Source organism: Cyprinus carpio, unplaced genomic scaffold (genome assembly GCF_018340385.1).
Source record: "Cyprinus carpio isolate SPL01 unplaced genomic scaffold, ASM1834038v1 S000006753, whole genome shotgun sequence".
NCBI lineage: Eukaryota > Metazoa > Chordata > Actinopteri > Cypriniformes > Cyprinidae > Cyprinus > Cyprinus carpio.
Window position 1 is genome coordinate 1,672,067 of NW_024879352.1, and position 72,089 is coordinate 1,744,155.

General features: G+C 36.5%; 1 protein-coding gene across 2 annotated transcripts; it reads left to right on the top strand.

The window, feature by feature from the left end:
- The first annotated feature begins 31,366 nt into the window (after window positions 1-31,366).
- LOC122144732 (DBH-like monooxygenase protein 1 homolog) lies at window positions 31,367-45,329 on the top strand. Of its 2 annotated transcripts, XM_042755859.1 has the most exons (13): window positions 31,367-31,678; window positions 31,775-31,991; window positions 33,307-33,453; window positions 33,751-33,918; window positions 34,352-34,435; window positions 38,405-38,584; window positions 38,677-38,779; window positions 39,028-39,194; window positions 39,375-39,566; window positions 40,459-40,518; window positions 41,482-41,624; window positions 44,453-44,621; window positions 45,122-45,329. In XM_042755859.1, the coding sequence occupies exons 1-13, from the start codon at window positions 31,668-31,670 to the stop codon at window positions 45,281-45,283; spliced, it is 1,803 nt and encodes a 600-aa protein (XP_042611793.1). In that variant the 5' UTR covers window positions 31,367-31,667; the 3' UTR covers window positions 45,284-45,329. The 2 variants fall into 2 exon arrangements, with proteins under 2 accessions (XP_042611793.1, XP_042611792.1); XM_042755858.1 differs by having other exon boundaries at window positions 31,368-31,991.
- Window positions 45,330-72,089: the final 26,760 nt, after the last annotated feature.

Consider the following 72,089-nt stretch of genomic DNA (forward strand, 5'->3'; position numbering starts at 1 on the left):
TGAAAATCTGAATCTGCATTTCCAGTACATAAACAAGTATGAGATTATTTGCTATTAATATTTATTTGACAGTCATAATATTATAAATAATTGTATATTTTTTAATTTATTAAAATTTCTTTAATACTGATATTCATATCGAAATTACATTTAATTACATTTTGCTGTACAAGAAATGTATTCATTTTAAATTATCTGTATTAAATATCTAGAGAGCTGTTCAAAAGTGTGGGGTCAGTAAGATTTTTATATAATAAAAATGTTTTATTTTAATTGCAATTGATCAACAGTGACAGAGACATTCATAATTTTACAAAAGTTTCATTTTAAATAATTGCTGTTCTTTTCAATCTTCAATCAACAAATCCTGATCATGCTTTGAGCAAACAAATTAACCTACACAACTGTTTTCACATTGATAATAAGAAATGTTTCTTGAGCACCAAGGATTATGTGACACTGAAGACTGGAGTAAAGACGCTGAAAATTAAAGTTTGCCATCACAAGAGTAAAATACATTTTAAAATCTATTAAAACAGAAAACTTTCTGAATTGCAATAATATTTCACAAAATTTGGATTTTAATATATTTTTGATTAAATAAATGCAGCCTTCAGGAGACTTTCAGAAACAATAAGAACAACAAATAAACTTACCAACCCTGGATATTAAATAGTTTTGGATGATTATAAATATCATCATGTTATTTTTAGTTCACATTTTGTAATATTTCAAACAAGACTTCTCTCACATTCTGACTCATTATTTCTCAGCAGTGAGGTGCTAGCATTGCTATTTTCAAAATCAAGTTGCTTTCCAATAACAAAGCTATTTATAGAGCTAATAGCATTGTACAAGCAGAGCTGTTGTTGTCTGAGTGATGCCTCTGAAATAATCAGTACTTATTACTTTTGGATGTACAGAAATTCAGAAGGCCTACATATATTTTCTGCTGATGTGCACTCTTTATCAGAGACTTGTGGCATTATAAGTTATTTCAGTGCCAGCATATTATTGTGATGTCATTGATTTCAGATGGACCTGCCCCTAAATAGTGTATTAAAGACAAAAAAAGTGTAATTTCTAGCTTTAAATAACAGTCAGACAGCCTTGTCCTTACTATATGGGCGGTTCTTGGCCAGAATAAGCTGCAAAGCAGATTTTATGATGATAGTCAAAAGTATGCCACTAATGATCTAAGGGGTCTATTAGGTTTATATACAATAAGCATATTCGTATTGTTGTTATTATTTTGCTTAGTGGGAACATATACAGATTGGACAGGAGATATGCAGGGTTTGAGCCCTGGGAGACTCCACAATAATGCCTAAATAATGCAGAACAGCCATTTCACGCCTCATGAGGGATATAACAATAACTCGACCAAATGGGATGTTTAGAAGGCCATGACCTAATGAAAGTCATTGAAAACTATATCAAGAGCAGCTATGGGTAATGCCAGGCTCTATGGGCATCCAAGCTTCACACATAATCAAAGACAAGCTATGGTGCCAGCTGACAGTACTCAGCTTGACAAGGTGGAATTGCTCATGCCATGCTCTACAGCATCTGACCTCCATGCTGGCAAGACAATGATAGCTACATGACACCTGTGAACAGCTCCAGGTGGCTGGTCCCCTAGCCAGAGAATTCACCTTTGTCCAACAGTATGTTAAGGTAAATGTATGTCGCAGAACTGTCAAAGCATCACTGATAAATATCTCAGCTCTTTTTGAGAAGCGTCAATGAATCTTATTGTTGGTTGAATAAAGCAATGTACATGTAGCTCTACTGTCTGTTTTTTACTATTTCGAAAGGTTATTTGTGGTAAAATATGTATATGTTCTATGTTGTTGTCTTTGTAGAGTTGTTCTTACATTTGTTTTTGAAAGTTTGTATAAAATCATAAAAGTTAGTGTAGGGAGTATAGCTTTTCTGTGAAATCTAGATTTTATGTAGGTACTTTTGTCACTGGTTTGAGTAGCTTGCCCAGCACTGTCACTAAACTCTTAACTGCTCATGAATTGCTTAGCTTCTTAGGTAAAGAGTTAGGATTAGAGATAGTGGTATACGGTTCGAGTCTGATCAAGTCTTTTGTTTTATCTTAGAGAAGGAACACATTGTTTAGTTTGAATGCAGCCTGAATTCGCATCTTAGAAAATTAGAAAAAACAGGTCAAGGGTTAGATTATGTCACCCTGGATCTCCCATGTCAAATTAAGTTTCCTGGAAAACAAGAATAATGTTAAGGTGATGTAATACTTTAAAACATGACCATGACAGAAAAATATTTTCTTTCAACTAATGTACCATAAATCCCCAGATCAAATCACCTCTCTAGAGAGACACAATTATGTCACGGCTCAATCACAATTCCTACTTTTTAAGATTTTATTTGTCACATTCAGGCTCAAACAATGAGATATGCAGCTTTGCTAAGCCTCCTTTTGAGCCTATCAAAAGCAGACAGAATCTCCTTACTATTCCTCACAGCCAGAGAGGTTATTGAGTTAAGTAGCTGTTTTGACTCGAGAAGGAAAAAAGTTAAACCTCTAAAAAACAGAAGTCCCCTGCTAGCTAGCGCAACCCCAGGGCAAACTCAGGGAGACTTTTTAAACCACACTAGCCAATGAGAAAACGCCTTCACATGGTGAATCGTAACAATGTGTCATAGGGATCAAGCATATAATGTTAACGCTCTAAAGCAAATTGTAAGCGGTGCTGTATTTTATTAAGTACCCACTGTTACCTCACGCTGAGCTTAAGCACTCACTTAATCTACCCATAAACACATGAGGTGTGTCCTGAGCTTCACAGGTGGGGAGAATAAGAGCCTGTCCTATGGTTCCACAGTGTGTGAGAAAGATGCTCTGATGCTCATCAAGGAGATGCTTCAGCAGATTAGCATCTGAATCTAAAGGGATGATGGAGCATGTGGACGGCCATTTCTCCTTTTGTCTGCTTATACAGACTCACACTAATCAGTAAACATGATTTGGATGTAACATGTTTTTTGTTTTGTTTTGTTTTGTTTTGTTTTGTTTTGTTTTGTTTTGTTTTGTTTTGTTTTGTTTTGTTTTTCTTTTGTTTTGGTTTTTGATTTTGATTTTGATTTAGTTTTTGTTGCTTGTATTTTGCTTGCCCTTACCAAAAGTAGTATACTTCAAGTTTATTTCATTAAGTATACTTAAGTAAAGTTCAAGTATATTTTTAAGTATACTTTATGTAGCAAGTATACAAATATCAGTGTTCTAGTAGTATACTAGTAAGTATACTGTTTCAATACTCCTTTGGACTAAATTGGCCCACTTTCTAGTATATAAAAGTATACTTTTAAGTATACTTTAAGTATAACAGTAGCAAACTTTGAGTACACAAATAGTTTACCTCTATGTTTATAGTTTGTACTGCAATTATACTAAAAGTGAACTTAGGATACTGAGTTTACTAATTAAATACTTTGTACACTTTGAAGTATAGTCTCAGTAAACTACTAGTTTAGTAGTTTTATACTGCAAGTATACTGATAAGTTTTCTTTAAGTGAACTTTACATCATACTTTAAGTATACCACTATGTCTCTATTTAGGTTTTAATTTGTATATATTTTGTTATATGAATATCTGCACATCCAAAACACCCAAAGAAAAAACAGGGTATCTGCTTGTAAACAAAAACATTTTATTCTAGCTTCATGCATTCTTTTTTTAAACACTTTAATGTTGGTAAGTTTCATAAAAAAATAAAGAAATAACATTTTGAACAAAAAGCTGAAAAAAAGACTATTAATTAGATCAGAATGATAATCAAAACGTAGATTGAGTAGATCAACACCCCAAAGCTTGACTGTAATTATTACCTTTTCATCGGTCGACATTTTATTCCATAACGTTACAGTTTTGATTCTGTTTCATGTCAGATGATCATATTACATGTGTTAGTATCTGTTGTTTCTTTTTCTTCTTCACTTGTGTTTTTTTTTGGAAATTCTGTACAGAAGATGTGTAAAAGCGCCCTCTACCGTATAACAATGAAAACACAAATTCTAAGCGCACAAGTATAGCTCAAATATATTTAGACTTTTTGTAAGTATAAGTCAAGTATACTTAAATGTCATTTTAAGTATATTTATGAGTACATAAAGCCCATTTCTGAGAAGTACATAAAAAGTAAACTAAAAGCATACTTTTCTTTTTTTAGTTTAAAAGAAGTATACTAATAGCACACTTGAATAAACTTCTTTTTCGTAAGGGTGTACATGATTCATGCTAGAATACGAGGGAGCAAATGCAAGTTGACTAAAAAAAAAAAGAAATCCAAACAATCCTCGTTATCTTCTGTAAAAGTTTTTCTTGAAAATGGTTTACAGGAAAACAAAACTGTGGTGGTCTTTGATAAATTTAAATCCAACGATTGTAAGTTTTTTTACCTTTTTATTTCTAACTTTATCGTAATGGGATTTTTACTGGCAAACAAAACAAAAACAAAACATGTTGGCAGTAGCACCTCACTCCTTGTGCTTGGTGGCTTACAGAAAATGTGTTTTATTTCTAACAGATCATCTACAAGTACTAAACTGTCAAGCTCGGTGCTTATAAATTAGTGCATAACAATGAAGATATAATCCACAATAATCTTTTTATAATAAATCCACAAGGAACACGGGAATTACCAGAACCAACGTAGCACAAAACATAGACAAACAACAACCAGCAAGAAACTTAACAGAACAGGGAGTATAACCACAAAAGCAAGCAAGGACTAATGACTTAATAAATGAAACACAAGTGAAATACAGTGGTGTGAAAAAGTGTTGTCCCCCTTTCTGATTTCTTATTTTTTTGCATGTTTGTCATACTTTAATGTTTCAGATCATCAAACAAATTTAAATTATGTTTTATTAATAAGGTTCGGGAGGAGCACGTCAGATACTTAGCCTAATTAGCACAGGTGGAGCTCACTTAAGATAATCAACACTAGGGTATAAATACAGCTGACTTACCCCATCCATTGATGGCTCCTCCACTTAGAGTTCATTTTACACCTCCACCACTTAGAGTTCATTTTACACTTTTATGTAGGGGGGGTACTCTAGGTTCGCGCCATTCCCGAGCTCGGAGCCCTTCCCCGGACAGCACGCCAAATATGCATTATAATACTTCAGCTAATTATATGTAAGTGTGAACTCATGAAATATAAGTCAAAGATAACACAAGTAAACACAACATGCAGTTTTTAATGAAGTAATGAAGGTTTTTATTATTAAGAGAAAACTAAATCCAAAACTACATAGCCCTGTGTGAAGAAGTGTTTGCCCCCCTGTTAAAACTGTGGTTTATCACAGCTGAGTTCAATTTCACCCAGGCCTGATTACTGCCACACCTGTTCGCAATTAAGAAGTCTCTTAAATAGGACCTGCCTGACAAAGTGAAGTAGACCAAAAGATCCTCAAAAGCTAGACATCATGTCGAGAGCCAAAGAATTCAGTAACAAATGAGAAAGAAAGTAATTGAGATCTATCAGTCTGGAAAAGGTTATAAAGCCATTTCTAAAGCTTTGGGACTTCAGTGAAACACAATGAGAGCCATTATTCACAAATGGCAAAAACATGGAACAGTGGAGAACCTTCCCAGGAGTGGCCGGCCGACCAAAATTATCCCAAGAGCACAGCGACAACTCATCCAAGAGGTCACAAAAGACCCCACCACACCATCCTCAGTTAAGGTCAGTGTTCATGACTCCACCATAAGAAAGAGACTGGGCAAAAAATGGTCAGCATGGCAGAGTTCCAAGACGAAAACTGCTGCTGAGCAAAAAGAACATAAAGGCTCATCTCCGTTTTGCCAGAAAACATCTTGATGATCCCCAAGACTTTTGGGAAAATACTCTGTGGACTGATGAGACAAAAGTTTTTGGAAGTTGTGTGTCCCATTACATCTGGCGTAAAAGTAACACCGCATTTCAGAAAAAGAACATCATACCAACAGTAAAATATGGTGGTGGTAGTGTGATGGTCTGGGGCTATTTTTGCTGCTTCAGGACCTGGAAGACTTGCTGTGATAAATGGAACCATGAATTCTGCTATTTACCAAAAAATCCTGAAGAAGAATGTCCGGCCATCTGTTTGTGACCTCAGGCTGAAGCGAACTTTTGCTCTGCAGCAGGACAATGATCCAAAACACACCAGCAAGTCCACCTCTGAATGGCTGAAAAAAAAAAAATGAAGACTTTGGAGTGGCCTAGTCAAAGTCCTGACCTGAATCCTATTGAGATGCTGTGGCATGAGCTTAAAAAGGCGGTTCATGCTCGAAAACCCCTCCAATGTGGCTGAATTACACAATTCTGCATAAATGAGTGGACCAAAATTCCTCCACAGGGCTGTAACAGACTCATTGCAAGTTATCACAAATGCTTGATGGTAGTTTTTGCTGCTAAGGGTGGCCCAACCAGTTATTAGGTTTAGGGGGAAAACGCTTTTTCACACAGGGTCATGCAGTTTTGGATTTTGTTTTCCCTTAATAATAAAAACCTTCAATTAAAAACTGCATGTTGTGTTTACTTGTGTTATCTTTGACTAATATTTAAATTAGTTTGATGATCTGAAACATTAAAGTGTGACAAACATGCAAAAAAATAAGAAATCAGTTAGGGGGCCAACACTTTTTCACACCACTGTAGCTAATTAAACTCAGAGGGAAAACTAGGTCAAATGACAAAGACATAACTAAAGCAAAACAGACACGTGACATAAACTGTGTGGCACCTGATTAGCACTAGCAGCCCAGCATGCACTCAAGAGGGTCATATCATGTAATGCAATCAAGGAGCTTTCACTGTCAATCTGTTTGATTTAGATCACTTTTATAATACTAAGAGCTGTCTGGGGTGTCTCGATAAGAACTACTGTCACAGCTAATCTGGACTCTGGGTGGCAATCAGTGCTTGCAATACTCATTGTTATTTGTTAGAAATGTTAAAAATCACAGAAATTAATTCACATTACCATTTTTATTTGATGTCTTGGTGTTACCTTACAAAAAGGTTCAATTTGTTGAACAATTAACAATACTTCTAAAGCATTTATTAGCTTATTTCATGTTAATTTCAACATTTACTTTTATGTTATTAAAATGAAAATGTTATTTAATGGACATGAGCATGAACTAACAATAAACAGTTAAACATTAAGAATGATTAATGTATTGCTCAATGTAAGTTAATTATTTAATGCATTGATTCATATTAACTAATATCATTTAGCAGAATTCCAGAAATAGCTGTCACAATTTTTTCTCCAATTAATGTGTATATGCTTGTACAGAAACAAGAACAGTCTTGGCTGGTCTACAAACATATTCAGCTGAAGATTAAATATGTCATTCCTTCATTTTGATTTCAGAACTAATTTTATGAATGCAATTCATGAAATGTGTAAAACACATATAAGCACATGTACTATTTGCATATCAATGTGACAACATGACATGAAAAACAACCTCACAAAAAAAGCCCTAATTTAAAACCAAGATAACCACAGCTAAAGAAAACAAACTCAAAAACTTACAGTTACTGAGTTAAAATCCTTGTGACAGCTTCTCCATGTGACAACTAGCCCCAGTTTCCCCTATATTGACTTTAACAACCAGTGTTGTCATATACCATGTTATACAGCTTCTCTGGCTGATAAAAGTGGATCTGATTAATTAGGTAGAAGAAAAAAAAAGAAAAAAAACATGTTTAATCATATGACAGAATCTTGAAGTTGAGTGCAAAGTTGCATATGTAACCCTCTGCTCCATCACTTGCTAATGAGTGGGTACTTCTCGCAAACATCCAATCTGCTAGTCATAGAGAGCTAAACAGAAGGAGGCTGTTGCTAATGTGTGATACTGGCATGCATTACTGTAGAGAGAGAGATCTAAATATAGATGCAGACTGGGCGGGGGGAGTGCTCAGTTACTCTTTCTGGCAAGACTTTGACAGAAAATAGGTATCAGTTAATTCCTCTGAGGAAGCAGGCCCTTCAAATGTCAGGGTAACAGGAATTTTTTACACTTTTATGGAGAGGCAGAGTTGGACAGTTGATTTCTATACATACCTGTGTGGTTTGTCTCACTCATCAGTCGTTCTCAGTTTCTTCAGCCTTTGTGTGAGGATAAAAACTGTTACTTATAATGGACCCTCAAAAACATCCATAAAATACTATCTTGACATTAAATAAAGAGTCTTCACTTGTCATCTGTGCAGTGTACATCGTCAGACACAGACTGTCTGGTTTCTGACAGCCAGAGTTGTGAAAAATGCCTCATCATATGCGATCGACTTCTAGAGCAGTGGTCGGCAACAGGCCGGCCCGTGGGTCAGATTATTTTGATAGCAGTTGGTTCTGAAATAGATCTGTCATGACAGCATTAGTTACTCACAATCAGAGTATGTGAGTGGAGCGGAGTGGGAGCGGAGTGCGTAGTGGAGCGGTGTGATTTTGACTGGAGCAGGCAGATTTTTTAAAAGTCAGAACATGATTTTCACTCGCTCCACCACCGCTCCATCATGAGTACAATTCATGGCAACAGCCCGTAATATAATTGCATATTTAGCAAGAATTCACGTTAAACATATTTAGCTAGCTTTATAGAGAAGGATCACTATGCTATGACGACGGCAAAGGACATGATCGGGAAGTTATAGTTCTCAAGGAGTTTGTTTGAATGAATCAGTTGAATGAATGATTAAATGACTCACTTATTGCCACTTACTGACTATGTAACCTGCAGAAAGTAACAGTAGAACAGTAATGAAAAAACACAAGTGTCAGTCCTCTTTGGCTATAGTAATAAGGGAAAACATGACTAAAATGAGATATCATGGCCTTGACCTCATTTACTCTCACTGGAATCAGTAAACCCTGGTTGAGTTCAGGACATGAATTGATTTATACTCATGAGAGAGGGTGAAGGTCTATGTTTTAGAAAAAGCAGACGTTAACCTTACAGTGTCCTTTTTCTGTTTCATTGTTGCTCTACTTATTCTTTACACATTTTCATCCCAAGAGCTTTCAGCTGTACCACATATTTTTAGTTTATAACCTGCTGTGCAATAACACTTGGTTACCATGGACACGGTAAATTAGAAGAATGATACGTTGGGCTGTCTAGCTCTCATTTTTCCGGAAAAAGGTAAAAATTTAACTTGACACTCCACAGGGCTTGGGCATCCTGACTGCAGCCGCTCAAATGTGCTCTCTGCCTGAAAGAAAAACACTCTATGGGGTGAGCTGGTGTTTGTGTGTCATTGTGCGCTGGTGGCCATTTTAGTGCATGACATTGCATCCACAGCAGGGTTCTTGTGTTGCTCGATGTGGCTGATTGATCTGATGAGTTTTGATCTCATTTTTTGCAAATGAAAGTTTCCCCTAAGCACTGTTGTGTTACACAACAACTTCAATGAAAATGCACACACTGAGCGTTAAAGCAAACACGTGTTTGAGCAACTGCACTTCTCTATTGTTTCCTCGTCCAGCAGTGTTCATTTTCACAGTTTTTGTCTTTTGATGAAAATATCTTCAATATTTCATCATATTGAGTAATTAAAAAAAGAAGAAGAAGAAGAAAGTAACATTTTAGTTGACAGTGTCTGTCCTAAAATGTCCTTTTCAGGTCTGTGCCTAAAAGAAAGCATAAGGGTTAATTCACCCAAAAATGATAAATCTGTCATTTACTCACCCTTACATAATTTCAGGCCCATGGGGCCCAGTTTTTTCATAAAATATAAACAAATAATTTTTACACTGTTCCAAATTTGAAGCTGTATTACATAAAATGAGAGATAGTGAGCAGGGACTGTCAAGCTCCAAAAAGGACAAATACTATAATCACTAGAAAAGCACCATAAAGACAGTCCACATGAAGTTAGTATATTGCTAATATCATATTATGGTCAGCAGTATTGTTTAATTGCAAATTTTTTGTCCAGTCTTCATTGCCAAAAAAAAAAAGAAAACTTTGTTAATTAACATTTTCGTCAGTATTTTACTATCAAGATTTACAGTGACCTCTACGAAGTTTATCTAATGCGATGCAAATGTAAACAAGCTGATTTTTGACTTAAATGACAAGATCAATGAATGACGGCTTCCTTTTTCTTGTTTTTATTTAATTATTTCCCTCTTTAAAATCTAGGTAGGGCCTAATAGCCCTAATCTAATTCAACTGTGTTTACCCTCTGCCCTCAAAGCAATACCTTCAAGTCCAAGTCATTGTTATGGTTGTATTTACATCACTTTGTATCTAATTGCTTCCTCATGAAGTTCCAGGAAGGGCCCGTGTCCCAGCAGGAAATGCTGTAAATTGCATCCAATATCCAAAGCTTTAAAGTGGAAACCTTGGTGGATCCTGTCATGATAGATTGGGAGGAAATCATCTGGAATGGGGTCGCATGGCATGGACTGAAAGCTAATGTAGTCCCTATGTTGATTGATGAGGAAAGAAGTATAAAAAAGGCTTTTTAATTGACATCAGAATGAGCAGGAGACAGGGTTATAATGAACTCCACCAAGCACTGCTAATAACAAAACAACCAGAAAAACCCCCTAATAAAAAAAACTGGAGTGTTTTTCAATGGTATATGCCACAGACGTATTGTGATCAAAGAAATAAAAAATAAAACATCTGTCCAGCAGCATTTTAGTCTTTAAATATGCTGACATCTTCAGATCTAATGGGACTTATATTTGCATGCAGTGGAAGAATGGAAAGACATCCGAATCTCCTTTCCTCGCAATATCACTGTGTCTCAAAACTCTGCAGTGTTTTTATGTTTACATAAATATATGCAGAGCAGACTGGGCTCATAACAAGCCATACTGGGACTCTCTGCAAAGAAAGCAGTCAGTCTGCAATGAATGTGATTGCCGGGGTGCTGTGGGTTTCGTTCTGTTAAATTCTGCTTTGCATTTACTGACCCTGATTCCTGGGTTTGCAGCTATGATTAGGAGCCTCAGGGGGACTGGCTGGGAAACAGACTGCAGCTAGCAGCACAGGCTTGGGTTTGCTGCTCCTCCCAGGGGCTTTGGAACCTTCTGGGTGTGGAAATAGATTCCAGTCTGGCACAAGTCTGTGTGCTGCTCAAGGTCTTGCACATGTGAGAGTGCCCAATGCACTTGGATCAGAACATTCTCCCTGATCGGCGAGGTACGGCTATGGAGAAACTTTTTGTTTAACGAATATAGTTTAGAGCTAACTTAAGGAAATTCAACACTAGTGAAGGACCATGCATCCCAGCATCTTACTGGGTGGACTGCCCAAACTTCAGAATGATTTAAAAGCTGTATATTGTGAAATTAACTGTCAAACCTGAAAATAATCACCTGGTAAGCACAAAGGTAATTAGGCAGGTAGCCAAAGTAAAGTTTTTTCATTTTGCCGTTTGCGCCCCGAAGCACAGCTAAAACTTTATTGAAAAAGGGAGGAAAATCAATCAAAGATTACATTACCTAAACTTGCTGAAGCGGTGCAGTTCATGAACACCATAGACAAGGGCCACTGAGTGCCCAGTCTAGGAGCTGAACTCTGAAGTTGGATATTTCTTTGCACCCACAGGCCTATGGAAGAATGTCACAGGATGCTGTTAATGCACTAAACTTTTTACAGCATAGTCAGAATAATCCAGAGAAAAATGGCTTTGGAAATATTCATACAAATTTAGTTTAAAACAAATTCTTGTAATTCATGTTGGTTATATGGTCTTGAAAAACTTTAAATAATTTTCAAGAATTGTTTCCTAATCATTTAAAAAAGTTTTTAAAATATTTTTTTTTATAAATTACACATGACAATTTTCAGCTGGTTCTGCATGTTGGTTGCATGATTTTGATTTAATGTTTTTCAAATATTATTAATCCTTAAAATTCCTTTCAAGAATTTAATACTTTTAATCAGTATTTTCTTAAAAATAAAAACATAAGTAAAAACAAAAATATATACACATCAATTACCAACATTAAATATATTTTTCAATAAATAAATAGATCAGGAAAAATAAAATGAGAGTCACATCATTGACCCACTTTATTTATCCTTATTACCAGAATATAAGATATTTTATGCTATTTTGCTATTTGTGCATATTTTTGTTAATGTGAGAACTCCTTACCCAAACATGTTCACACAGAACAAAAACATGTTCTTGTATCTGTACTGATTCTCTCTCCCTTTACCAATATTAATAGCTAGCCAAGTATGCTATTCTAAACTGAAAGAATAAATCTGGTGGAAGTCATCTACAAACCACCCTATTTAGTTCCAGTCCCTTGAGTGCAGTCTCGTACTGTAGGGACGTCTTCATTTCTGGGCAAGTAGATTATGTAGGGAGGTTATGTTGGGGAATGTAGGCAGTAGCCCCGCAAGTTACTTTGTCATCACTTATGAGTTACACTTCATAAACAGCTTTGTGGTTTGTTTTCTACACTTGCCTGCCAGAGAACTCATATAAAAGAGTTAAATTTTGAGGACTACCTTTGAGAATCATGCTGAAGGCTCAGTGTTTCACACCGGTTCTGTGACACAGCCCATTTTTTTAATTAGTAGCAGATGGAGGGGAGCTTTACTAATTATACTGAGATATTAAAGCGGGTTATGTGACTATACAGCCGCATGAAGCAAAATAAAATTATTGAGTACTGTTGTATTTATAGAGTAGAAAATAAATGAATAAGGAAGCTCAATGTTCAATGATGTCTCAGAGCGGGTAACATTTGGGAAGATTCACAGGGTTTTGTGTGCTCGGTAATATTGTTAGCCTTTTTTGGAAATAGGCCAATTCAGAAAAATAATCGAGTAAGAAAATTATTCAATTTAATGAGGTAGACCTCCATACACACCTTTGTTTAATATTTCTCCAATCAGACCACTGCACAGACTACAATAAAACATGATAAATGACTAAGGTAATGTGATGAAAAATGAAGCAGAAATGACTTTGGGAAGGACCACTGGGGAGAAATTACTTTTTAATTTGATTTATTGCTATTCCCTCTGAGCATACACCGAAAATAACAATCACGTATGATGTGTAAAGGACACAACAGTACTTGCCCACAAACACAAATCCTCTCATGTCCTGTCTTTAAAGCCTAAGGATATTGAAACAGCTGTGTACGTGTGTATGTGTGTGTGTCACTGTGTGTTTTATTTTATGTTTGTCAGAGAGAGTGAACATCAAGAGCAATGTCCCATCAAAAAACTGCAAATTGAACTTGCTTTACCTCCACTGCAGAATACAAAGCCGCTTTCTATTCATACTGTGCCCAAAGAAATGTGAAGGCGCTGTGTTAACAACAAACAAAAAATAAAGATTTATAACTAGAAACATGTTGATAATGTGCTGAACAGAACATAAATACTATAAAGAATGATACATGTTACCACAGTTACTGCCAGAGAGGTTGTTTACTGTTGGGCTGTTCATGGAATACAAAAGGGGAATTTTTGAAGAATAGTATAGTATCATCATTTCAGTATCTGGCCATTTTCAAGCTTACATTCAAACCTCTTACACTATAGTTCACTGAATCAGTGAGTTGAACCAATGCTTTTGATTCATTACAAAGATCTGGCTCAAAAGAATGATCTGTCCATGAATCAAACAGTGCTTCTTCTCTCGTGAACTTTCATTTTCAGTTAATAACAATGTCAATTTTGGTCTGTCGTCTATTGTATGACTTGGATAAAGGGCATGAGCAACATTTTTCACAATTTTAGAGGCCTTTCACACAGGAAAAAAAGAAGTTTGGTTAAAAGAGGTTTTAAAATTTTGTTTGTTTATTTGTTTGTTTTTTCCTCACTGTCCTGCACCTCGTGTATTACATTCTGCGTCAATGGATCTTTACGGTGTTTTTGTCATTTTGCAGTCTGACAGCTCTGGTTTTCATTTGCCTTCACTATATTAAAAAGAGTGGCCAGGATATTCCTCATAAACTCAACTTCTGTGTTCCATGGAAGAAAGACAATCACACCGGTTTAGAACGACAGGAGGGTGTGTAAATAATAACTTTATTTTCCATTTTTAAGTAGCTATTCCTTTAGCAACAATTAAATGTTTATACTTTTCCCCTGCCTTGGTGCCTCTTGGGTCAGAAACGACTCAAACTTTCTCAAAGTGAGGAAGCACAGTGACTCATCAGTGCTCTCAGACTGAGCGCTCTATGAAACTGCAGTGGCTGCGTTTTTTCATAGCTTATGTAGACAACCGACATCTTCACCCTGTTCCTATATAACAACAACCCATCCAATACATTCATGCTTGCATTAACTCCATTTTAAACCAGACTAGACTGTTTCATTTTCTTCCAGAAAGATAAGCGAAATGGCTGCTGTCTAAGTGACAATAAAAGCCACACAGAGTAGCTGCCAAGCCGGCCAGCGAAAATGACGATGGAAAATGGGCCAAAACTGAAAGAACACTAAACACAGACTTACCCAAACAGACAGAAACAAACACACACACATACACAGTATTCCCTGTCCTCTCCCTCTCTCACACAAAGCCTTTGATAGAGGGTGCTACAAAGCAATGAGGGAGAGAGAAACTAGCTGTGCATTAATATTTTAAAAAGGGCATCCGCTACTTCTGATGCATGGACCTTTATGTAAATCAGGAGGAAGATACAGGTCCCTGAGGAGCATGTGCAGCTTTATACTCTGTTCTGGATTTACATTTTTTTCTTGATGAGTCTAAACAAACTTTTCACACTCCCTCTGCAACCTCTGCTCACTGCTGAGGCAAAGTTAAACTCTTTTGCCCACCAGCTGTGTGAGTGTGTAAGAGCACATGACTGTATGTGTTCGTGCAGTCATGAATCATGTGGGCAGATGTCCCGCTAAATTGTGGACCACGTGGCTCAGCAAAAATATTCATTTGTTTCCTGTTAACATTAATTAAGTTGATGAGAGCTCTGAACTAATTGGAAATAAATGAAAACAGATTGCAGCATTAAGAAAAATGGGTTAGAACACAGCTATGCCATTGATCACATTTGACTCAGAGGATCTCAGTTTAGTGTAAAAATTAGATGCTATTATGGGGCCAAATTGTTTTAAAAGGTCTGATTAGTAGCCAAAATGTCTCATTTGATATCTCTTTGTGAAATGTCAGCAATGTGTCATTAACATTATGAATTATCTTTTGTCAGCCTACTGTCATTCATAGCTTTGTTACTGTTTTATTATTATTATTATTATTATTATTATTATTATTATTATTATTATTATTATTATTATTATTATTATTATTGTAAAGCATTTTGAAATCCATTACTAAAAATAAAAAACATTAAAAAAAGATTATTATTATTACTATTACTATTATTTTTATTATTAGCTCAATATTCTTGCTTAGGGGTTTTCAAACTGGAGTACAGGTGGCCAGAAGGAGGGCCATGGAAAATGTAATAAAAATATAAAAAAATAATTTTTAGGGCTGTCAATGTTAATGTGTTTATTTATGATATCAATTTAATTTGTTTGGCACAATATTTTTACAGAATTTTGCACACACACACACACATCTATATTAAATTTGTAAATCTATTTCAAATTATTTGTAAAAGTCATTCTAACTTTGGGGGGAAACATGTTGTCTTTATAATATTGCATTTCAGTATGGGTCTTCAAGCTGAAAATGCTGCCTTTATATTTTATTCTAGCTGAATAGCACAATTATTTTGCTGTATTAGATTTGCATAGAGCTCAACATTAGACTAATGCTGTGTTAATTATGCTTAAATTAAAACATCATACTGCTTAAATGTCTGCAATGGGTCCAATAATTTGAAAGTGACTCTCAGCTGGCTTTGAATCTTCATTTTAGCTAATATACCCCTCCCAAGTTTTAAAGGAGATCTCACAGATGAAATATATCTGCTGAGTGGACAACCAGAGATAATGGGATATAATGTAAATCAGATGTACTGGGTTTTTCAGTGTAGCAGTCATTCAGCTTTGCAGTCATTCCAGCATATTTCCCAAATCTTTCCATGACACTGAATGTAAGACTTGTCTCAGAAGGGTTTTTTTACTTTTGAACTCCTAGCTCTTTAGACCTAGTTATTTTTTTTACTGCAGAATATGACTTAACAGATGAAATCTAATGCTTGTTCATGCATAAACACGAGCTGTAAAAAAATATATATACTTTTGCACTTTACCTGTCTGTGTATGCCATGAAACCTTCCCATCTGTTTCTGAGGAAGGTGATGGAGTGTCTTACTTCTATAGAAGTTGTCAAACTTTTAATGGCTAAAATTAGGGATAGTGCTATCCAAAGCTGTTTGCATAGTTGGTTTGCAGTCTTCAAAGAAAAACAGCCTTCCCACACATATCGAGTTTTGCTTTCCATTCTCTTTACTTATGTAAGTCAGATCTCATTTGAATAATCGACAGAAAAGATTCTTTTCTGTTGCCTACAATACAATCTGAGCAATCATTTATATTTCTATTACAATGCAACTGCATCGCCTAAAGCGCTGTCAATCAAACAGAAAACTGTATAATGTTCTTTTGACTGTGTCCAACATGTGACAGCAATATGTTGCAGCAGACAGAGGTAAAGGGAAACATAGATATGCTGTTCTGTGTGGTATTGATACGATTCTGCTGCTGTGTGTGGGTGACAGTAATTAATGATGTCATAAAGACCTCACATATTCCAATCTCCACTGTTTTCAAGACCACAGCTCCTCTGACAACCCAAGATGACACTGGGTCAACATAAAGGGAGGAAGTGTGCAAATGCTTTCGGTATAGTGACCATGTGGATGATCCAAATCCTTTTTACAGTATGTAGGCACGGGTTCACCCTGAGGTAGAATGGAAAAGGTGATCTTCTACACACAGCAGAGAACTGAAACAAAAAAAGTGCCTTGTTCAAAATTATATTAAATTACTTCTTGCATGTTTTGCATTACTTTCAAAGTGAAATGTCCAGTGAGAGGTGCTAAAAAAAATCAGCAAGTTTAACAACAATATTCCTATCATTTTTTATGATGTTGGTTGTTGTGCATATCATGACAGATTGGAAATAAAAAGTCCAGTGAGTGGTGCTTACAGGTTAATGCTCTGCGTGAAAATAACATACCACCTAGACTAAACTCAAATCTAAAACAAAATGATAGTGTTAGCAAAAGCAGATGTGAGATTAAAAAGAATCTGCTGAAGCAACTGTGCCAATTTAGCTTGCTTCTATAAGTTTTTGAGCTCTCATATGGAGTTTTGCAAAAATGTACATATAGTGGCACATTTTTCAATGAGTCTATGTTGTACAAAACAGTTTATTTTCAGTTCAGTAGAATTCATGAAATACTCATGAACTAAAGCACAGTCTCTTTACCTCATTCACTGTTTTCACATTTTCCCACAGGAGGCAACTAAAACACCCCGCATCAAGCCCCTGTCCTACTGAGGTGCACATTTGGGCTGCGTAATGGCTGATAAAGGTATCCAGCCATGGGCATAAAATAGATCCTAAATGCTGCATGCTACTAGAGAACAGACTGCCACTCAGACTTAAGTGGAGTCTTATTAATTCGGTGTTGGAGTTCATTTTCATCTCAGAGGCCTGAGTGGAAAGAGAATGTAAATGACTCACACATGTCAGCTTTGGTCATCTCTTTTTTTCTGTCTCTGTCTCTCTCTCTTTCTTTCTATCACTCTCTCATTTACTTTTACTAGGTTTTTTTTTTTTCAGAAATCAAGTCTAATTCAGGTACTTGAAGGGGAAAGTGAATATGACATTGGTCTGTGTAGTTTTGCAATTTGCAATAGAAATTTGAAGTTCAGACCTTATATTACGCAATAAGATGACATTTCAGAAAAAAAAAAAATTGTGGTGCCCTCAGGAGTATGAACCTTTCAGTCATTTCATTTGAGTGAAATGATTATCTCAAATGACTCATTAAAAACACCAATTTGTGCAGGAACAAAACTAGAGAGTGAGTCATTTGAATTATTCACTCAACCAGTTCGTTCAAAAATATCATGCCTGCATCTAAAATCACATAATGAGTAGATGCTTCTTTTGGTACTTACTTTGATAAATATACGTTCTTTATAGGTCTCATATAAATGTTTAGTATATGAATCCGGATGTACTGCATATTTCATGTGACCGTTAGTTGCATTGCTTCACTGCCATTTACCAATTATCTCACGTGGCCTCATGGGATAATAAAGTGTCCACTGGTTGCGCACTTCAAAATCTTGCCAAAAGTAGTAGGTTTTATGAAAACTGGGAATTCATAGTACTCTTTTCACATAATGTTTTTCACCTATGTACTGTACAGTAGTAGGGAAGCATATTCAGAATCAGTGAATCATTAATTCAACCAATTTGTTCAAAAACATGAATTCAAGAACAAAACACAACAAAAATTTTCTCCAAAATCTGTAAAAATTCATCATTTTTATTTAACTATTCACACTATCATTTATCCTTGCAATTTAACTCTTCACACTATCATTTATTTTGGAAAACAATAACAATATTAAAAAATAATAGCCTCAAATAATACTAATATTAGTGCAAAATGATATTCAATAATAAAGGTAAAAGCAGCACATTGTTGGTTTATAGCCTTAAAGGGTTAGTTCATCTTCGTTCACAACACTGCAGTGACGCCGCTGACGTATGACGCTGCTGACGTGTTATATTTGTTATTGGGCGCACCAGAAAACACGTCAGCAGCGTCGTACGTCAGCGGTGTCACTGCAGTGTTGTGAACGCGCTCACAACAGTCACGGAAGAGAAGACAATGCTGAATAAATTCATAATTTTTGTTATTTTTGGACCAAAATGTATTTTCGATGCTTCAGTAAATTCTAAATGACCCTCTGATGTCACATGGACTACTATATTACCTTTCTGGACATGGACAGTATAACGTACATACATTTTCAATGGAGGGTCAGAAAGCTCTCGGACTAAATCTAAAATATCTTAAACTGTGTTCCGAATGAACAGAGGTCTTACGGGTTTGGAACGACATGAGGGTGAGTCATTAATGACATAATTTTGGGGTGAACTAACCCTTTAATGGCTGTGGGATTCATAAACAATCAATAAAGGTGGAAAAATACTGAGCTACAAAATCAAATTCACATGCTATCATCCAGACCCCACAACATGTATTCACATAAATCATTTCCCTCATATGGTGTGTGCCATTATACTATATGCAGTAAAATAAGTAAAATAAATAAATATTTAAATTATTTTCATGGCTTAACCTCATCTCCAGATATTAGGAGTTCGACCATGGAAAACTCTGTCAGCTCTCTGTCAAGTTGGCTTGAGCAGGCAGCACATGTTCCTGTGGATTCAGATGGCCAGTCATGGAGATCTCTCAGCAGAGAACCCCTCAGACTGACAGTTGCATGCTGGGACATCACTATGAATCAACCCTCACCAATACTTTGATGCCACCAAAACACGAAAGAAACTCTTGTTCTTGATAAATTGCCTTAAGAAAAAAAAAACTTTTGACACGTTGTGGATGAAGAAAAGTCACAGAAAGAAAAATTACAGCTGTACCATATTATGTTTTACTCTTTTTTGCCTCCATGTTCCTGTCAAAGAAGTTTGACAGATGTGCTTTTAAACTTACAAAATTACATTTTGATGCGTTTCCCTGCACATACTGTAGAAGTAAACTCATAACTATGATGTAATTTCTGATACAATTAGGCAAATTTAATCGGTAAGCCACTGGTCAAATAGAATATTTATAATTTCATCTGTTGTTTTATAATTTTCATCTATATGTAACCAGTGACATGGTCTCCACAGGATAGTGACAGAGAGGCTGGTCTATGTGTGGAACTGACCAGCCAGTGTCCCCTAGGGCTCCTTTGGTGTAACAGAGCTGATATCTGTTACTGTGGGCTTCTCTTGCTGTCAGTTAACGGACAGATAAGCTATGGCACGCTGTCCCTGCTGAGGGCAATCAAACCCTGAGTGGCTTCTCAGAGCACTTTTGGACCACACCAGGTTGACAGTTTCAGGGGGAAAGAAGAGGAGGAAAGAGATGAAATAAGCTTAAATAAAAGAAAGGGGAAAATGTACTCTTGCCAGACATGTCGGCTTTGCTGAACTTGAGAGCCCTGTCATAAACTGACTATAGCCGGTCCCTATAGAAAACCTGCTGAAGGATAACAGTTCTCTCAGCTACTGCAACGGAGATAGTGTATGGTATACTGTCTGTTTTGTGTTCACTTCAACTTGATATGTTGATTCTCAGAAGGATTTTGAAAAAAACTACCTAAGAGACTTGATATTTTTATATCATAGCACCTCAAACTAGTCTGTGGTCATATATTGTTTCTATTATAGGGACACAGTGCACCTGATTCATAATTATGTCCATTTCTATGTGTAATGAGAAGAGACCATGTAATCTTATTGCCAAGAGACACAAATGTTCAGTCCAAAGAACATTGTGTATTTTTTGTCCAAGTAAAACAGATACAACAAATACAGCCAAGAAATATGTATTAGATTCTCTGCTTGGAGATAAATGCAGATGCTTGCTAAAATGTTTCCAAAAAGTGGCTAAAAGAGTTATCATAAAATAGAAGAGTTTTTGAGCCAGTCATTTTGTACAACCTCTAGTCGTGTTTATGCTTTCTTATCACAGATGTTGATTTTCACCAACTGCAACTTTTGACATTGCACTGTATTTTTCATTACATTGTGGTGTGATGTGAAGAATTTAGAACAGGCCTATGATTTCAGCTTTGTCCAGTAGATTATATATTCTTTATGAATGTTTTTTTTTTACCTTTTATGTTCAGTCACTTTCTGAGAATCACAACTGGCTCTTGACCCCATGTTATATCCAGGGAATATTTGTTTACTGACTTTGAAATGAAAAGTCTTGCTGTATCAAGGATCGTGTGAATGCTGTGATATTTTCTACCTGATCAGAATTAGATAAGGTTAGAATTTCACTATAAAAAGCATTTGAATTTGTTAGGCTAAGTGAGCAAATAAAGGTTACACAAAAGGTAGTGTTGGTCTCTTTGCTAGTTACATTAGCAGATGCTAAGTGTGCTTTTCCTAGCTGGAAGTAAACTGCAAAAGATTTGAATTAATATGATGTTTATGCAAGATTAATATGAGTTATGCAAGTTTATGAGTTATCTTAACATTTCAATTTAATTGTGATTAACATACTTGTGTAGTACAAAATCAACATTTAAAGTTCTACTAACTTAATCTTTGAGTTTATGATTTCCTCAAATTTTGTGAGTTCTGCCAACTTATTAGGGTTTACAGTTTAATATTGTTCCTGTGGCTCAGTGGTAGAGCATTGCGTTAGTAGCGCAAAAGGTTGTGGGTTTGATACCCAAAGAACACGTTAGGTCAAAAAATGTTAGCCTCAATGCACTGTAAGTTGCTTTGGATAAAAGCGTCTGCTAAATGCATAAATGTAACATGCATTAAAACACACTCTAAATTATTAGTTTGCAGAAACACATGCCTTTTTGGTAGTTAATGGCTTACGTATCCACTTCTTTTTTATACAAGTTGTGGATTTCGTGTGGATGACACTTGAAGATCATATACAAAGACACAAGTCACTTTTAATACCTGGCTTCTGATGAGTCTGTGGGTGTGCATAAGAGAAAAAAATAAATGCTGGACCAGACATACTGACAGACGTTCATGGTCAAGTGGAGAGATATTAAATGAAATGTTATTCATGGTTTTAGACATGAATTACAGCAGCTTTCTTTTTGAGCATGAAAGGTTAAAAAATAAAAAACTTAAATTAATTCCTGCTATGGTATTCAGAAAATTCCAGGTATCCCCATATAATGCAGCAGCTCCAGCCCTTCATAACTGAGCTGTGTTAATGGCTAGAGAACAAAATTAATGACTCCAGAAATCAGATTCCCACACAGACAACCAGGGACAGTTTAAGTCATTTTCTCCCCCAGCCATTCACTGCATCTTTCTTGTGACAGGAAACGTTGTGGTGTTGCTGACCTTAATTTCATCTCCTCATCATGCTGCTATATCTCTGTGGAGCGCTTCACCGTGCTAAACAACGTCTTCTCCTGCATAACTTATCTCCCTCCCACACACACGCACCTCGAAAACACCAGCGTCGGCCTACCAGCACATTTCAACAACTCAGTGCCTGCCATCAGCATCACTCACAATGAGCTCTACAGCAGATGACTAGTAATAAAAGGAAGAAAGCTTGACTAGATGTGGGAGGACGGTAAGCTAAATGGAAATTCAGATGTGCAACAAATAGCCATTTTAACTTCAGTAATCATTTTAGCAACATTTGATATGTTAAATATAACATCTATCTGTAAACAATATTATAAATAAAAAAAAATTGAATTGGCATGATTGGATAAATGCATATACAGTATGCATTTAACAGATTAATATATTCATACTGAATTTAGTATATTATTATTTTTATGATTATTATTATTATTGGCTTGATATGCAAATTAAAGAACAAAACAATGAAAGTATGTTCATTTGTAAATGTTTGTGTAAATCTCAAGCTTAAGTGCCATTATTAAATATAATCATGTATTTATAATATATTTACATTTATTAATTGATTAATTGATTCATCTAAAATTAAATTTTTTATTCACTTTGGTACTATTATCACAAGCAACTTACATTTTCAAAACTACTAAAACTACTACTAATATCACAACAGATCATCAAAAGTGCAATTTTTTCAAACATTTCAGCATTTCCAATTGTCTTAGTACAACACACACAATCACAAAGCATCCTTTTCACTACACAAAATGTTTCAACTATGTAAATGTTTAATTCACAGTAACTGCTTTTCATAAAGTTCTTACTATCAAACTTTTTATTTGCATGTCTTCTCATTTAGTTTAGTAGGCCTATATTTGTCTATTAATAAATCTAAATAAGATTAAAAGGGTCATAGTATGCCCAAGTTGATATGATTCTTAATGAAAAGCCTGTAACATAGTTTGGTTAAAATTTCTCAATGGTAGTGTAAAAAACACCTTTTTTTACCCTGTCAAAAACAGCTCTTTTCAGAGCACACAGTTTTGTAGCATTTTCATTTAAATGTTAATGAGCTTTGCTGACCCCGCCCCTCTCTTCCGAGCTGCTCTCTGAGGGACTGGTTACTTTAGCCGCATTCATCGTGAAACTTGCTAATTAGCACATTATTAGAAAAGGCAATTTGCAAAGATTCATTAAAAATACCTTACGCTCACTTCTTCTGTAGGTGAAGCTGGATCACGAATGATTTGCGCGAACATAGACGCATCTATGTAGATCAGGAGCGCATCCCCTTCAAAAACAAACATAATCCACTGTGACTTCAGCGGCTCAGATGTCAGGAGTAAATGAAGACTGCTATGTTCATTATTACATCCAATAACAGAACACCTCAATCGCTTAGAAGACATTCTTGTCTACATCTGCTCTGGCGGTGAAACAATGGCGGACTGATGACAGCTCACTCAGGGTGGGTCGAGGGGAATTAAGGCAATTATTATTATTATTATTCTCTGTTATTAGAAACATCATTAGTCTAGCCCAGATTAGTTAACTCTGTAGACCTAATATGCAAATGAAAGAGCAAAAACCAATGAAAGTTATGTGTTTCTACATGCTCTCCTCTGTGATTATATTTCAAAGAGGCACCCTCTTCATTTCTAAATCACTGAGAAAACTCGACCTAATTTCTTGAAAGACTGTCTACACATAAAAAAGGCACGACGTTCTTTGAAATCTAGAATTAGACACATGAACTCTTGTCACTCCTTTAGTGCAATGACGCCTTTATCAGTTTTGCTTCTTATTTATTCATAATCTGACTTAATGCTTTTGAGGCATTCAAACAATTGATCCACAGCAAAACACTCCATATACTGTAAAGGCGTCTGTAAATGTTAGGACATATATTCAAAGGCAGCGATTAATATTTCATATCAGCCTTCAGGATTAGAAAAAGGGTAACGCAGATGAATTGCCCCGAGACAAAGGTTTCTCGCTTTAATGCTGCAGTAGCGTTCCTTTAAATATTTAAGGTAATAAAGTGACGTTTATTTTCTCAGTCTAGAACAATGGGTTTAGCAGAATAATGAACATTTGAAACAACTTCACAGAATGTAAATCAGTCACACTTAATGGCCACTTTGCTGCCTAACCATTCTAGAGAAATAATGTGAAAGCAACCAATTGTGCTTCCTCTGTAGTATCTGGTAGGAACGTGCAGACTATGAAAGCATTTATTCTTTTACTCAGCTCGTGCTCTCAGCTCCTCAGAGGAGACAGCGGGCAGCTGAAGGACTGTAATTAGCACCTGAAGGCTAATTCTCACCTGGAGTTTATTTTTCGATTAAGGCAGCATGGTGGTCTTACTGGGTCACAGTGACCATTCAGTGGAAACAGCCCAGATTAGATTCATGTGCATGTCTGTACTCTATCATATATGTGTATGCGGTATGCAATATGCAAATTCATTCTCAGTCACAAGCTATCAATGACAAAGTAACACAAGCTGAAGGCTACAGAACGAAGGTGTCAGAGAGAAGGGAATGGGAAAAATTTGTGCTGATGTTGGCTCTGTGTTAACACTAATTACATAATTATCTCTAAATGGAGAAAGCCGGGAACACCTAGTAACAGTTTTGCATATGGGTGTTAATGTTCCTTCCCTCTCCAGCTGTTGTTCTCCTGCCTGCTATTGTGCTGCTTGTAGTGTTACAATGTGCCTTCAGAGGTTGACAGAGATGCATAGTTTATTGTACAGATTATATTTGTTTTTGAATTTACAGAATACTCATAAAACATCAGCAATTTTAAAAGTATATAGTAGGTAAACATAAGTTATCCTTTCAGCACAACCATAAACTTGATTATGCATCAAGTTATAGTTTTGGTATAGTGTTCTACCATAGCAAACTAAAGTAGTAGCAAACTATTTAATATTAAGAAATAAAATAAAATAATTTAAAAACATGTTGTAATAGACAGTTATTCAAAATATAATGTGTGTGTGTGTGTGTTCATAAATATAGATATATATATCATTAGCTATTTAACTAAACATAACATTTTAGTATATTATATTAAAATATTTTGGTAATGAGCTCCGAAAACTTTAAATATTATAATTTTTGATTTGTCCTGTTGTGTTTAATTTTCTCACATATTTCCACAGAGGAAGTTGCAGTTGCCAAATCGTGCACAGATTCCTTTTTTAAGGCCCGCTCACAAAAAAAAAAAAAAAAAAAAAAAAAAAAACAAACACCCTAACTATAATAATAACTATAACAATGACCATATTAGCATCCACACCAGAACACAATAACATTCTGTTTATTATAAGCACGAGCTACAGTTTTGTTGTCTGCTGTTTTAAATCCTCTAGCTTTAAAGCAGGATGGATTCTGATTGGCTGTTAATGTTCCAGCTAAAAAAAATTAAAAAATCATTTTAAAAGTGATTCCAGTGATTCCTCAATGCTGTTATCGTTATAATTGTGGTGTGGACTCTGATATTCTTTTAAATTTATATAAAAAAAAATGTAAATCTATATTTTTATAATTATGATTATATCCTTACTGTGAATGGACTTTTAAAATGTAGTATTCTTATGACTATCTTTTGATAGATATTGTGGTAAGACGTTGAAGCACTAGGTGATTAGTGGATCTCTAGGTGGGCAAATCAACATAAAATTGTTGGTTTCCAGGGCTGGCAAATGGTGATGTGAGTGAACTAACAGGCAGAGGCATATTATGGTCTGCCTGCCAGTGATGTGCTTGAACAAGGCACTTAACCCCACAACTGCAGCTGACTGTGACCTCCTCAGTGTGTGTGTGCTTCCTGAAGGACATGCAGGGCTTTGCTTGTGCTTTCAGTCCAATGGACAAAATCGTTTTGGTCTCTAATGCACATAAACATTTAATTTCACATTGCACAATAAAATAAAATTATACTGTCGTTTTATTCACACAAAAAAAAAACAGTACTGTCAATGTGTAAACAAGTGCAGCACTTTTGCCAGATTAATGCTGCATAAAATGCAAAACCCATTATTTTAGACCTGGCTGATCTTGCTAGGTAGACACAGTGATAAAACCTCATGGCACAAGATGTACAATAGTAAACATTTATACACACTCACTGAGCAGCCCAAACTAACCTGCCAGAAAGCCATTGTTTAGATGTTTCAGTGTGTGAGTGGCCAGAATGAAGGAACTCATAGATGGAAAATGAATGTTTTTGTGTCATTTTTTACCAAATGTTTCTTTAGCAAAACTGAAACAAAAGTTTATTTCTTTTATCCCTTTTCTTTTGTTCACATCACACACCTTAAGGGGAGTCTCGTGGGGTAGGAGAGTCTGAAATGCATGCGCAAGTATTTTCAGTTATACTTGGAAGAACAGATGGTAAATGAAGTTGATTGAACATTAAAACAACAGTAGCTCATGGTGACACGGTATAAAAGACGTCAAAAATAAAAAGTTCATACATAACTCACATTTCATGTACGAAAGCTACGCGACCGAGTCTCCTCTCACATAGAGTGTCCCCTGAAAGCTGCTCGTATTTTATCCACTCTGAGGTGATGGAGGGATATGCCTGGAGGAGAGAAATGAAAAGGATCCGAGTGAAAATTAAATGGCTCTGTCTGGCAGTCAGCTCAGCGGGGGCTTAGGGTTAATTAGAGGGGGTGAGAGAGAGAGAGAGATAGGACAACAGTAATGCAGACAGACTGCAAAACATCAGAGAGACAGAAACAGATCAAGAGGAGAGACTAAGAGAGCAGCGAGTGTGAGACATAGAGTCAAAAACAGACAGAAAGATTCATCAGGATGGAAACTCACAGGGACAGGAGGCATGTTTAGAGTGGCTCGGCTGCCCTTGGAGACCTTTTGAACCCTCTGCAGTGGGTCTGTTTGTGAGTCAGCGCTACATAAGGTGCTGTATTTGTGTGATGTGCATCAGTGAAAATGCAGGTGTTGAGTGGTGAGGTGTGGTATTGCTTCTGTCTCTGTGGAACCATGCCGATGCAGGTATAGGAAGGGACTCATAAAGTCCTGATTTAAACTCAGATACATGAAATGTTGAAACTTATTTAGACAGCAGAATTTACATGCCAAACATCTTGCATGTGGATATACAATATGCAGTTCTTCCGTTAATAATTAATACAGAAATAGACTATTGAATATAATAGACTACATGCTGTATTTTGCATTTACACACACATACACCTTTTAAAAAAACTGAAATAATACATTTTTATGAAATATTACATATATTTTAAAGAATTTGATTAACGTTGACGTATTCTGAATTTTTTTTTCTTCTAAATTTCATATATTTCATAAAAGCTTGTGAAACATGGATAGATCTTTGAGTCTCCCTTAATGCAAAACATCATTATTTTATGTCAGAATTTAAGATTTAAGAGAGCTCATGAAGCCCTGAATAAAATACTGTAAGTATTAATTTAATACATGAATGCTTGTGGAGATACAAAAAGAAGGTTCTTCTATTAGAAAAAGAAATAATTAAATAGTTGAACTAAAATAATTAATTTTCTAACTATAAATTGTTAGTGCAGATATATAAACATCAAACTCTTAAGCATATATTTAAATATGTATATTTTTAAGGATTTTGAAACACGGGCCGATCTCTGAGTCACCTATAATGCAAAATGTCATTTCATTGTTTTCTTTAGATTGAAAATATGCATTCCATATGCTTATTTTACAAGGATGCGTCAGCATGCACCCATGTGCTAATCTTGGCCTGGACAGCTGCTTCTGGTGAAGGCTAAATATCTTCAATGTGATATACAGTGTATTGAAAGTTCAGCTGAGAAGTCAGAAGCCATTATCAACAGTTTAATTCTGCACAGGCTTCTGAAGTCAATTTTGCTGTATGCCATTATGCCATTTGACGTAAAGTACTTGCAGTGTCTATAAAATAGCTGTGCAAGTACAATAATGTCCATTCACCTAATATATGGGAATATGAGTCAAGTCTCAATGAAGAAGCTCTCAGAACGCTGATGGAGGCCTCCAGAGAGGAAACCTGCATCACTTGAAGAAAAGAGTAACTTTTTAAAAGGGTTTTTCTAATACTTCTTCTTGTTGAGAAAAAGGTTGTTTTTTTTAACAACTTTGAAACTTTGGCGGAGGAGTGTTCTACATTTCCAAAAGAAAAGCAATTTCACGCTTCATTCCCAGATCTGAACACTACTTTACTGGAATTAACACTATTACACATCAAGACTTTATAACTTTGTTAGCACATTAAAACCACTTAATTATCAGTATAACACAACATGTTAACAAAACTTACCATGATAGTGCCATCAATAGCATCACAAAATACCTAAATTGCCCCTAAAAGCAACATTTAAACTAGTTAATTTATGAACGTGTGTAAATATGAATATATGAATTTGAGAAGACATGCCCAGAAATTATATAAATATACTTGCTCAGCCTTTTTGAAATGTAAATAATACAAATGTTTCATAAAGTAAAAATTTTGATACAAACTTTGTCATGGAATCTCTATATAATATATATGTTATAATCTCTATATAATATATAAGCTAACTTGTCAGCAATACTTAAATCTCAAATTCTCATCATAAGACCACGATATCTAGAAAATATCTGAGGACGAGTTGACCCAGCAGGTAAAATAGTGTCAGATCCTGATCACGTGGGAGTTTGAACTCGTGCCACTAGGATGAAATTATTTTATCACAGTGTACAACATACTGTAAAAACAGTGGTTATAGAAAAGATTCTCAGAAGCTTAGACATGACTGCATGTGGCCTTTCTTGATGAGTGACTTTTTTCTTGCCACGCTCCCATACAAGCCACATTTGTGAAGAGTATAAATTTGTGGAGAGATAAAGCCTTTGAAATGTTTTTGTATCCATCTCCTGACTTGTGTCTCTCCACAACTTTATCTCAGAGATCTTCTGACAGTGTCTTGCCACCCATAATTGATTGTTTGCTTCAGCTGCACTACCAAGGACTGAAATGCTCCAGGAAAGCTCTTTTCATGCTGAGCTAATCAAAATGACCACAGCTGATCACAGTTGAAAGTTAAATTGCTTTGTATGCCACTGAGAAGGTTATTAGCTACAAATGATTGAGTTTACAAGTCATTTTTAGGAGGGGGCGAATCTTTTTTTTTCTGACATGTTGGTGTTATATATTTCACTTGGATGTTATAAGTTGCACTGAGTAAATAAAGCTGGATAAAACAAAAACTGTCCGTCTTCAATTCAGGCTGCAAAGCAACAAAATGTGATTATTTTAACCTGTTAGCATTCCACTGCAAGTTTTTGAGGGTTAATTCGTGACATACAACTCAAAAAAACATGCCACACGTCACCTTTCAAAAGAAACCAAAACCATGCATATATTCCAAATGGTTCAAGAACATGCCTTTTAGGCAAATTGTACAAAAATGCTAAGGGGTTAAAAACATCAGTATTGTTTTTATCTAAGGCACATTTATAAAAGCTACTTAAATGTCCTAATTGAACTATGGCCTAATTCTGGCTTGACCTAAGCCCTGTCTGTGAAACCCATAGACAGGTGAAACCAGGCCTTGGTGTTTTTCACGCCATTCCATTAATCCCTGATTCCATTAATCCCTGTCCTCTACTGCTCTCTAGTGTCTTTAAATGTAACTACAAAGCCGGTACCAGGACTGTCTGTGAAATTAGATGGTCCTGCTGTTGTGGATTTATGGTAGCCTATTAATGAAAGGGGCACAACAAACACATGAGCCTCAGGTGTTTCAAAAAATGGTTAAACAAAATACAATTTCTGATATTATGCCTAAAGAAAAATCGTTCGTAGTTTCGACCACCTCGATCTTTCTCCAAGACAGCATTCCTAAGCATCCAAAGCAAGCCATTAAACTAACACACACCATTTTTCTTTTTACCGATTGATGTCAAAGGCAATTTACATCCATTAAACCAGCCTAGCTATCTATTTACTGAAATCATTCATACTTTTTTACTGTCTAATATTTCTAAGATTCAGACAATAAATTAAGTAAACAATAATTTACTTAAATATAAAATAGTCTAAAAAGTCGTTTTAAAGTCTAAACCAGCACAGGATGTGTTTTGTCATTACCCTGAATAGGATTTGATGGATGGATAGATGGACATGTGACGGACTAAAAGTGTGCTCCTAAAACATAATATGTATTGTCACCAGTAGATGGCAGTCATCATTCACAAATGTAAACCTCAGAATTACAGCTGTATTATTAATATTAATTGTACTTTTTACTGGTAGGCTTAATCAACAAGGATCTCCAAACCCTTAAGATACAATCTTAATATATATATAAGATATATATAGTGTTACAAACAAACCTTACAAACAAAAATAACCATTTAAATTAAGAACATCTCTCATCTCTATGTCTCTATCATACATAGAGCCTGCTTGCCAAAACTTGCTAAACTTGATTTACTTGTGCACCTTCTGCTCACAAAAAAACATGGTACAGTAATTAAGATTCATTAAGATGAGTCACTGTTTACAAGGTTGTTGTACCAAAGTGAAATGTAAAGCATAGAATCTAACTGGATGCATAGAGCAGTCATTCCCAACCATTTTGAGTCCAAGGCACCCAACTGTCCACAACGATACCATAACCTCCCAAGACTTTTTCAATTTACTGTAAAACAGAATATAACATATTTTAATATAATAAAATAAAAATAAAAACAAATTAAAATATAAAAATTTAATATTCAGAGCTTGACATATCTATTATAAAAATGCCCATCGAGTTATTGTAGTATAATTTTATGACTTATCCTGTATATTTTTTTTTCTTTCTCTCTCTGAACACCAGGTATCCTTCTTCAAAGATAAAAAGAACAGTAAATAAAAAGTAAATTAAAATAGACATCTTGATTTTTTTCATCCTTTTTGGCTTATTTAATGCCTGTTAAATGAGGTCCCCCTTGGATCTTGTGGTCCCCTTGGAAGTTTGCTGAGGCCCCACAGATGTTCCCCAGTCCCCTGGTTGAGAACCACTGCAGTAGAGGTCATCCAGGTATTGTTCTCATACTATGTTGTAAATACTGTACAGGCTGACATCCTGCTCATTTGAAGTATCTCTATAGATGAGCTTAAGGCTACATTTTCACTTACTTATGAAGAAATTAATTAGGTTATTAATTATTATAATTAAAGCTTGTGAATCATATTACAGAGCAAAATAAAACTGCTCAGCGAAACAGGATTTATCTAAACAACGTTTGGCTCACCAACATTCACGTGGTTTTTCACCTTCTACACTACACAGGTTTAACGGTGTATTGTAATCACGCCGTTTAATATAATGACTGCACGGCAGCTGCTTGATAATAACGTGAGCGTTCTACTTTAGTCGCATCGCGCGCTCGTAGACACGGTGTTCAGCTCTACATGTCTTTCCACATCAAAGGGAAATCACACAAGTTCCAACAGTTCGGCGGTGGGAGGCAGCCAGCGTTGAAAGGATCATTCGCCTCATGCACCAAAGCAAACAAACACTCTTGCCCTCGGAAATTTCATTTCCATTAACCGCTCTATGGATAAAAAGCGTCCTTGAGTGCCGTTGGTGTTGTTTGCGATTAAGTTCGATATGTCTGAAAATCAGCCTCTTTCCGCTCTACTTTTCTTAACTTCACTCTTCAGCTCGGCGTGCTCACAGGGGACACGATTCGTTCATTCAGCTGCCCTAGATGCGGATGGGAGATACAACATTAAGTGGGGGTTTGACGAGTCCACGATAACTTTTGAAGTACAAGTGGAAACAAGGGGATATATAGGATTCGGTTTGTCACCAACCGGTGCGATGTCGTCGTCTGATATCGTGATAGGTGGTGTGCTCAACGGAAGTCCATATCTGCTGGTAAGTGTGCACGCACCTTTGAGTTTGAATGCATCTTATATTAAAAAGCTGATTATGCAGTTAGAGAACACTGACTCACAAGTTAAAATAAATCTGCTGAATTTGATCTCTGCAAATGATGTGCTGGATTGATTATTATTATAATTAATGTTTTAAGTAGAAACCATTTAAGTCATTTGAGTCTTATTTAGTCTAGTCTAATTTTTCTAACAAAAATAGTTTGGGATGGATTTATGATGAATAATTGTAATTTAAAAAAAAATCAAATTAGCATGTTTGCTTCCATCCAATTAATTTCTACAACAGTAATATAATAGGTACAAATAAATCTTTTCTATCCCATAGTGTCACACTGCATTCATCAGGAAACAACACAGTTCACACTTCACAGTCATTTGCATAATTACTTATTTACAGCCATTCATTGGCATATGGGCAACACATAGCATTTTAAACTTTACAGTTAGACATCCCCCAAAACATGAAGATTAATTTGCACTCATTTGGATCACAAAATATCTTTATTGATTGTGGTTGCAAAACAATATTGTTTATATATTGATATAATTTGTCATTATTACTTGACTTTTATCTTTTTTTTACAGTAAACATGCTATGATCATAGAGTTTATTCTAAAATTATATATATATATTATATATATATTTGTGTGTGTGTGTGTGTGTGTGTGTGTGTGTGTGTTTAAAGAGTGTGAGCAACATTAAAGACCAGTGTTGAACATTTAAATCTGCAGTGATAGCTTTTTGTGTCCTGAAATCTATTGCAATGAGATCATCCACTAACCCAATGACCTGACTACAATCAGCTGCCCTGTTGTGACCTGGATTTTATTCAGACAGTACTCACATAAACACTACTGTTTCAAATGCAAGCAGGTCAATATTGAAATACATCCACACCTGCTGTGCACACTATAATCTCCATCCAGCTGTAAACTGTATTATGTATACAATAGAAGTTTATGATTAGTTTTCAGCATAGCACTATTCATCAGCATTGTGTAATGAAGGCTCATTTATATCGATACATTTCTGTTTTAGTTTCATGAGCATGAGTCATGACATGTTTTGTTGCAAAACATATTCATACTTGTGTCTGAATGTATTGGGGAAAAAAATAGGACATTTTCCAGTGCAGCTTACCAAACATTTAGATCAAAGGTTATCAAATGTGACCACATGCACATGCATTTACTCACACAGTCCAATGCTCCATAAAAATACCTTCTTTTCTGATTCAGACTCAAACTGTTCAAACCTGAGATGGACTAACTTCGTTCCTCCTCACTCTGCTCAGGACTACTATACAGACTCAAACAGAAAGGTCCATAAAGATGCGCTGCAGAGCTATCAGCTGCTGTACGGCAGAGAGAATGACACACATACTGTCCTGGCTTTCAGCAGAAACCTCCAGACCTGTGATGACAATGACAAAGTCATTACGGTAGGTTTGACTGCATGCATCATTACATCTGTTTCCAAAAGTCTGAAAGAAACATCAGCAGCAAGGTTTCTTTATCCAGGTTTTTTTGGAGCATGCACAAAACCAAAGCTTTTTAACTGGACTCTCAGTAGTAATTATAGTTTCAGCACTTTGCCTTCTGTTCAGGGGAAACAATAGTACAGTGTTTTATTAAGAAGTTAAATAAACTCGCTTCCCTAAAATGTTGTCAAATTATAACTTATATAAGAAGTCTCTTGCACTTAAGTCTACAATTACCTATAATTTGTTACTCCGCAGGGCAGTACAGTGAGAGTGATCTGGGCATTCCATGCAGAGGATGTGGGAGTGTCAGGACCAGTCTACCATGGGACGAACAGAGGCAGAAAGAGTCTGCGATTACTCAACCCTGGAACCAGCTCCAGCATCCCAGCAGGAACAGCTTTCTTTGACCTTCAAAATGAGGAGGTGAGGAAAGTGCTACTGTAGGAGTGACAGAGAACTGATAGCCCTAGGCAGTGTTATACCTACTATTTCGTCTATTTTTGCATGCCTGGGAATCAAGGTCCTTGTGGTTACATATGAATCCTTTATAAATACAGACCCGTTTGCTTCCTGATTGGGTATTTTGAATGAAAACAAGGCCCGTTTATGCCTGTGGAATACTGCCAAACACCAGATTTTATAAGAGTGTACATATTTACAACTGCATAACAAATACTTAGCATTGAATAGAAAGGGAAAAAAAAGAAAAGAACAGGAAGGAAATTGGATTAATAAAATGCCCACGCTCTCCAGTCCACAATGGAATACTTCTGTTTGTTCCTGACTGCTACACTTAACTGTTTTGTGACTGATGCAAACCTTTTATCGAAAACTTTAACATATTCAAATATTATAGGTTCCTGTACCTCATAAGGATACAACATACTGGTGTCAGATCTTTAAATTTCCAGAGCTGAAGAAGAAACATCATATAATCAGAGTAAGTAAAAAACTGTTTAAATTTTAAAGCATGCCCATCTTAATCAAATCATAAAGTTTAAAAACATTTACATTCATTCAAGCCATGATATACAGTAACTATTATTCCAGAGATGCATGCTTAAGAAATTGCAGACTTACATACTGTATTGCCAATTAAACGCTCAATGTTGTGAAGTACCATGTACTATCTCAGTTCCCTTCTTCCGTACTTACATTTATAGGCTTTCATGAAGCTTGTGTATTTTCCTCTGTCAACAGTTTTAAACAATTTCCTGTCAATTGAGATAATCATAGATTAAAGTAGCTCAACTTCAGACAAGCTTATGTTTTAAAAAGTAGCTACATATAAATATATATTTGCTGATACAATAACAATAATTCCGTCATGATTACTATAGTCAAAATGATTGACACTTAGCATATAGTTTGGGTTTGGCGGTATGGTTCTGTTCTGTGGAAAAAACTCCCTGCCCATCCATGCAGCCTGTCATGAGTGAGGAGGGAGAGCAGCAATAACCCCCCAGGGTAAACAGAACAGAACAAGCAGATATCATTAATGTTCTTAATGATATTTTAAGTGTAACACATTATTCAAGATAAAGTGAAGACTGATTCAACAAGAAACATCAGAAGCCAAGTCCTGACTGTGGCGAACGGAGGAGTTGGGGATGGAGGAGGGTGATTTGCTCTTGAGCAAGTGATAAAGCTGCTGAATAATTCTGAATAGACCTTATATAGGAATGCTGTGATAGGTTTCGTATTCCTATAGGTAGATGTGGATCAGCTGAGAGTCAGCCGATGCAAGCTTGACTCACGTGACCTGCCAGAACTAACGCTATGCACTTCAGTTTGCATAACCAAGTCAGAAAGATAGTACAACACCTCGAATTGGTGAATCATTTTTGTGATTCTATTAATTTCTGGATGAACAGATTCCCTTAAATGATTTTCTGATGCAATATGTGAAGAAGCAAACCACTGCGAGCAAACCAATTCACAAGAATCAATCAAACTTTACAATACATCTGTCACATGTTTTGTTTTGGTTTTGTTCTAGTTTTCCGTGTTTGACCTAGTTTCCTTTGTTCCTATTTTCCTGCCACTAGTTTGTTACCTCAGTTACTCATTAATTTGATTAGTGTCTGCACCTGTTTGATTGGTTTGTTTCAGTGTATTTAAGCCCTGTGTTTTCTTCTGTTCCTTGTCAGTTCTCGTTACATGTAACCTGGATGTTCAGTTCCTGTTTCCAAGAGTTTGCGTATATTAAACTAAATTGCTGCACTTAGATCCAATCTCTCAACTTTATTTGCGAATGAATCAGATCCAACTCTGTGATCTTTAGAGATTTAATCAGTGTCAGTGTGAATGCTGAACGCAGTTTTGGTAAGCGGGTTTGATTATTCTTTCAGCATTTAATATTCATTCTACTGAATATGTAGCGTCACCATTTTTTGTTAAATATTTTTAAACCATGAAAAAATAAATTCCCCAAACATGATTTAACTATAAATTAGATTCCTCGTATGTGATTTCATTTCAAAACTTATGTTTTACCTCATATTGGTCGTTTTTACATGGTTTATTTTGCTACAGTATTTTGACACCTGCGTTGGTTTAGATCTCCTTCGGTCTCTCTCTTTCCCTCAGCTTCTTTTTTTTTGTCTCACCTGCTTATTATTGTCTTTTGCAGCTGCTATTTGTAGATCAGACATGTTACTGAAATTATACTCTCTTTCCCAAGATGAAAGAGTCTTCCCATAACTAAGCTTTTCAGGTTTTCTTAATTAGAGGCAGAATAGGTACTTTATTCATATTTAATCATATGATAAAATACTAGAATTAAGCATCATTCTTTCAGGCTAATTTTTCAGATGCACTAACCTTTAATTTAAATGAATTATTGTAGTCACCATTTTGTGCCCATGTAAAATTTAGCTGTGGAAAGACAGGCATGCATTCATCTCCTTGAATTTATAACTATGGCTACAGCTCCACTTTTTTGTGAAAAGATAAGTGCTGCACATGCAGAAGTGAGCAGTTCACATTATGAATGCAACCCATTTAGTTTGCAGCAGTGTTCAGTATGTAATGTGCCGGATACAAAGACTCTACAATGAATAGACTTGTGCGTAGTCTGTGTTTCACACGATGATGAAACATACAGACAAGTGCACACTTACACATTCTCACATTCACTAGATGCTTGTAGTCTTTAATCATGGCCTAAATACTGCTTGGGTACAGTACATTTAAATGGACCATGTTTGAGTTATTACATTTAGCCTCCATTTAATCTATCATTAACATCAACTGAACACAAATCAGATGAAACCAACAAGTGAATAATTATTGTGACCCTACTTTGCTCTCTTTTCCTGTCCTCTCTACATACAGTAGCCTGGAATTCGGAAAGCTCCAGGCTGTTAGGCAGATGCCAGCCGCTGCCCCATAACCACAGCAGTGTCTGGATGTTTTATGCTCTGTTCCCACTCAGTTTCATGGAGCAGATGTTGAACTGTCAAACAGGAGCAGATTTGTCAGACACTGCTCTCACTGTCTATATTCAGGCCATATTGTCACTGTCCTTATTCAGTCAAAAACTTCATGTTATTTGATGCCAGACGAGGCTATCTGGGTGTACTTTATTCAGAATGGTGCTACTAAGATCCACAAATTTGGATGTAGGATTTACTTTAGAACAATTTTCACTCCGAAATGGCTAGTAAATTTCACAATTACTAAGAAATGCAGTGAATTAAACATGAAACTGTGAAGCAAAAAAGCCTTTTAAAATGTGCACTCATATAGCATTATATGAAAGGAAATATTTGAATCTGTGATGGTTTTAAAAGAGGGATGGATCAGACATGCTGTTATTGGTTACAAACAACAGAATGCTACTACACAATAAGCTAAATGTTCATTAGATTTTAGGGCTTCAAAATAAAATGGCTCTCAATGGGTAAAACAAGAGAAGGTGGAAGGGAAATAAAGGAACGTATGAATATTTATTCAGCCACTGTTTAGCCCAGGGTCCCCCTGCTTCAGGCAGAGACCCCTGGAAGAACAGGATACAGTTAACTCTGTTGGAAATGCTTTTATTTAGAATTCCAGTTTCGACAGAAAAAGCCCACTGTGAGGAGAAAAATAATTCTAAAATCCCCCACTTCCTATTCCAGAGATATCCAAGCTAGTTTTAGCTCAACAGTCCACACACACAGAGTTTTCTTGTAGAGGATCAAAATAGAGTGGTTTAAAAAGATAACCTACTTTTATCCTATCTTTACGGCTGATCCCTTTATCAAAGCTTGGAACAGTGTAGTGGAAAGTGTTCTTGTATTGGATTAAATAACTTAGTAGTGGTAGTGTACATCGAATAAATATTAATCAGGGTTGGGTTTAATTCAGAATTTATGTAAGAATTTGTTGTTGAACTGGAATTTGAATTGGTGAAACGTAAAGACAATTTAATTTACTGAAATTTGTGACAAAATATAAACAATGGCAAGGCATTAACAATTTGGACAAATTAATTTTGTTCATTCTCTGATATGCAGATTACAAATTCAACACTGTCAAAATGATGCCATATATTAATATAGCCATAAAAAGAGATAATTTTACCAAACAGCAGCACAAAATGTCAAACACATAGTTTGACATATTTATTGACATTTATGATATATCATTTTCAGATTCAATCTATAAATGCACTAATAATAAACAAATAAATACATTTCATAATTACTTAGTCCTTCATAATAAGGTTTTCAGTACTGCTAAGTGAAATTTAAGCACTTTTACTATTTTACCTATTTGAATTTAATACCCTTTTAATTCCTTAAATTCAAATTCAAACAATTCTGCATCTTATCTCAGTTCAAATTCAGAAATAGAATTGGAATACAAAAGGCATTCTCAATTCAATTATGAGAGCATATTCCTCTCTGTTTGTTGTTGTTTTCAGATAGAGCCAATGATTCAGAAGGGTCATGAGAATCTGGTTCATCACATTCTGCTCTACCAGTGTGACAGCAATCTGAACAAGAGTGAGATCAACAGAGGACATGAATGCTACCATCCAAATATGCCAGACTCGTTCTTCACCTGTGAAACCGTCCTGTTCGCTTGGGCTATTGGGGGAGAGGTGGTCACTTCATATTCATTTCAAGTTCATATTCATTCTCATAATAAAAAGAGTTTCAGATATTGAAAAGAAACTATTTTTATCCATTGTAGGGCTTCACCTACCCTCCACATGCTGGAATGTCTATAGGAACCTCAACAGACCCAGTCTATGTACAGATGGAGATTCACTTTGATAACCCATCTTTGCAAAGAGGTATTGTATGTTATGATACACTTCAGTTTAAAACCTGCCTCACTTGCTGCCCTAAGTGACATAAGACATGACTAAGTCCTGAGATTTTTGTGTCGTTTATTGTATTTTATGTGTCTGTGCATGAAGTGATCTGTAGTCTCCATGGTATATTACAGTGATTTTCAGCTACTAAATAATGAGCTTTTCTGTAAGGGGTTGAGTCATGAACCTCAGAGCTGCTTCAGAGTTGAGTTTTAATCTCACCACAGGTATAGTGGACAGTTCAGGCCTGCGTTTGTACTACAGCCCCAGCCTGAGGCGCTATGATGCTGGGGTCATCGAGACAGGAGTGTGGGTCAGTCTCTACCACATGCTGCCCCCAGGCATGCAGGATTATATTACAGAAGGGCACTGCACACAGGAGTGTCTCCAAGAGGTGGGACAGCAAAGAATAAATAAATAAAAAACACAGGCATTATCATGGTTACACTCCATTTACACTTTATAAGATCATATTTGAGACCTACACTACTACTGAAACATTTGAGATAACTATGGTTTCTCAAAACCCAGACCAAGTAGATATATGAGTATAACATGTGTCTCTTTTCCTGTATCATTAGACAGCGAGATGGCCAGTGGAATTCATGTGTTTGCAGTTCTGCTCCATGCTCACCTGGCAGGACGGGCAATCAAAGCCAGACATTTCCGCCAGCAGGTCGAGCTCCAACCACTAGCCTCAGATGATCAGTTTGATTTCAACTTCCAGGAGTTCCAGCCGCTCAGCCAGGAGAGGATCATCCTGCCTGTCAGTCATTTTCAGTCCATTTCAGTTTCATAATCTTCATTGCTCCATCTGAGGGTGAAATTGATGTTGCATTAATCATTGTCAGATACTGTACAGTGAACCTCACAGTTTACGTTACTGATTTATGGAAAACCTAGAAATAGCAGGGAATTTCAAAATGGTGAATTCTAGGCCTGGAAAAGTCACAAAAAATCAAATGGTCAGTAGGTGTGGCTGTCTGAGGTAGGCTACATACATACAGTCTGTTCAATATGTTGTAGTGGTGTGTACCTGGGTGTCAATAGTGGTTAAACAATAAAATCTGTTCCCACATATTCCCAGGCAATATAAGAACTCCAGAAATCACTGGTTATTAAATGTAGACATTTTAGCATAAAGGCACAATATAGGGAACAAATTCTGTTTTTATCCCTCGTAGTTTCACTCTCATTTGGGTCAAATTAAATATGCCGTTTACTCTGACTAAAGTCTTTAGATTGTTTTCATGGCTTCGAGATTATAGCTGAGGGATTGGTAGTGTTTTAACAGTAAAGAATTGAGCAATTATCATTATCTGCTCCAGTGTCTCAGCCATATACAAGCACTTTGTATTACCTAAGAGTGGTGTAATAAATTCAGCCTTTAAGGAGCACACACTGTGCATCTGCAGGACTGCTGTCTGATTAAAAGGGCCCACAGGCGAGAGATGACTCATGTGTGAGTTGTGACTTGTTATCCTGTTCTGTTCTATGACAACCAATCAGTGAGGTTTTAACAGTTTATACTCAAATGAGTTCCAAAATCCCATACTCTTTTACAAAAACACAAAACAGAGAACAAAATATAAGAAAAAATTTTTTTTAATAAACCACTAATAACATCTTGTTAACCAACATGTTTTTCCTGTCACCAGGGAGATTCTCTAATCACTGAATGTAGATATAACACTAAAGGCAGAATGAACATGACCTGGGTAAGATTTGGGCTTGTAAAGCCTTGTTTGCTTTTACTGACAACAATTATACAGATTTGTGTCATATTGTTTGGCTAGGTTTTCTTTTGAATTATACCAATTATAGATTTATTCATGATAGAAATCCTGGTTAACAGCAAGCATATTCAAACATAATATAGCTGTTGAGTCATGATGTCCAATTTGTAGGCAATTTTAGGGGCTAATTTAAGTTTCCTTTGCGAATTTATAAAGGGATTTTTAAAAAGCATTTTTTTTTTTACTTTCTCATTTTGTTTATCAACTTAGTTCACCCAAAAATTCTGTCTTGATTTGCTCACCCTTAATGTCATTCCAAACCTGAATGACTGACTTACTTTCTTCTGTTGAACATAAATAATAAATTAATTTCACAGAAAGAAAAAGACATACAGCTATGAAACAACTCAAGACAAAATTTTAATTTTTAGGTGGGCTATCCCTTTCAATTGCAAATTAGCTCAAACATGAATTGTTAAACTGCTATGCCATTTAAAAATTAAGAAATCCACTGCACAAGAATGCAAATTCTGAACAGAAACATGCCTTTGAATTAGGTCTGTGAAAGACTGCATGCTCTTGGCTAAACAATGTGTCTGCAAACAGCTGCAGGTCTGTGGAGATGGATCCAGCTGCTGACGTTTTCCTGTACACATTCAGCCAGTGAGCTGCACTCCTGATAGGCAGAACTGAGCTGAGCTGCTTTTTCTCTGTAGACAGTCTGCAATCTATAAACATCATGGCCAAATCACTGGTGTTTTGGATTCGTATTAGAGAGATCAAGATATATTAGCTGCTCTGTGCATGTCAGTTCAGTTTGCTCAGTACTGGACATAATCTGTCACAGGCCTCTGACTGTAATAGTGCTACAGATGCATTATGTCGGTGTAGTATTTCAAGGTCTTGACCCTAGTAATGTGGAATTTTTTTATTTTTTGTCTACAGGGAGGTCTTAGTACTCGGGATGAGATGTGTTTGTCATATCTGCTGTACTACCCCAGGGTTAACCTAGCCAGGTGTGAAAGTTTACCAGAAATCACCGGCCAGCTTAAATTCATTGGGGTCAAAGAGATCCAGGAGCCTGTTACGTAAGTCTGAAAAGCCACTTCAGTGAAGAGGGTCTTTGTTAGTGGCAAATACACATATTAACCTCATAATGATGAATAAGTACATGTTGCTGTAGTATGACTTCATTGTTTTATCTCAGTATTAATTATAATAATCCCTTTTATACCCAATTTTATATTATGTGCATGTTAAAAGTACTTTAAGTGATTTCATGCCACGTCAGTCCAAAAATATACCAATTACCTGACAGATATGATTGTATTAAAGGCATAGTTCACCCAAAAATTTTAATTCTTTCATTAATTACTCACCCTAATGTTGTTCCAATCCCCTAAGACTTTTGTTCAACCTCGGAACACAATTGAATATATTTTAAATTGAATTTGATGTTACTCCAGTGGTTCAACTGTAATTTTCTGAAGTGACGGGAATGCTTTTGTGCGTTGGAGAGTTAAGAAAATAATGTTGAATATAGTGAATATATTTATGAATATAGTCATTTAAAATTGTTTTGTGAGGATATTGGAGTCAAGGACAACCTTGTCTTTTTTTTTTTTTTTTTTTTTTTTTTTTTTTTTTGTATGGCTAACACATAAAAAACTAATTATGCAAAATAATTAAAATTATCTCCTGAACTGCACTCACTTCCATTTTCCTTTTCCTTGTCCCTTAATTTCTTCTGGTATTTTCTAAATTACCTTAATGTCAAAATTATTACAATAACAATTTCATAATTACAATTTGTTTCGAGATCTCTGTTTAAATGAGTAGAAAGACATTTTTATCGGTCATAACTTCTGAAGAGAAATAATGCAGACACTAGACAAAGATGAATCTCAAGCGCCTGTGTTCGCGCACACTTTCAAATTGACTAATTTGAAACTTTGTAAGTACTTTGAAAGCCTCTGTGTTCCACTGTAAAGCCCTAAATGTTAGAGACTTCAGAATCATTAATCACTGTAGGTTTAAAAAATGATCAGTAGAATAACAACGTCTAGTAAACAGTTTGTTTGATTATGATAATAAAATAAAATAATGTAACAAATACAGTTTGCAGTATCAAGCAGCATAATGGACTGTTTTTGTGCAGTTTTTGTTCTGCTATAGGTTAAGGTGGATACTCCAGGCTTTAGTCTGGTTAAAGTTCCATAACAGATAACATCACTTATAGCTCCTTTAAAATGAAATTTGAAATGACAAAAGGAGGTACAATAATAATCAGAAAGCTATATAAATCGGTCATAACTTCTGAAGAGAACTGTGGGACATACAGTAGGGTATGAAACAAAAGAAAACAGAAACAATTGGAGAAGTAAGACAATGGAAAGCAGAAAAAGTTAATTTAAATGAAATCAACTTGAGACAATACTGTGACCTGTGAGAGACCTTCCAATCACAGATAGTTCACACTAACTGGCGTCACTATCATAGACCCGTAATAGCTTAACAGCGATTGATTGATCATGATGGCTCGCCGGATGATTAGATGATCAAATGAGTATAATTGTTTTCACTTATCCAAATGTTCTGGTTGTCATGTCAGCAAAAGAGCTTTACAAGATGTGCCATCTTTCTCCCATCAGAAAGTACAAATTGTTTGTTGGACCCAATGCAACATCTGGAAATGGTCATTGTAAAATCTGTTTGTCAAAAAGAAAGACACTCTGAAGCCACAAGGCCGTCAGACAGATGGTAACAAATCTTGTTCATCCCTCTTGCGATTTTAATTGCTGAGATAAAAATAAATCTTAAAGAATTCTCTCCTTTCACATGTTTCTGGATTTTTAGTTGTGCTAAACTTCATCCTTGATTTGAAGAACTACATCTTTGAGAATTAAAACAACACACATTAAAAACCCAATAACACACCAAAACAATCAAAAATGAAGGCTTTTTGAGATGTTATCGCAGCCACAGTATAGATCTAAAGACTGACTTTATGAATTTTAAGGGAAGGTTCATGTCTCAAAGCAGCTGCGGCTCCCAGGTTCTGTGGACGTCTGCTGAGCCGTTGATGTTTTGTATAGATTCCTTTTACTATAGAGAAAGAGATGTGTGGTTTATGTCTGCACATTTGTTTGTGATTTTGCGTGTGAGTGGGCGAATGTGTGTTTTGTTATGGACGTGGGGCTTGTGTGTACGTCTATAAAAATGAGGAACATCTGAAGGGCCCTGCTGGTGGAGTGTGTTTATTCGACCCCCTGAGGCTCACAGCAGTATTGTGCTCAGATGCTGGAATAAGGGGGATTATAAGGGGATAGACCTGGCAACTCTAAACAGATTTAGTTTCAAAGCTCTGCCCCCAAGCGCCCTCTGTCTTTCGATCGCCACACACACATATAAAACTCACTGAGCAGATATGGTTCCCTCAGGAGGATCTTTGATCAGTGAGTAAATTAATGACACTCAAAACATCATATATGGTATGGGGAATACAGTTAATGGTACCAAATAAATGTATAAAAATCATATCTATATATTTTCAATTTTATCACATATGAAGTCAAAATTATTTTCGTTTCAGAGAAGCTAGAAAGATTAATTATTACCTTTATTTACAATTGCAATTTATTTACACTTAAAAACAAATCTAAACGGCTAAAAGGAGTTTAAATGTACTTACCTGAATCAATGTGAACTATGATATTTTCATTAATATGTGTGTAGACTTTCTACTATGAAACACAATTTGTGCTGTTTGCTGTTTTTTCTTGCAATTACTGCCATAACTCTGTTGGAAACTATTGAAAGACTTAGGGAAACAAATGACTAGAGAATTAATATCACTTTGGAAGTAAGGTTCTGATATTAAATAAATGTACTAAACTATCTCTTTTGCTCTTTGAAGAACCTGGCCTTTTGTGATTAAGAGTCCTAAGAAATACAGCAACCTCTCCTTCACGGAGGCCATGGACAAATACAAGTGGACAAGGAAGAGAGGGAAAGCATTCAATGACGCTGTACGCAAACTCCCCATGAACGTTCGCTGCTCCAAGTTCGGCCAGGATGAGTGGACGGTGAGTGATTCTGATTACACATGGGTCTGTGCATTATCCTTTTATTTTCATTCATTTTAAAGATGTTCTTAGTAGTTTTGATTTTTGATTTTTATAGAATATATTAATAAGGCATCTAGGACATATACTGACACCTAGTGATGTGGATGCAGAATAATACAAAATTGTTTTTTGAAACTGAAGGCACGTTAAGTGTGCTGTTCACTGTCAGTCAGCTTTTTTACCGTGAACAAAACTGAAAAATAAATAAATAAATACTGAGTGCACAACTGCATTATAAAGTTTGGGGTCAGTAAGATTTTTCTCAAAAAAAATATTACTTTTATACTTAATTTAAATTGCAATAATATTTCACAATATTGCTGTTTAAACTGTATTTTTGATTGAATAAATGCATCCTTGGTGAGTATGAGAGACTTCTTACTGACCCCAAACTTTTAAACTGTAATGTAGCTCATCCATGTCAGAAAGTTGATTCAAGTTATTTCTGTCGCTATTAGATTCAAGGGATGATCATCTCTCCTCCAGAGCTGAAGTCAGAGCAGACGTCTGCTGCTGTCGTGGCCTGTGGGAATGTCTCAGAGATTCAGTGTGGACGCTCCTTTGTTCTGCTCCTCACTGCATGTCTCTTGCTCATACTACAGACCTGTCTACACCTCTAATGTCTGTTGTCATTTCAGCCCCCTACTCATAAACATACATACAGCAGCTTCCAACCGGGCCAATTCAGTGTTTTCCAGAAACAGTGATGCTCAAGATTTACATCTTGCAGATACTATAGAGTAATTGTGACTCCCTCTTACTTAGCCTAAATGAAGTTTATCACTAACACTGATCACAAATGTGCTTTATTCATGAAGGATGTTGGCATCATACATACTTCACATGGAATATCCTTGGTTAGCTGATACTGCGGTCCTGACAGCATTCTAACAAACATCTTACCATAGTTGTAAATCTTAATAATCATACCACATGTCTGAAATAGGCTGTCATACTCCAGCACACCGCAACTTATGTCTTCTGGGTTGAAGGGATAGTCCGCCAAAAATGAATTTTTTGTCATCATTTAATCAACCTCATGTCATTCCAGTTCTGTATGACTTTCTTCTGTGGAACACAAAAGAAGATATTTTGAAAAATTGTATTGGTGTTTATTTTTGTACAATCAGTTAAAGTCAGTGGGGTCCACTGTTGTGTTGTACCAAAGTCCCTTAAAGACAATGTCACTCAGTGGCCATCTTTGAAATGCCTCTCGTGCAGCTCCTATCTCTTTGAATGGGAAAACATCAAATTCTCCAAAACTGTTTGCCAAGTTTAAGATTAAATTTTATATTTGAAATAACCAATGAAATCTAAAAAGAGCTGTCTCATAAATGTTGTTCCTTTTGCTCAAATAGCATTAAAAAAGCCTATTTTTTAGGCTAGACCTGGACTTCTAACGGCAGCTGCAGTGACGATCTGACTTTACAGATTACCGATTGGCTCTTTTACTCAGAAGGCGGGGCTTCATTCTAAAGAACAGCCATATTGACTTTCATTGTAAGGACAAAAACAGTCACATCTTCTTCATGAGCACTATCATGCAGGCTTCCACACAAGTTGTGTACATTTTTCAATACCTTCCTCTCAGTCACACTGGTAGATAGTTAAAAGTTAAAAAGTGAAAATTGCCTTTAAAAAGTCACTTACTGTACACATGAAAATGCATTTAGTCCAGAGCTCTGCCAACTGTGTTACTCTCATTATAAGCTAAATATGTGTTTCGTAATGGAATGCACATGTATCTTAGGTAAACATGTTAATTGTGTTTTCTTTGCATTGTTTAATTTAGTTTGCTTGCTTGTTTGCTTTTAATGTTAGGGTTTCCTTTGTTCAGCCAAAAATGAGAATTATTTTTTCATATACATAAAAGGAGAATATTTTACAAATGTCGAATGTCTTAAACAGGCTGTTCTTCGAGACCAGAACTAGTTAGGATGTATTTTACAGTTATTAGATGGTAAAGTTGAAGCTGAAGGGATGTGATTGTTCTGAAGGCTCGCAGTAGATTTATCCAGTGTTACAGCTGGGTACTGTGAAGCCCACTGTTACCGCCTGGGAGTCCCTGGTACAGCAGGGAACATCTCTTGCTAAGGCCTCCAGGCTCTCTCACTCTCACACACCCCTACACAGCAAAAATGTGCCAATGTGTGCTTGAGAATGCCACAGAACGGTGTCCTTCCCTCAGTCTCTCATTCCTTACTCTTTCCAACCAGCCACAAGATGTTCTTCAAGAGCGGTAAGATTTGTTATTTGTTTACTGTTTCCAACTTAGCCCATAATGGCTCTAATGAAGGGCTAGTTGTGTTGAAAAGATGACTGTACCACAATCATCAACCTAAGACTGAAAGAAGGAGGGAGAGGAAGTATGATCTCATTCTTAGTTCTACTATAATAGGCATATGGAAAACAGCAGCCAGGCATCATGGGTCTTAATAGTTAGCGGGCCGCTATAGGAGGTTGCGGTAATAGTAGAGTTTTAGGAGAGGAAGTCACTGATGTAATACAATGACAATAGCCTTTGGTTTGGGACTGTACTTGTTTTTCTTGTCAGCTGGAGCCGTGAAAAGGGTTTTTGTGATTGAGACTTTCCAAGCTTTGGTGTGGGAAACCCAATCTTCATCAGTTTAGACACATCACAGGAAACACAGATGCTTAGTCGGTGTCCAAAATCTCAACAAATGTAAAGAAAGCAAGGATTAAAAGACAGGAGTTTTTAAATATGTACAGTATTTGTGGTTGGGTTATTGTTTGTATTGTGGCCTGAACTGGGTTATATAAAGTAGAGAGACAAGTGAAAAAGTCATGTTGGGAGTCTAGAAGTCTATCAGTCTTTGCTGAACTTTAAATGAAGTTTAGATTCTTGTAGTGGAACTTTACAGACAGTTGAGAATACTGCAGTGTAATGAGAAAGCTAACAAATCCTGTACTGCCAAGGCAACTTCCTGTTGATTTTGTTTCCATTTTGACCAAGTCAGGACTGTTAGGCTTTATATAAAACTTTGCAAACCTCGTTGGTTTTAAAAAAGCATGTCATACCAACTGTTTGGCTTAAAAAATTCTCAATATTTTAAAATGATTAAAAAACTGGAAATCTGACATGAGATTTTGGATGGTTTGTGTTGCTTCAAAGCATTTCAAATTATGTTAATTCCCATAACAGCCAGCAGAGGGAAGTGTTTGCCAGGGATGGAAATAACTTATTGGTTCCTTTCTGTCACATGGATCTCTAAACAAGGATATGTTCTCTGGTTTAGTAGTAAGTGTTTACAGCCTCAGGTTTCAAATTTTATTTTTTATTTTTCTCAGAATTTCTAGTATGTTTTATGAATAAACCTATACTGAAACATGATACTTTGTTAATATAAACTCATAAAAAGGGCCCACTGTGTTTTTTGGACACTATACCATGGTTTGGACATTTACCATGCTATTATTTTAAGTATGTTGGTGTACCATTTTAATACAATAGTACTATTCTATTCTGTTCTATTACTAAACTGTGGCAGTACATCATATGAGTACTCTGATATATACCCTGGTATTAAAATTCATGTATTTATATAGTATGTAAATGACAAATCCTATCTGCTCCTTTAGTACATTCTGTCCCTGCTCATGTACATTTTATTCTTTCAGTAATTCATGTCACTGAAACTACCAGATACAAATATTCTATATGGCACTTTAAGGTTCAACTATGTTACAAAATACTCAAAGCATTACTGGAATTCATCCCTGAATGACAACTGCCTGGCTATTTGCTTAAAATAGATGTCATATTCATTCAACATCCTCAGAAGCTTATAGCACATGATTAGATTTATCTAAATATTATATGACTTTGAAAAGAGAAGTTTTGAGGCACAGCACATGCTCCAAACTACTGTTGCTGAGCTAAAACCTCCTGTTTGTCTCCCAATCTTGGTTTCCTCATTAGGAGTTTGAGGCCAGCATTTAAGTAACCAGGGTACTTTCTTTTCTATTTAATTTTTTTCCACTGTGTACTTGAAAGTAGTTTCATTTGTCTTTGATTCCTGTCAGAATCCTGCTGAGAGCCAGGCCAAATGTACCAGAGTGTTCTGCCAGCCATATTTTTAGACACGGTGCCAGCCCACGGGAAATACATTTCTGTATTTATCTTCGTCCAGCGGGAAAGGAAATAACTGCAAACCAAAAAGCTACAACTCTTGTTCAAAACTTACATTCCTCTACTGCCCACTAAAACGGTTCCAGCTAGGATTCGCTTATGGGCGGATTCAAGGGACTCTTCCACAACACATTCTGTCAAATTCATCAAAACCCCCACAGAATTCAAACTTCCCTTTGGAGCGATTGTGTTATCTGTATTGTAGCAGCTCCATGTGTGAAGATGCTGTGTGTTTGCTCATACTGTAAAAGAGCATATTTGAGCTCTGTAAAAAATACAGTTTACTTCTTGCCCTAGGCCAAAAACCTTTGGTACTCGAAGGACGGGATCTCTGAGTTAAGTTTAGGATGAGGGTTAGTCTACTCCACAGTGTTTTTGAGTGAGGCAACATGGCCTCGGAATGGTCAGGATTCCTCTCAGGTCTGCAAGGAATGTGGAACATTTGATGTGCCAATGCTAGTGACGCACACAACTAACGGCAAACATTTCCTTTCATCTGTACTTCCCTTCTGGCTGGAGGCCTGTCCAGAGAAAACATGTTGGATGACATTGTTTCATTGAATCTTATTCATAACTCAGCACTGTAATTTATCTTGGATAAGGGAGTTAAATGACTTGTGGTATTTCATGCCCATCTGGCTGGATTATGTCACGTAAGTGTCATGAGAAGTCACGGCAAATTGTGTCAAAGCAAATAGAAAAATGGATAGAAATTAGTGATGTAAATCAGATCCACCCTGCCAAGTGAGTGACATCAGCTTTCCTAGTGTAATCCATTACAGCCCACGTTACCATGTCAGCAGACACTGTTTGTTGTTGTAATCGCATGATGGAAACTCAAAAACACAGAGCGCTGCTGAGCTGTTGTCTGTGCAAGACCAGCTTACTTTCCACTTGCAGACAATATCACTTTCAGACTGAGGACCCAAATGCCCCAAGTTCAGCACCTTAGGGCAATATTAACAAATACCACTTTTCCTGTTCCTTTTCTCCATCATGGTAAGAACTGCCTCTATCTGGCCTCAAACTAACCTTAGGCCAGACACAGCACTGCCTTGACCAAGAATATGCTTTAAAGAGACTGTTCAGCCAAAAATAAAAAAGCTGAGCAATTATTCACCGTGAATTTGTTCCATATACTTTATTTCATCCATGGAACACAAATGGAGAAGTTTTGCAAACTGTCTGCACCGCTTTCTTGCATACAGTGAAAGTGGATGGGGACTAGACGCAGTCAAGTTCCAAAAAGGACAAAAATAAAAGCATAATAAAAGACGTTTATTCTTATAAATGAATGAATGAATGAATGAATGAATGAATGAATGAATGAAGCCATAGCTTTCTGTAAGAAAGAAACTGAAATTTAAGTCTGAAAATCTTGGACACCATTTTTCTTTGATTGTATAAAAAACATTTATTTTTACTGACAATTTTTATTTTGGGTAAACTATTTCTTATATTTAAAATAAACTACACAATTTTTTCCGAGATTTTTGCCCTAGTTTGTAGTCTCAAGGAGTCAACGTTAGTTACTGAAAGTCAAAGCCACTCAGCAGGTTTTGGGCAGTTGGGGTTGACAGATTTCTGAAAATCATGCAGTGTATGATGCACAGATTTTTAGCTTCAGACCATGATTCCTTTAGTCAGAAGAGATCAAACATGTTTGATATTTTGAGCAGATTTTATAACATATAATGTGCTCATTTGTCATGCGTCTCCTAGAAATGTAGAAATGAGGCAGATGTTTCAGTGAGAGTTTGTTGTATTTTAAACAACTTAACCTTCTATTCTGTTCTATTCTTTTCCTTAATCACGTCCTGAGTCGTCTAGGTCTGTAGGGGTAGTTATATTTAGTATAATGTTAAACAATCTAATCTGGAGAATAATCTAAAAGAATTTCTATAAAATATCAGTAAATACAGACAATAAAGCATCTTTGTGACCCCTGAGCCCTGTTCTAATAACACATATTCATGGTTCCCAGATGGACACATTCTCTCACACACAGAGATTCCCCCGCAGCACAGCATTTCTTGACTCACAGCATACTGTTACTTTCGTCATGTAACGCCTCCGAACTCACGCAGGCTACTCTGTTTCCGTTTTGTGGTTGTTTTCCATCTCTCTTACCTCTGTCCAGACAGATTAACAGAAACATAGACGGGCTAGAGAGATCACAACTGCGTGTCTGAGGAAGTGAGGTGGCATAAAGCTTGAATTCGACAGGTGGGTGTGCAAAAACTGTACGTCTCACTTACATCCTGCGCAAACAGATGGATCGCAAAAATGCTCCCAGCTCAAACCGGAGTTGTGAACCGGGCCTATTTACAAACGCTTCGTTCATTCGCCACAAAGCGTTGTTTCTCCTCACAAACCAGGTTGAGCTGTACCCCACTGCTGGACATAGCTTCAGCATCAAAAGATATTTTTAATAAAGTGGTCAACAGCAAACATTCTAAAGTAGCTTACGAAAACAGCCGCTCGAACGGCCGTAGAGAGAGAAGCCTTCTTATGTCCACTGGAATGTTCGTGAGGCCACGTTTCACCACCATCACAGACACAGGGGCTCTTTGTAACCGTTCACTGACCACACAGTACACCAGATCGCTCTGGAATTCTGGGGTTGTTTATCCTGCAGCATGCAGGACTTGTTTATTTTCTTTTGCCATTTTTCAATACAGTATGTACAATTGGAGTTTGTCTAGCTGTCACAGTTAATCCTGTGAACTTTATGAATTAAAATTAGAAATAGACTTTATCGCGTTTCTGCAGTTAGTTAGGAAAATGTTTGCCTTTAAATTCGACGTTCAAGTTTAGCTGCAGTGACATGGAAGCCTGCTTTTAACAGTTCCGGAGGTGATGAGAAATCTGTGTGACATTACAGAGTTCTCATGGATGTTGTGTGTGGTATGGGTAACATTCTGGGATTATTACAGTACTTTACATTTCTCTAAAACAATGAAGCAGTGTGCATAAAAAAAAAAAATAATAGTCAACCTTGTACAGAAAAAAAAAATTGGTTCTCGGAAACTGAGGTTTTTTTTTTTTTAACTCTTAAGTAACAATAATTAACCAAAACTGAAGTAGTTCACACATTCAACTCAAAACACTCACTAAGATACAGAAAAAATCTTCTTTAATTATACACACAGAAGGTAAATCTACAAGAGGACAGCTTAGCACACGTGATAACATAGACAAGATCTGACAAACTAAGGCAGAACAGACAGGAACTTACGTACACAGACAAATTAAGATAATAAACTAGACACAGGTGAACAGAATTAACTAATCAGAAACAAGGGAAACTAGGTCAAAACAGCAAAATGAGGAAAGACAACAACTAAAGGTCCTTGATGTTGACAATGTAATAGGAACGCAATAGCAAATATAAAAGAAAATTAAAAAAAAAATAATAATAAAATACATTAAAATAAAAAATAAAAAGGTTGACCTTTGTATTGCTTGTATACATATATGTATTGCTTCTTGGTGCCTTTGAAATTAACACAGACATCTGGCAATGGAATTGTTGCTATTCGAGGTGTCTGGGGCTGTGAATAACTATTGAATGACATCTAAACAGAGTTTCTCTGATGCAAGGCCTGTTTTAAACTTCACCCCCTGATACACGCCTTAACGTCACATACCTCTCTTCCTCAGTTCATCTTTGGCAGCCTAAACAATGACAATGACTTCATCCACTTTTGAGTTCTGCCGTAATAATAGCAGGGTATCTGTGTGTGAGTGTTTGCACATCCTGAAAGCAGTCTGTTTATTTTATTTGAAATGCATTAAGTGGGGCTAATACTTGGAACAGAGACTAACCAATCTATGATTAAAGAATGCAGGGCTTTTTGTACACTGTTACTGTGTGTGTTGCACCCGCGCCAAAGACGTTTGAAACAGCACGTACTCTAAACACAGGAGAACCTTGGTTGGTCATACTCAAAAAGAGTATGATAAATTGAACCCCTTGATTAATGAAGGAAATACGTATTCCACAAAAATGTGTTAGCTACTTGTTTTTCATCTGGCTATGTAATGTATTACTCCCATTCGTTTTAGTCAGATCAGGCAATACATGTATTTTTTTAGAAACTCTGGGTCAAGATCACACACAAAACACAGTTATATCTCTAAAAAAAAACATGTGAGAAAAAATCATTTTAATAAAATAAAAAACCCACCAAAAAAATATTGTTTTTGTCTTTTCTGCCTATCAGAGAGAGCAGAGGTAAAGCGTCCACATAGGGAGGCTGTAAATCACACTCCCATAGTCGGAATGTCCCCTTTCTGGGCAAACAGTACCCGCTGTGGTGCAAACAGTCCTGGCATTTACTATGAAGATATTTACCCCATTGTGTGTCAAAATGCCAAAAAAATTTATCATGTCAAAAATACCCTCAGGCCATGCATGCTTATGTTTGCACACTGGACTGTCTAATCTGAGCCTATCAGGCTGGGTCAGAGTTTATTAAACATTATCATCCAAGTGGATGCCGAACACTGGTGGTGGTTGAAGAGAGACCCCCCCCCCCCCCCCCACATGATACTATATAAATGCATCATTCATTCATTCATTCATTATAGTATGACCCTAAAACAATAATAAAAAATAATAATACAATTAAATTAAATTAAATTAATGTACTAAAATAACTAAAACTAACACTGAGATAAAATACATAAAAAAGTATATACTGTAGACATTTAAAAACAAATTACTAAAACTTTAAATGAAATTAAAAAAAGGAAACTAAATTTACAAAATACAATATACTCTTACACACTAGACTAACTACAAGTATACTGGTGTTTTTCAATTCTGTAGGCCTCCTGGTCATTTAAAACCTTTGTGAAATGACTAACATGAATAAACAAGGGATTTAACCTAGCAAAAATAACTCCTTGTCTGGATGTTGTTTGTCAGACTTTGCCAGGCCTTTTTAATGGATCGGTGAGCGATTTGGTACTAAACTATAAACTTAAGCATCTTGATTTGTTTCGAAGAGGATTTTGAACATTTTTCACTGCATTTCTGAAAATGGTAGTTTCTTTGTGCCATAAAGACTGTGTAACATTGCTAAATGAGGTATGAGCTCCAGGAGTTCCCAGATGAAAGTTGTGTGTTTTAGTAATATGCGGTGGCTTACAAGCTCAGGGATCAGACTATAGGCTGGGCAAATGAGTGGTGGTAAGCTCACAGCATAACTGTTTTTATCTTGATCCCGAGGCACTGAAATATAAATCTGAAATGCACAAGTCTCAGAGGACGCAGAAAGGGTATTTCCCAAGTTTTCTGCTGACCTCTATTCAAGGTGTGCTGAATAGAAACAATGACTTCAACATGGAGGGATAAGCACACACACAATGTAGCTGTAGAAAAACAAAAAAACATCAGGTCAGCAGCTTTACAGAGATTTTACCCAATACCACAGAGATTATGAGAGGTGGGTTTGGATGCTGGGACTGGACACACCTCATGATGCACATTTTCTATTGCACATTTCCTAACTAAATAATAATCAAAAACAGTAGTAAAAAGAGTAGTATGTCAGAATTCAGAGTAATCATTAAACCGTAGAAAAATAGAACCCATATACTGTTTACATAACTAAATAAATTACTAATTTTATAATATATAAATGTATTTTTGTATTATATATAGATACTATTTTTATATTTTATTTACTATTTAAATATAATCTAAATATAATATCATATAGTGTATAATATATTTATTATTTTTTTAATTATAATTCATTTATTTTTATTCATTTATAAAATACACATACACTATGCCTCAATTTACTGTAGGTAGTTTGAAGGCAGGTATTTGTATTATTTTAAGGTATCTCAAAGTGCAAATCCAATAATTACTATATAAATGGTAAATAGACTGATTTGCCCTTCTTTTGTGCCTGTGCTTTCAAAATATGCCGTTTGTGTTCTTATAGCAAAAACTTTCTTCAGTCCCAGATAGAGGCTGATATATGATCCTCAAATGCCAAACCAAAGACGACCAGCACACTGCATGAGAGTAACGTCATTGCATTACAACGACTAAGGGCATAAGTTCAGAGTGCCATCTGGTAATTCTCTGAAACTGACCTACTTGAGCTCACAAAAATACATGTGTCATTGTATCATGAGAATCTAAATGTGTTTAGAGTGACCCGAAGGCCTGCCTTGAACTATTGACACAAAGCAGAATAACCATGATGCAACCCACACACACAGTGCCTTCATAATGGCAGCGTTTCTAATAACAGCACAGCGGAAATGTACTGGTACAGACAGTTCAAGAAGACCCAACATCTGCATTGCGGCCTGCCTGTGTCCTTGCTTATGCAAGTGTGTGAGCGAGACAACTACTTTGGTGGTTATTTCCGCCGCCCACCGCCGTCGTGTGTGGCTGAGGAGGCCTCAAGACCTCCAGCATGTTCTTGGAACTATTGCTTAGTAACTTGTGACATGCTTAGTAGAAGTAAGTAACTAAAAGGGCAGCATATTGCTAAAATGACAAGAAAAGAGGTTTGGCCTGCATGAAGCACACTGTTTTATCTGTTTGTCAAACATTTCTCTTGTTGGCATCACTATTGATCTTCATCATACCACACACAGGTTTACATAGATACTAAAACACAAAATGTTATTAGGCAAAGTGACCAAACGCATATGCAAAACGCAATAGCACTTTTGCCAATAATATATGATTTTTACCCAAAGTGGTTTCAGGATAAAACCAAAGCAACATTTCCCTGTAATTATTCAGTCAGACGTGTAAAAAAAAAAAAAAACAGACCTGCTGTTTAGTATGCAACCTACAGTACTACAGTACTTACAGATATATTAATCATGCTATGGTGATTTTGCTGCAGGCTACTAAGACAGACGGTAACATATGCACATGCCACAACAGACACAAGCAGAAACATCTGTTGTGCATCCCCTGTGTGGGCCGATGGATTCGGGTCAGGTTAGTGATGTAACGGATGTGAGCAGGAACTGTTCATTCATAGACAGCTGATGCCTTGGGGTGTAAAGACTTTAAAAATAGCTCTGTTTAGATTCAGCTGACTGACAGAGGAATCTCCTCTTTATTTTTATATGTCTGTTTCAACCTCCCCTGCTGAGTTCCATCTTTTTTCTTCCATTCTTGCCCTCATCTGCTTCTAAGATTATGACTGTCCAGCTGAAGATAGAAACACAGTTGGTCATTACTTTAAAAAGGTTTGGGCATTTTTGTATTTAAAAACGATGTTTGAATTTGAATTGAGTTAGCAAACAGGTTGGAGAATATGAATATAATGACATAAATAAAAAATTAAGTTAAATTCTAAGAAATTCATAAAATTGTTTAATTTTTATGCAAACTATTTTAACTAGACAAGAAAAGTTAAAAAAAAAAAAATTAAAATGTATGATGTTTGAAAGTTAATTGGCTTTATGGATAAAATTAACAACAAAAACAATGAATGACAGGAAAAAAAAACAAAAAAAAAAATGAACAACAAATACAATCAAACAATGGATCGATGGGCAGATAGAATGACTAACAGACAGACAGATGGTTAGACGGACAGATAGTGGGACTGACAGATAGACAAAAGATTTGTAAAACTATAGACAAAGTGACAGATAGGCATATAGACAGATAAATATACAGATAGAACAATAGATAGAACAAAATATAGACAGATAAGCAGATGGATGGACTGACAGACAGGTAGAACAATAAGCAGAGCTTCCAATAGACGAGTAGAATGATAGACAGAATGAAAGATAGACAAATGATAGGCACAGTGACAGACAGATGTAGGTAGGAAGGTAGATAGATAGATAGATAGACAGACAGACAGACAGACAGACAGACAGATAATTTTATGCTACCTGCAATTACTTACTCTACATTACTATAAATGTGTGGTTAAGTAGTGCCTGCCAAATGAATGACTGTAACACATAATATGAATGTGAATAGTGTATGTATGCTTTATAGAAATTGCATGTGCATGTGTGTCCAATCTAAGCATGAGTGTGTATATGATCTATTCAAGTGTTTACAGATCACAGGGGCAGCCTAAAAGTTTTATCTGTGACCTTTGACCCGTGTTGAAGGTGAGCAAGTGCTGAGTGAATTGTGTGGAAGTGCTCAATGAGGGGTGTGTGAGGAGTGCTGGATCGTTAAAGCAGTCTAGCCGTACACCACACAGCTCCAAGCTTCCCATAAGGCAGGAAATTCCACCTATGGGCCGTTCTACACCTGCACAAACATATCGTGCCATAGCAAGAGCGAAACTCTACTACTGACACCCAAACAGGTCATGCAAACCTGACTAGATTTAATATATGTCTGCGCTTTATTCTCACTCATGCAAATGCACACAATGACTTTGAAGGTCCTAAGAGTGTGAATGTGAGCATTTTATACTGTAGAGTTTGAGAATGAATACAGTGCTCTTTTTTCCCATTACTGTATCAAGTACTGTAAATTATATAGGCCTATATAAATTCTATACTGTTTCTAATTGTTCACTGCAAAAATAACATTCTTGAATTTACTAACCCTGATGTCCAAACCTGTATGATTTTCTTTCTTCCATGGAACAAAATAATTTCTATAATGATCCTGGCCACTCATTTCAGTATAATGAAAGTAAATGAGGACTAGGGCTGTCAAACTCCAAAATGAGCAGAAAGAACCATAAAGCTCATCATAAAAATGGCTCAGGCATTGTGTTTAAATTCTCCTGATATCATAGGATTGCTTAGTATGATGAACAGAATAATGTTTTCACAGAAACCTGATTAATTTACCAATTGGATTTGATTCCTCAAGTTTAACTCACTGACTCTGTTTTGTTTCTCACACAAAGCTATGGCTGAACTTCCACAGACTTTGAATAGTGTTCATGTAGTATGCAATACTTTTGCTATTTTATGTACTGCCATGTGTTTTTTTGAATCTTAAAAGCTCCAATCCACATGCACTGTATTTGGACATAAAAGAGTAACCAGCACATTCTGTAAAATATCTTTTTCTGTGTTCCACAGAAAAAACAACAACATCATACTGTATGGAATGACATGAGAATGAGTAACTGATGAACATTTTATTTACTAAGTAAACTTTACCTTGAACTTCATCTATAGCCGACAATATTTACTTCTGTTAGCATGTACAATTAAAGAAATGACATACAAGGAAAAAAATTAGAAGCAACTGGCAGAGTAGGGCACCTATGTTCCTTTCTTTTGCTTTTTATTTAAATTTGACCTGTCAGTCTAACCATGACATTATTGTCTTTACATCATGTCAAGTGTTAAAATGAATTTGCTGGCTGGTAAAATTAAAAGGCTGTAACATACCAAGATCCTGCAAAATGTATTTTCAGATTCTGGATCATAAACACTGCTTGCTATTTTCCTTCATATAATTTGCTATCAGGCCTTGCTTCTGTCTCCCTTCAATATCAGAAGTCAGAAAGAGCTTTTTATTGGCAAGTATGTTTGCACAAACAAGGAAGAGACAACAACAACACACAGATAATAAAAATAAGATGTGAATAAAATACACATGCATAATTATAAATGAACTACAAAAAAAGAAAGAAAAGAAAAGAAAATAAATTGTATGTACAGTGCTATAAAATAAAATAAAATAAAATAAAATAAAATAAAAAAATAATTTGTAGGGATGTACTAGGATTTAGCGTGATGAGTATAAGGTTATTGCACATATTTTATTGCACAATGGGAGAACATTAACTGTTCATGAGGTAGACTGCCTGGGGAAAGAAACTGTTCTTGTGCCTGGTTGTCCTGGTATTCAGTGCTCTGTAACGCCGACCAGATGGCAAAAGTTCAAGAAGGAACTGGCTTGAATGTGAGGGATCCAGAGTGATTTTCTGAGCCCTTTACCTCACTCTGGATCTATACAGTTCTTGGAGGGAAGGCAGGGGAGCACCAATAATCCTTTCAGCAGTCCGAACCATTCTCTGTAGTCTTCTGATGTCTGATTTTGTAGCTGAACCAAACCAGACAGTTATTGAAGTGCACAGGACTGTTTCTGTTTCAGCAGCTCCTGGCAGGTTGAATTTACCCAGTTAGCGAAGGAAGTACAACCTTTGTTGGGCCTTTTTAACAATGGAGTCGATATCTTTTTTTTTCTGTTATTTTTTTCCCTGTAAGCCCTGCTGTGAGTTATTAAGGCACTTGGGTCTGTCTGGTTTTATTTCCAGAGTCTAATTTTTCTTCAACAACAGCAGCTGGAAACACTGCCACCTGACACACTGCCAGCTCTCACCGACCAGTTCCTCTGCTTCCCTCTGACAAGAGCGAAGGCTATGGCCCAATACTTATTCAGAAACAGAGAGCCTCGGGTACCAGACAGAGGAACATGGAAAGGATAGGGATTCCAGACATGTCTCAAGATCAGGAGATGCTACAGTATGGACCTAACCCGGGGCTGGACCTCCATTAAACAAATGTTAATCGTACAGCATCAAGTCCTAACTTACTGTAACACAGAATGATCAACATGCTGGCTTAGGAAACAAGCATTGCTTCATCATTAAGTAATGTATTACTTAAGTTAAGATGTTCTTAAGAGCATTTGTAATTGTATCGGAAATCAAGCTCAAGTCTTTTATTAACATTCTCTCTGATTCTGTCTGACGGTCTCTTTCTGAGTCTGGCCTGTGGATGGAGGCTGGTATGAGTGTGGCAGTGTGTGAGTTTACAGTGAGAGAAGTCAACAGCAAGCTGTGAGAAAGTGTGCAGAGCAAACACACATGCAGTGTTCTAACATCTCTTCAGACGTCATCAGGACCAAACATGAGCCTCATCAAAATGTCAAAAATAAATGTTCTGATAAAGACAATGGATAACATAGTTATGCATCAGTATGACTGTATGGGATCAGTATGGGATATTTGAATAAAGGATTGGAGACATACAGTTACAATCGTGAGCATTAAATGTAAAGAAAAAAACTTAAAAAAGCACATAAAATTACTTCAGTATTTAGCTTTTTAATTTATTTTTATTTTCATTTAAGTAATTTTAGCACTTAAATGTTTTAATTAGATGCCAAGACAACATTTCTAAGTTTAAGTTTGTAAGTTTGTTTACATTATTTTAATCTAGCTTCATTTTAGTTAACGATAATGAATTTTAATAGACTGACCTCTAAAACCACTTTTTCAATGTGTATTCAAAGCTTTAAATTATCTTTATCTTCAAAAATGATTGATGTATGCAATTAATTGTTATACTGTGATGTGTGCTAATTAATCTAATTAATTAATAAATCATAATATCACACAGTTAGTTAGATTACCTTTTTTTATTAATTTATGGGGGATCAAGAGAAAAAATAGCATCTTATTTTCCTCCTTTAAAAAAAAAAAAACTTGCCCATAGAACTTTTAGCAACTTTCCAGAATGTTCAAAAGCAAAGGTGTTGTTATGCCTGGACACAGGGGATTTCTGGGGCTGGAGCCAGTCAATAGGCCCTCAGTGTGGATCCTGAGCAATCTGGACCAACAGGACCCCCTGCATCACTATATAATCACATAGTCAAGTCAGTACCCAGCGACACACAGTCAACACTCTTTAAACTCTTTATGTACACATTTTCAATCCTCTGTTATGAACAAATCAACACATAAACCATGTCTCGCTTTCTAGAATATAAAGACAACTACCCAAAGACAACAAGGAGCACTGAACAAATCAATGAACTGATTTTAATCTTACTCTCATTAACTGATATATTCCTCATTTGCTTCTTGTTTTTAAGCACATAATGTATGATTTTTTTAAAGGGTCCCCAGCAAGTCGTGGGGAAGTCGTGGCCTAATGGTTAGAGAGTTTGACTCCTAACCCTAAGGTTGTGGGTTCGAGTCTCGGGCCGGCAATACCACGTCTGAAGTGAGCAAGGCACCGAAGCCCCCAACTGCTCACTGGGTGGCGTAGCATAAAGCACACTCATATTCATGGTGTGTGTGTGCGCACTTTGGATGGGTTAAATTCATTTCACACTTTAAAAAAAAAAAAAAAAAAAAAAGGCTGTATGTCACGTCACTCACTCGCAATGACAAAACTGCTGAAAAAACTGCCTCCAGCTATCAAGAACAGTATAAACTGTGTCCAACGCTAAAGCTTTTTCCAGAGCATAAATCTCAGGCTTTTAGCACCATTACACATTTATGCATGTAAGAAAACGGGCAATTTGATTGAACCATGGGAGATCCTAAATAGAAACAGACCCGCTTTTCACAAGCGCACACAAATTTTACACAACTCTCACCTAAGTGCCATAGGTTGAATCTTGCTTGAGGGCAGGAAAAACCCCATCGTGAGGCCCTGTGATGAAAAAACATACTGGTTTAATGAGTTGCTTTTAAATCGTATGGTTATATTAGCACTACTTGCAGCTCTAGAGCTCAGTAGAATGTGTCACATATTCACTTTCACTACATTACTTTTTCTCCTGGTTCTTCACTAGACAATCACTCAACATTGTCAGCGAGAGAAAGCGGAAGTACATACTGTAGAGCACAATGATAGATTTTGATAAGACTGTAGGAGGAGGGGTTGATTTTTGCAGACCACTGACTAGCCTGTGGCGTGGGTTAAGTGAAGGTAAAAGCACACTGTTTAGTTTGAGTCATGCCCAGACAGACAGTGCTGCTCTCAGGGGCTCCTTCACTGACACAGACAATACGACTCTGCGTCCAAATGGGTGTCTGCCAGATACATTAGCCAGATAGATCCAGATTCCAAACAGGCCATGTAATCCACCCGTTTATATAATCTTTTCCTTTGTCCTGGCTTTTGCTGGAAAAGTAACACGGATAATCACAGCCAAGCTGTATAAATGACAGATTCACTTACATGACAGTCTCAGGGGACTTCAAAATATTTGTACTTTTTTTATTTTTTTAGACTGATCAAATTCATGCATCTGAATCAATGATTTCTTTCAGCATTTTACACACACACAAAAAAAGTTTTTACATAATAATCAGGCAAGATAATTATGAAAGATAATCGGTTTTACTCAAATGGGTCAAATGATTGAATGGTTTTGACACTTCTGCAGGGTTTTAAGAAACAGTTTTGTGGAGGTCTAAATTCACAGTAATGTGAGTGTCAGTGGAATGTGCACATAATTAATCAGCTTTGTTTGACTGTGAAGGAAAACGCACCTGTGACTAAACATGACTGACCTCCAAAAATCAGGAAGAGCAGTGGGGAAACTAATGCTTTAATCATAAAATGACTACACTATTACATAACTTATTCGTTATTATCTAATATCAGAATGATAATTATTATTTATTTATTCTTAAAACCTCATTACTGCTATATGATAAACTTTTCAGTTTTCTATTCAGATAACCATGTATCTTCCACATATCTATTTTGGAGGCAAAAGTGCAGCCTCCAGAACTAAATTAAGACATGAAACCTATAATTTATGTCACATATTTAGAGCTGATGGGGAGTTCATTCTATAACTAGCATCTATGTCCATATTTATCTTCAATTATTCTATTACAGAGCCATATGATGACATCTCACATTTCAATTAATTTGTTAGTTTTTTTAAAAATTAAGTAAATTAAGACCCACAAATCGAAATGTTCATAGTAAAGCCAGAGTTTATCATATAACCAACTTAAAAAACACACAGCGAACGTAACTGTAAAAGGTCACATTCACCATTGTTAAGTGAATTTTCACAGGCAAAATTTGCAAGAATGTGAAAGATTTATCCAAGTTTTCAAGTTGTTGACCAACAGAAAGCTGCTTGGTTTGAAAGTGACGTCTGTATGAGCTGTGCTTAATACATTGCTACAAACTGACATTAGACAATGAGAATTTTTTGCCGCGAAATGGACCAAAAACTTTGCTAATGTGAGCGCACCTTAAGTGTTTTGATATCAGGAGCTAAATTATGTTTGTTCAAGGCTTTAAACTTCCCTGTTTTGCCTTTAGAAATCTTCAAAGTATGTTGATGGTCAATACGAGCTGGAGTTAATCAGGCATTGCCAGGAAGATCTGAGAGGTGATATTACCACTGGAACGAGGGTGTTCAAAACAAAACTATTACAGACATTTTCCAGCATACTTGGACAAAGACTCCAAAAACTCAAGGGCAGGTTTCTGGGTGTTTGTTATTTTGCATAAAACGCTCATGATCAGTCAAGGCTGAGTGACCACACTGCATTAAGACTTTCACCCAGTTACACCCTTAAGACACACAATCAAGCCTGTCTTCTCTTTCCACAGGATTGGGTTTTCGGCCTATCACATCTTGTCTGATTCAGCAGCAGTGAGGTGGAGCTCTAATCTGAGCGGTGGGACTTCAGCAGGCCAAATGTGCAGCATCAGTAGTCTGAACCAGCATTTGTATCAGATTTGAGTCAGCTGCATAGACTAAACAGCTGTCGGTTTTTCTTGCTCTTATGATTTTCAGTCTGAGAAAGATTCAGAAGGTGTCCAGCATTCCTATGAGAGTGGGACGACTAGTTTCAGGTGTTTAATGCTGACATCACTATTAAAGCATGATGTCATTGTGTAACACCATTAATGGGTTGAAGTTCTGCCAAGCTTTAAGTATATAATTTAGATTTATATTGGATTTTTATAACTATGCATGATATAAACAGGAAGCCATAGCAAATGCACGATGTCACTAAAATGAGCTTGTCTGTGTACTGTAGATATCATATTCAATTTATCACGTATGTTTTTTTCTTACAATGGCTATATAAAACCATTTACTTTGCACAGTGCATGTTAATTATCTTCTATATATGTTTGAAGCCTTACAAAACCTAAATGCCAGTACTTCCATTACTAAAAATAAGCACGATATGCTTCATGAACAAAGACATTGAGGGTTGTTTACACAGCTGCTCTCATAGACTGTGTCCTCTAAAAAATGCATCTTTATGACACACTCGCACTTCCTAATAAAAGGCAAAACCTCAATTACAGAGTGTAGCTGTCTGATATGAGCACACACATCACTTAAACCCAAATAAGAGCTTATCTTATGAGGACAGTTGACTCTGAATTGTGAACATCAATTCTTCTCTTCCTTTCCTTCAAATGATTTTAAAAAACTATGCAGAAATATTAAAATCAATGAAAAATGAATTTGTTTTCTATAATATTCCACAAATATTATGTTTATTAGGTCACTGTTTGAATTATTTCCTGTTTAAAAAATAAATAAATAAATAAATCTGACATCCAAATCATATTTCAGATTTTCAGTAATATTAATGTGTTTAAAAAAAACATTTAAAAAAACATATTTCTTTACTGTTAACATACCTGAAAGCATCTGAAGTGAGAAGTGAATGTTATTCAAGGTCTGACTGTGACCATTAAGTAAATAAGCCATAACACCTGTAGGTCTTTTTAGGCTGTCAGACTCTGACAGCTCCTTCGGGAAAGGCAAAGCCACATAAATTTAGTAGGTGAACGCAATGTTTTGAACTAAATATTCATTGGGGGAGGGACAACATACCAGGTTCCTTTGATTGGGAAGGATAGTGGTGTATCACGCTATGAAACACCTGTTTTGGAAAAAATGGTAAAGGAAAACAGTTAAGTCACATTCCCTATGAAATAAATATTTATCTTGGCACAAAATGAAACAAAAAAGGTAGATTTGACCAACAGTACTCAAAGTGTTTTCAGGAAACCAGTTAAGAGTACTTGCCAAATTAGAACAAGAAAGAGAGAGAAAATGGTATTCCTGTTAAATCACCCAAAAGCAAACAACCAATGTTGGCTTATGAAAGATGGATAATGACTGCATGGGTACACGGCTTCCTCGCTTCTCAACAAATGAGGCAAATTACACAAATAAATGAAAGGAAGTCAAGTTTCCGTCTCTCTTATTTTCATGCAGTCTATTGAATGCCAATTGAAGTTAACACCTGGGCAAATTGGAGGACTTGAAAGAAAGAGAGAGAGAAGAAAAAAGGTTACTTTTGGAGTGATCGTGACCTACTCTGCAACTCAGTATCTGAAAGTGAAATGCGATTAGTTATAGATGACTAAAGACATTGAAAGAAAACAGAGACTGCAGGGTCGACATCTGGCAGGGTAGGGTGCTAGATTGGACGTGTTGTTAGTAGGTCAAGACTCGACAGTTGTCTGGAAAACGCCTCTTTTTTGGGGCACCTCTGTGGCCTGCTTTAATTCTTTTTCCACTAATCTGATTTGCAAGCTATAGCAGTACTCACAATGATCTAGGACTGAGCCATCACAAAGACAACTGCTGTTTTCATGTTGTCTGCTCTTGACGTCACCTTTATATTCTACATTCTGTTTTCGTTCGATAAGACTGTGTGTCTTCCTTTGTACAGAACAGTGATCTTTGCCATGGGAGCATGGGAGCATGCATCCTGCCATTGAACCCACATGAATTGCCTTTTAAGGGAAAGTTAAGCACAAAGCGGCCAAAGCTGAATAAGATGCCTTTCCAATGAAGGATTCACCACAAGCAATACTGCTAAAATAAAGACAAAGCTTTTTCGTGCATATCCCGTATTTTCATTACATGGAATTTCAAAGTAAACCCATTCTGTTACACACAAAGTCTGATTTGTGTATAAAAAGTTAACCACAAATCATTTAGGCATTTTATTGCACCTATCTCAGTTAAACAGGACAGAACAAACCTGGCTCAGAATAATCGAGTGCACTAACATATGAAACATAAGTGAAAAACTATGAGGAACTGATCTTAGCGCTCAAATCTCATAAATCAAATGTAACAGTAGTTTTACATTTAATGTATTCACATATATTGTGTATATTTACATCACACAGTGTTTTGATGAGACTTGAATTAACAAAATTGTACGCCTTAAAATCCTTTAACTCATGCCATAAAAATGTAAAGCCAGTAAACCATCTAACTTTCATTGGATACAACACCAAAAAGGGAAATCATGTAAGGGACATGATTTGTGCTATTTACATGGAATCATCTGTCAAGAAGGGTACAGTACAACCATTAAAATGGTTATTTAAACAGCCTTACACCTCAGAAAAGACAAATAATTATTTTGAATTAATATATATTATATATATATATATATATAATATATATATATATATATATAATATATATATATATATTTTAAACTATAAAAGTATTTTATAACTTTAAATTAACAACAATTACAAAAAAAGTATTTTGTTAATTAATGCAAATACATCAAATGTGGCTTAAATGTACAAACACATTCTAGGACAACATTTAAAACAAGAATCCCACCAACATCAGGCATGCTTGGCTTAACACACAAGTTTGTTTGCAATAATTAAGCGAGTTAGCATTTAGCCTCTGTGGATAGACATTAGCTTGTGTTGAACCCGGAACATTCCCTTACACGTACTGCTGAATGATGCAGTTGAACCATGAATCATCAGCAAAATGCTGTGGAAGACAGACCCGAGTGTTGACGACAGGGCGTTCATGTTTGTGGGGATTAGCGGGCGAGCACACAGTAGCATACAGTAAGCTAACAGTGATAGATTCCTCACCGAATGAGCAGACACTTTCACTCTTTCCTAACCTCACTTCTGCACTGCTCTGACTCATAACATGTCTGTTATTCCAAATTTCTGCTGGATTATGATTGGAAAAAACTAATACTCATCATTGAAAAAAAAAATACTCTTCATTCTCCATGTTACCATTACCTGAGTGACTGTGCTGTTTTGCTAATCTCCATTGTGGGCAAAGAAATTTTAAAAGACTACAAATGTGTGTGTGTTTGGTTATGCTGTGTTCAATAGGTTGTGATGTGTTGCTAACCTAGCTGTTTTGCATGTTCTTTTTGGCTGATGTGGTGTTATGCCACATGTTATTCATCTTCATTATTTGTTGTTTTAACTGTCAGGTACGGATGCATTAGACTTGAGTTTGTGGCTGAGAAATGTGTGTTTTTATGTGTATTGTGTGTCACCAGTCTGCTATTTTCACCCAGTTTTGGGGTAACATTCCTGTTCTGCTTGTGTTGGCACTGAAACTGTGTCCTGTGCTGGTATCATGAATCAGAGCTTTTCATGGCCGCTGCCACAGACATCCACCCTTCACTCTCTGAACACACTCTAGAAGGCCAACATTACACATCTAAAAGAAGATCCACAAAGAGCAATTATATAACAGCTAACAGAGGGAATCAAATGGCAAATACTGTATGTACTCTAATCAGCTTCTAATGACTTGCCAGTATCACTGTACAAAATAAAATAAAATAGAAAACTAATCAGTAAGATTCTTTTTAAAAATAAATTATTGCTTTTAATCAGCAAGGATGCATTGAATTTATCCAAAATACTTTTATATTGTCACAAAATATTTCTTAAGTATCATGTGACACTAGACAATATAGTAATGCCTGAAAATTCAGCTTGGCCATTACACAAATAAATTACATTTTAAAAATATATTAACAGAAAAGATATTTAAAAATGTAATAATATTTCACAATATTACTATTTTTATTTTTTCATACTTTCAAATACATGCAGCCATGGTGAGCATAAGACAAAAAAAAATCTTACCCACACCAAACTTTGGGACGGTGGTGTACGTACATATATTTAAGTGTGGCTGTAATGTACAAGAACATTTTGGAACCTCTACATTTGAATCAAGAGCACCATAGTCTTCACTGAAATTATATACAAATAAATAATTTTATAAGTTTAATTTACCTGTCTATGCAGAAAGTCTCTTACTTTCCATAAACAGCCCATCAATGTCAATGACCATTTAAGATGGAAGACTGGAAAAACAGCCTATAAATCGGCTGTCGTATGCCTCTAGTTTGAGCTCCCGTCACGTTCCTCTATCTTCTATTTTTTTTTATTGTTGAAATCTATTTTATACGCCATCATTTCGTTTCTATAACGTGTGAATATATCCTCTATCGTATTCTACAACAAAAAACAATCAGAGCGCCTTGTTATCACTATTTTATTTTTGATTTCCCGAGTCCGCTAGTAGCTTATAGCCCATTAGCATCACCAGCGTGGTTGTCGCTAAACCCGCGTGCATCGCTAATACTCTATTCACACACATTACAATTGCTTTACTCACTGTTACTTGCTTTAATGGCGGATGTTGTCTACCTTTGAGTGCAGGTGACGACACGTTCGAGCTGCATTCGGTGCAGCTCGAGCTGGAGGCCGTGGAGAAGCAGATTCGGGTCCTGGAGCAGAGGCAGTCCAGCTGAGAGAGCGGAGAGCCGCGCTGGAAACCTCCGGGCTGACGCTCACAAGTCCAGGGTAAGTATACAGCGCGCTGCTAACAGTCCCACCACCTCCACCCCGTGTGTCTCTCTGCACAGGCCCGGTGCACCCAAGGACGCGATCTGCCCAGATGTCCTTCACGCCGGCGCTGGGACACCACGGACCCTGGGTGCATCCGCAGCGGAGGACGCGAGCCAGGCCCCGGACTTCTCCCCCTCCGGTCTTCGAGATCTCCACACGGAACCGCTTCTCTCCCCTCCGCGAGACGGAACGCGACGCTGTGATCGTCGGAGACTCCATCGTCCGACACGTCCGTGCTACGTTAGCCGAAGGTAAAGTGCACACTCACTGTCTCCCTGGTGCTCGTGTTCTCGATATTTCTGCGCAGATACCCGCGATCCTGAAGGCCGACGAGAGCCCCAGAGCGGTGGTGCTTCACGCCGGGGTTAACGACACCACGCAGCAGCAGACAGAGACACTGAAGAGGGACTTCAGGAGGCCTGATCGAGACGGTTCGCAGCACGACGCCCGCGGCGACGATCATCGTGTCAGGACCGCTGCCCACGTATCGACGAGGACACGAAAGGTGTCAGTAGACTTTTTGCTTTAAATGAATGGTTATTGTCATGGTGTTAAAGGACAGAAACTGCTTCTTTGTTAATAATTGGAATCTTTTCTGGGAGCGACCTAGGCTTTTTCGCGCTGATGGCCTGCACCCCAGCAGAGTCGGAGCAGGAGCTCGCTGTCGGACAACATCTCCAGGACTCTACGCTCCATTTGACTAGTAAGCCAATTCCTAATAACTGCTATGATGGCTTTTGTTCTACCCACTTAAATAGAAGTACTTCCGCTGTCCAATCTATTAAGACTGTGTCTGTTCCCCGAATAGTGAGGTCAAAATATAAATTTAATGTAGGATCTAGAAAAAATCTTATCGTGATTAAAACAAGAAAACGTAAAATAAATGAACAAAAACAATTTTTAAAGTTTGGGCTCATAAACATTAGATCACTCACACCCAAAGCAGTTATTGTAAATGAAATGATCACAGATAATAGTTTTGATGTACTCTGCTTGACTGAAAACCTGGCTAAAACCAAATGATTATATTGGTCTAAATGAGTCTACTCCACCAAACTAACTGTTATAAACATGAGCCCCCCCCAGCCCCGTACAGACTGGTCGTGGGGGAGGTGTTGCAACAATATATAGTGATATTCTTAGTGTTACCCAGAAAACAGGATACAGGTTTTAATCATTTGAAATACTTATGCTTAATGTTACACTGTCAGATATGCAAAAGAAATCTATCGTATCTCTTTCTCTGGCTACTGTGTATAGACCACCAGGGCCATATACAGAATTCCTAAAAGAATTTGGAGATTTCCTCTCAGACCTGTTGGTTACCGCTGATAAAGCGCTAATTTTCGGAGATTTTAACATTCATATTGATAATACAAATGATGCATTAGGACTTGCTTTTACTAACTTATTAAACTGTTTTGGAGTAAAGCAAAATGTCACCCGGGCCCACTCATCGTTTTAAATCATACGCTAGACTTAATTATATCGCATGGAATCGATATTACTGACATAGATATCGTACCTCAAAGTGATGATGTTACTGACCATTTCCTTGTATCGTGCATTCTGCGTATTAATAATAATAACTATATAGCTTCGCGTTATCGTCCGGGCAGAACTATTGTTCCAGCCACCAAAGACAGATTCGCAAATAACCTGCCTGATTTATCTCAACTGCTCTGTGTACCCATAAATACACATGAACTAGACAAAATGACTGGCAATATGGGCACTATCTTCTCTAATACATTAGAAGCTGTTGCCCCCATCAAATTGAAAAAGGTTAGAGAAAAACGTACTGTGCCATGGTACAACAGTAATACCCACGCTCTCAAGAAAGAAACTCGTAGTCCTGAGCGCAAATGGAGAAAAACTAACTTGGAAGTTTTTAGAATTGCGTGGAAAAACAGTATGTCCAGCTATAGACAGGCTCTAAAAACTGCCAGGGTCGAGCATATCCACAAAATCATAGAAAACAACCAAAAACAATCCAGGTTTTTTATTTAGCACAGTGGCTAGATTAACAAATAACCAGACGCCACCCGATCTAAATATTCCCTCACAGTTTAATAGTAATGACTTATGAATTTCCTCACTGATAAAATAGATAACATCAGAAATACAATAACAAATGTAGATTCTACAGCGTCTAATACTTTTAGTTTTATCTATCGCACCCAAAGATAAACTGCAGTGCTTTACAACTATAGGACAGGAAGAGCTAAAATAAACTTATCACTGCATCTAAACCAACAACATGTTTTATAATAGATCCTGTACCCACTAAATTTACTGAAAGAGTTTGTTACCTGTAGCAAAAAAAAAACCGCTTCTAATATTATTAACTCGTCGTTATCTTTAGGTCACGTCCCCAAACCATTCAAGCTGGCGGTTATTAAGCCTCTTATTAAGAAACCACAACTAGATCCTAGTGAACTGGCAAATTACAGACCCATTTCAAATCTTCCATTTATGTCTAAAATTTTAGAAAAAGTTGTGTCTGCTCAATTGTGCTCCTACCTGCAAAAAAATGATCTCTATGAAGAATTTCAGTCGGGTTTCAGGCCCCATCATAGCACAGAAACTGCACTTGTTAAAATTACAAATGACTTGCTTCTTGCATCAGACCAAGGCTGCATCTCATTGCTAGTTTTACGTGATCTTAGTGCTGCGTTTTGACACCATAGATCACGACATACTCATAGATAGATTACAAAACTATACAGGTATCCAAGGGCAGGCTTTAAGATGGTTTAGATCCTACCTGTCGATTCGCTACCACTTTGTTTATCTAAATGGGGAGTCATCTCATTTATCACCAGTAAAAATATGGAGTGCCACAAGGATCTGTCCTAGGTCCTCTGCTATTTTCAATATACATGTTGCCCCTTGGTAATATCATTAGAAAATACGGGATTAGTTTCCCACTGTTATGCTGATGATACTCAACTATATATCTCAACAAGACCAGGATGAAACTTCTAAATTATCTAAGCTAACAGAGTGTGTTTAAAAATGTAAAAGATTGGATGACCAATAATTTTCTCCTATTAAAATTCAGATAAGACAGAGATATTACTTATTGGCCCAGAAAACATTACACAGAATCTCGTAGATTACAATTTGCAACTAGACGGATGTAATGTTACTTCCTCTACTGTAAAAAATCTGGGTGTTATATTAGACAGTAACTTGTCTTTTGAAAATCATATTTTCCCATGTTACAAAAACTGCATTCTTCCATCTTAGAAACATTTGCCAAGCTACGAAACATGTTACCTGTTCCTGTGGTTGAAGAAAAGCTAGTTCATGCATTCATGACCTCTAGACTGGACTATTGTAATGCACTGCTAGGTGGTTGTCCTGCACCCTCCATCCTCAATAAACAAGCCTACAGGTAGTCCAAAATGCAGCGGCTAGAGTCCTTACCAGGGCAAGAAAATATGATCATATTACCCCAATACTACAGTCTCTGCACTGGGCTACCTATTAAGTTCCGTATCAGTTACAAAATATTATTACTAACTTATAAGGCCCTTAATGCCTTAGCTCCTGCGTACCTAACTAGTCTTCTACCACGCTACAACCCATCACGCTCCCTAAAGGTCACAAAACGCTGGACTTTTGATAGTACCTAGGATAGCAAAGTCCACTAAAGGAGGTAGAGCTTTGTTCGCATTTGGCTCCCAAATCTTGAATAGCCTTCTCCTGGGGGGGGGGGGGGGGGGGGGGGGGGGGGGGGGGGGGGGGGGGGGGGGGGGCTGATAATGTTCGGGGCTCTCAGACCACACTCTCTCTGTGTAAATCTAGATTAAACAAACACACCTCTTTGGCCAAGCATTCAAATAATGGCATCTCATAATTTTGGACTTGCAGTGATATCTGAT

What these genes read in the sequence shown, in the direction of transcription:
- LOC122144732 (XM_042755858.1), top strand. Translation starts at nt 31,722, where the DNA reads ATGTCTGAAAATCAGCCTCTTTCCGCTCTACTTTTCTTAACTTCACTC. An exon ending in AGAAACATCATATAATCAGA is followed by an intron (nt 34,436 to 38,404) that starts GTAAGTAAAAAA and finishes TGTTGTTTTCAG; the next exon opens with ATAGAGCCAATGATTCAGAA. An exon ending in CACAGGAGTGTCTCCAAGAG is followed by an intron (nt 39,195 to 39,374) that starts GTGGGACAGCAA and finishes TCTTTTCCTGTA; the next exon opens with TCATTAGACAGCGAGATGGC.